General features: G+C 38.3%; 1 protein-coding gene across 1 annotated transcript; it reads right to left on the bottom strand.

Annotated features, from left to right (window-relative positions):
• Positions 1-23452: 23452 nt before the first annotated feature.
• On the bottom strand, positions 23453-64535 carry CDH19 (cadherin 19; the record flags this gene model as incomplete). Its single annotated transcript, XM_080610457.1, has 11 exons — positions 64205-64535; positions 61391-61685; positions 52089-52208; positions 50640-50804; positions 49676-49860; positions 48219-48472; positions 44865-45001; positions 40740-40861; positions 29103-29220; positions 27656-27907; positions 23453-23943 (listed from the first exon to the last, which is right to left on the bottom strand). The coding sequence occupies exons 1-11, from the start codon at positions 64400-64402 to the stop codon at positions 23453-23455; spliced, it is 2337 nt and encodes a 778-aa protein (XP_080466583.1). The 5' UTR covers positions 64403-64535.
• Between the last annotated feature and the right edge of the window lie 7554 nt (positions 64536-72089).

The following is a 72089-nucleotide window of genomic DNA, read 5'->3' as shown; positions in this document are numbered from 1 at the left end:
TGTCTTCCACACAATCGAGGAACCTCCTGGATTGCTTGTGCTGGGCCGTACCTTCACTCCAAGAGATATCAGGGTGGTTTAAGTCCACCATGAGAACAAGGGCCTGTGAGCGTGAGGCCGTTCCTATCTGTCTGTAAAGTACTTCATCCACAGATTCCTCTTGATCAGGCAGTCTGTAACAGGTCCCCACAATAATGTCCCCCATAGCTTTTCTCCCTTTAACCTGACCCACAAAATCTCAGTTGCATGATCCCCTGTACCCAGACAGAGTTCTATACTCTCCAGCTTATCCCTAACATAAAGAGCAACTCCCCCTCCCCGCCTGCCAGGCCTGTCTTTTCTATAGAGCCTGTAACCTTCCATTCCAACACTCCAGTCATAGGAGCCATCCCGCCATGTTTCTGTGATGTCTATTATATCATATGACCATAGACATGCACACAACTCTAACTCCTCTTGTTTGTTCCCCATGCTACAGGCGTTTGTATAGAGGCATCTAAGCCGGGCTCCAAATGAAGCCAGCTGATTGTCTGGAGCGGCTGGAATATCTCTACATTGCTCCAAGCATTTATTATAGGTGTTGGCAACTGACTGGGTGTGTTGGGATGGAATGATGCCCCCCTTCCCCAACACATCTAGTTTAAAGCATCCTTGACCAGTCTGGCAAGCCTCCTACCAAAACTGCTCTTTCCCTTCGTCAGACCAGCTCCACCAGCCTCCAGTAGACCTGGCCTACTAACTTGGGTCCCGTGTTCAAGACACCCAAACCCCTGACTATAGCACCACTCTTTTAACCATTTATTAACCTGGCCAATCCTCCTAGCCTTTTTAGGGTCCTCCCCTGTATTCTGGAGAATTGACAAAAAGACTATCTGAGCTCCAGAGCCCCTAACCACCTCTCCCAGGGCTCTGTAGTCCTTCTTTATTTTCTCCAGGCTACTGCTATTTATATCACTAGCACCCACATGGATCACTAGAAGTGGGTAATAGTCCATGGGACTCACTAGATCAGGGAGCCTCTCTGCAACATCCCTGATCCGTGCCCCAGGTAGGCAACACACCTCCCCTGAGACTGGGTCAGGCCAACAGATGGGTGCTTCTGTCCCTTTCAAAGTAGAGTCCCCTACTACTGTGACCTGCTGCTTTTTCCTCACAGCACCAGTACAGATCTTCTTTAGCAGTGCATCAGCCGGTTGTTTCTGGTGCGAGGGTGTTTCCTTATCAGCCCCCTGCAGAACTGTGAAGTGGTTCTGGGTGGGGACAACAGATTTAGGAGGAAGCCCCATGCTTTTAATTGTCCTCTTCCTCCTTTTTTTGTTGGTTTTCTTTGTTACTGTTTTCCAGCTTCCTGGGTTAACAGCCTCCTTCTCTCCTCCATGAGCTACAGGGGACGCTTGAGGCCCCTGCACAGTTTGGGCCTGGAGCAAGCAGTCCTGCATCCTCTCAGCTTCTCTGACATCTTGCAGTCTATTAATAGAGGACCTCCACCAGGGAGCACCGAGTGCAGCCCTGCCATTGCGCACCCTTCCCTCACGAGACCAGTGCAGGCACTCTTTACGCTCTGAGCTCTGCACTGCAGCCTCCCCTCTCATCGGCTCTGTCCGGGTGCCTACACTGGCCACCGCCGGGGCAAACAGAGCAGAGCTCTCAGAGCGAGCCCTGGTCATGCGGTGAGTACTCACCATCCTGCTCGTCTGCCCACGTGAACTGTCACGCAAACTGCCTCAACCCACCCTGTTAGCCGCGCTTCTCTGATCGCTCCGGCTCCTTGGGGCAGGTTTTTAACCACTCAGAGCTGGTGCCGCTCCTCCTGGCACCGCCCCCTGTGAGTCAGCTGCTCGCGTCAGCTAAGCTGCTGGCTGCTGGGCAAGTCCTGTCGAGGACTTGAGGCTCCCTCGGTGGCCCTGACCACTCTGAATTGGGGCTCCTGGATGCTGAGCTACTCCCCGCTCAGGTGTTGAAGGCATTCTCTCTTGAGCTACTCACCTCAGCAATTAATGATCAGGATGATGGATCAGAATGTACCATCAGCAAGTTTGTGGATGACACAAAACTGGGAGGAGTGGCTGACATGCCAAAGGATTGTGCTGCCATCCTAGGGGACCTCAACAGGCTGGAGACAATGGCTGACAGGAGTCTTCAGCATTTCAGCACAGGGAAGTAACAAATCCAGCACCTGCAGAGAAACAACCTCCCCAGTATATGCTGGGGAGTGGTGCTTGCAGCATCAGCATATGCTGGGGCCTGACTAGCAGAAAAGCAGCTTTGTGGAAAATGACCTGGGCTTCCTGATGGACACCAAGTTGAAGATGAGGTAACAATGTGCCCTGGTGGCAGAAAAGCCAGACAGTATCCTGGGATGCACAAGGCAAAATATTGGTAGCAGAGGGAGGGAGGTGATGCTTCTTTAGTCAGCACTGTTGAGGCCACACCTGGAGTGCTGTGTCCAGTTCTGGTCTCCTCAGTACAAGAAAGATACAGAGCTATTGGACAGAAACCAGAAAAGCAGCAGAAAGATGGTGGAGGGACTGGAGCACTAGTCCTATGAGGAGAGGCTGAAAGAGCTGGGACTTGTTTATCTGGAGAAGAGAAGGAAACATTTTTTTTACTGTGGGGGTAAGTGAGCACCTGTACAGATTGACCAGAGAGGTTCTGAAATACTGAGAAGCCATCTGGACATGGTCTATGGCAACCAAGCAACTACAACTATAGGTGTCTGCTTGATCAGGGAGTTTGGATCAGGTGACCTCCAGAGGCCCCTTCTGAGTGCAGCATTCTGTGATTCTGTGGAAGTACAGCACTCTATGACAGTTTCAAATATCTGCTTTTTGAAACAGAATGAGATTTTTTTCAGCATTTCATGTAGATCTTCAAAGGTGGCTTGTGGGGAGCTGGGAAGGGACAGGAACCTAGAACCTTCCACCCCTCAACACTAGATATGTCAGTGATGGTCAATACCTAAGTAATAAAATCTGTACATAGTAATCATTCTCCTGAAAAAAAAAACAAAACCTTAGAAACATGGAATATTCAAAGAAATAGTAGAAGAGTGAAAAATTATGAGTGAAATGTAAAAAACAAATGGAAAATCTCAGAGTTAGAGAAACTGTTACTGAAATGACTCAAAAGTCTCAGAAGGAAAATAAAGTATAGATATATGTTAAGACTTCACACATAACCTGAAAGAAAAAAATGCTTTTTTTATATTTTACATTAATATGATCTTGGAATACTTTTTTAATATTTAGTGATTTTTTCCTGATTTTCTTATCAAGATACTTTAAAAAACCTAACAGAAATAAAAAATATATTGAGTTATGCAGTTTAAATTTTTGAAATGTTTGACTTTTCAATGGTTTGTACTTAAGAAATATTTCTTTTAAAAGTCTAGGTAATATTTTTAAAAAGAAAATTAAAATGCTACTTTAGCAGCTGCTTTCTACAGATGGATGTTAATACATAATAGAATAAAAATATTAACGTCCTTTATAAGCAATGCCAATTGAAATTAAAAGACAGCAATCAAGGAGGGAGCTAATATTGAAGTCAAAACTTGGAAGCTTAGAAAAAAACCACACCAAAACTATTAACATAGACTAAGGCTGGCTTTCTTTTCTCTTGGCTTACTGTAATCCTATCATACCTGACAAACTCCAGTGAATGTCATGTCATCATCCAAAATTTTCATTAGGAAAACATATAAATATTTTATATATACATACATATATATGTAGCTGATATAATAGCTGTAGAACATCTCACCCAGAAACCTCTACTAAGAAGAACATGAATAAAAAGAAGTCATTTCAATGAAACTGAATGAGCAAGTGCCATCAGCTGTGATAGCTGGTGATAAAAATCCTGTCACATACTGAACAACCAGAATTTGTCTTTCCTACTTAGTGCCAACTGTCTGCCCTGGGATATCAGCCAAGCAACCTGATAGATCCAATGGACTCTTCATGTACAATTTGTAAAACAGGTTAGGGGGAAAGGATGCCAACTGCATGGGAGTCTCTATCAGAATTGCCTTTTGTGTCGTCTTGGAATATTTGGGAAATTTTTTATTCCCCTTACACACTACAGGCAAAGCTCATAATGATTTAGGGCACTGCAATCTGGAACTGTGTTCTTTATGGCTAACTTTTTGAGCACTAGGTTTGGGTTTTTTAGATCAATCATCAAGCCTAACTTGCTATCAGCAAAGCAAACTTCCAGGTAAGCAGTTTTTTCGGAAAAACTCATAGTCTTCAGATATCCTGATGTCACTAAGCTATATAACCTCTGCTTTTGTTCTCTAGCTTTACTTAGTGGGAAAACAATGCGTGTAGAAAGAACAAATCTCTCTCCCTGTATTTGAGAAATGGTCCAAACTGTGTTCCTGTAGTGCTGGAAAATGCAACCAAAGTTTTTTTCATACATGGAATACATGCATAAACTTATCCCCATGATGTAGAAAGTAGGTTTCTCCTCTCTTGCCCTCCCCACAAACAAGCATACCTAATTCAAGACACCTATGGTTTTATAGGATAAGTCTTGTAACAACTTGCTGCCATGTGCCCTCTGCTGCTGTAGGAATGTGCATCTGCATTCACTATGGACGGTGCTGCTCAGAGCAAGGCATTTCTCGTGAACTGTGACCTAATTATCAATGAGGAGGATGAGATGAGTGCTTTTTGCCTCACCACTGAACTCTGCCTTCTTTAAGGGGAAGCTGGTTATTTAACTTACAGTACCTTTTCTCTGGCCCCAAACATCAGGAGACCCACCATGGTGTAGAAACAAAGAAAGCTCAGTCCATAATGCATTTCATTCTTTCAGACTTCTTTTTAAATTATTATTATAAGAATCCTTCCTTTTTTTTTTTTTTTTTTTTTTTTTTTTGAGATCTTTTTAAGTAATGATCTCTCTTTGGTTGATTTCTTAATTTGTTCATTATTTAAGAGCTTTTCATTTATAGCAATAACGTTTCTCCATTGGCTGGGATCACTTATTCTTCATTCCTTTTATTTATAACAATAACAGTGACAAAACAAAACAAACATCTGCTCTACTGCAGTAAATTGCCTGGCCTTCCATGCTCTGTGCAGAGTAAAAATAGCTGAAGTTTATTTCATAAAACAAAGGTTTTCAAGCTATAGTCTGTCGAACATGAGTACTGCTCAAAGGCAGAATTTAACCTTTGCTCTTTCATAGCTGGTTTGAAGCGCTCAACTACTCTCCCATAATTTTCAGCAATTTCTAGCCTTGAGTTTCTGTTAAATCTTACATAACCAATTAATTAGAAAACAGTGCACCACTTGAAGAAACAAGTGATTTATAACGGAAGGTCCACTTCTGCAATTTGCAGTGTTATTAGATGCTGTTAATATAGTTAACTCACAAAATACTAATGCTTGTTCCCCTGAAAAGTTGCTTTTTTTTAATTTGACCTCTGATAGTATAATAATCCTCACAGAATAAGTCAGGGCTGTTATTAGAGCATCTCTGCAGAAAGATGCAGATAGGCAGGTGTAGATATGTTAAGGCAACCACATGTAAGCCAGTTATGATTCTGGAGCTGTATACTGGAGCTGGGTTTGGACCCAGTTAGCATACCTTCTTCCTAATATAGATTTATTTCTGTGCTTGTTTGGCAATATGGCTTCTATATCTACAGTTGGCTGGATTCTAGACAGCTCAAAGGATGATGGGAATGTTCACATGATATTCTGCACCTACCTGTTTATTTGTACATACATATACACACACACAAACCAGGATGACAGGAGTGCAATATCTCCTGTGCAGATTCCTACCTATATCACATGTCTCTTGCTGTCTTCCCACTAGTGTCTTCTACAGCAGAACATACTACATGACTCTTTATACTGCATTGGGTATAACTTTGTATAGGATTTGTCATGAATTCATCAAGCCTTCCTGGTCCCTTGAACAGAAGCCCTTGTTGTCTATGAATGCAGTAAAGGCAATCATTTTCAGCTGTTGAAGGGTGTGGATCAATATTCACCCTACCAATTAATTTTTACAGTTATCTTTACTATGACTATACTTTTAGTAATTGGAAGTAGATAAATCTTGCACTTACAATGGGTAGATGGGGGAAAAAAATCTGGTGAGTTTGGATATCCTATAGTAAAACTGAATCAATGAGCATTTCTGAGATGAAATAACATACCTACATAGAAAGACCTTGGATTATATAGGCCTTAAGAGCTCTACAATGGATCCATACCTATTTCAGGAAGAGTAGCACTGTAAAGCACCAAATATTTTAGCCCAATATACAGAATAATAAATATAATAATAATAATAATAATAATATTACTATCTCATAACCAGAGAGCAGTCACTTTTTACAGACTCAGTGCTGCAGGCACTACTGGATGATGGCTAGTGAGCTTGAGATTCAAAAGTCAACCCTTAGAACTGTATAGGTTCTGACATTTTCTGAGCATGCTTGTTCTTATTTCTCTAATGTCCTGAAGTCAATAACAGGTTTTAGGCCAGTCTTTTCCCAAAACTGCGGCAAGACCTTCAGTAAATTTTAGGTTCTTGTTATTTACCATTTTTCTTCTCTCCTCCCTGCAGTTGAAATCCTCTAGGTAAGCCACAAACAAGCCTAATTTGTTTAGCAGTGGAAGCTGCATTAACAGTCACATGTGATTCACATTGAAATTCACAAACATTAAAGTTTGAAAGCTTTGTGTGAGTCTATTTTGAAATGAATCCTTTAAGAAAGAATAATAATTATTTGCAGAATTGGTTTATGAGAACCTGAGAAAAAGAAGAGGATATAGAATAAAGACATTTCATATGAGAAGAACGTATTTCTAACCAAAGTGTTCAGCTGATAACTGACATAAACTTATTAAAACCTAGAATTAAAAATCCTATCCTGCTGCCACTGAAAAGTTAATCACAGTATGAAGCTAATCCTGGATATCAGGATTTTCCCACCAATAAGCTTGGTGGCATATAAAGTAGACTGTACAGTAGCACATCTATACTTTACATGCTAAGACTTGAACCATCTTAAGCTAAAAAAGAAAAAAAAAAGGAAAAATTAAGAATGAAAATGGAGCCATAATAATCAGCATTTAGTTAATATAGGAGCATGAAAAGATGTATATAATCATCGACTTAATGGAAGCTCCTTGTGCAGCAATTCTGAGTAAGCACTGGTTCTTCAGGTCTCTTGTAAAGCAATAAAAATTCACTGCATAAACAGATGAAAAAGCTATTTTCTGCAATCAGCAGAAAATAAATAAATAAAGCCAGCAGACCTAGCTACAGTTCACTAGGATTGTTTCAAGAACTTTGCAAAACAAGTTGTGTTGATGAAGGCTTTCAACAGTACAAACAGCGTACTGCAACAATGAAGACATATTAGAGCGGTGGTTCAAAACCCAAGGACTTAGTCCTACATATTTACTCTGATGTTTCACAAGAGGTACAGAAACCTAACAGACAACTGGTAAAGTGTGGATGATTTTCTGGCAAAGAACAGCCACATACCCAGATCAGCAAGTGCCTACATGGAGTTCGACATGAAACAAGGAACAACAAAAGGTGAAGGAGGATGGGAGCGAGGCACTGGGAGTGAGAATCCCAGCAAGATAAGAAGGAGCTGGAATTTACTGAGTTGATAAATTGAGGACTGTTGGAAAACTTTGAAGGTCAGGTTCTCACACCTGTGCTTAACCAATTATATGTTAGTTGTTAAGGGCCTCACAGATATGTATCCAATCACAATGTGCCAAGTTAGTGAAAACAACTTTAAGAAATAGTATATAAAGAGTTAGTTTTCTAGAATAAATGGCTTTGTCTGATCACATTGATCTCCGACTGAGTCCATTCCGCGACAAATGGCGCTCGAACAGGCTTTTTCACATTGAAAACGAAGAACGGGGTGCCGTGGGGAAGTCGATGGGGCAGGACCGGGATTCATCCGGCAGGACCGGACCGCTACGGAACCTTTGAGCCCGGGAGGTAGAAGCCTCGGAACGCTATGGAGCCTTTGAGCCCGGAAGGCAAAAGCCTTGGAACGGAACGGAGCCTTTGAGCCCGGGAGACACTACAGTGGAATTCAGGTGAGCAGCCGAGTGTTCGGAAGAGGATTAAAATGGGTACTCAATTGAGTAAAAAAAAGGCAGCAATATTTAAGCTCTTCCAGCATATCCCCTTTACGAGAGGGATAGAGTATGATGACTCTATGTTAAAAAAGTTGTTGCTCTGGAGTACAGAGAAAAACTTAATCCGGGGGGTCGGCGAAGCCTTTGAGCTTGGGACTTGGGAAAAGATCGGGGCACGCCTGTGGGACAAAATTACCCTTGGGTCTAAAGAAGCAAAATCTCTAGCTACCCTGTGGTGGTTACTAAAAGAAACTATATGCATGATGAAGGTTGAGGAACAAGTAGTAAAGTCCGCTTTTGCGGCTTTTTCTGACTCGCCGTCACAAAACCATGGGGGACCGGCTGCTGTGAGTCCGACACCTGACACTGTACTTAAGGGGGAACTGCCTGCCGCTTCAAGCACAAAACATCTGGTTTGAAAGCTTGTGCGCCCTAGAGTGCGAATGTTTGAGGATCCAGCGCATCCTCCCTATCCTGTGCCGACAACGCCTTCACCGGCGGCAGCAATAACTAGTGATCGGGATTTTGAAAAGGATGATGGACCGCCAAAACGGCCAAACTCGAATCCTTTTCGTGCCGCTACCGCCCCTGAGCCCAGCCCCCCAAAATTCCCCCGCCCGCCCCTCACGCCGGCCCGTCCGCCCCTCACGTCGGCCCGCCCGCCCCTCACGTCGACGACAGCCCACCCGCTCCTCACGGCGCCTTCACAGCCCTCCCCGCGCCTGACAGCTGCTTTTACGCCGGCGCCGCCCCTCCACCGCCTGATGCAGAAGAATGGGAACCTCCAGAGGAGGACACTGAGACTCCAAATTTATACGCACCCGTACCATGTACACCATCGTTAGCGCTGCCCCAACCGGGGCCAAAAACTGACCGGGGTTGGGGGCAGTGGACTAAGCTTTTAGATAAAAATTTACAGGACCTACGAGACCGATTGGAGCGAATTGAAGCAAAGAGAGAGGGGCACGAATCAGAAAAGTTAAACAAGGTTAATCCTTTTGCTACGCCCTTGCCACCCCCCTCGAAGCCCCCTCTGCAAGCTAACCCTAGTGCCTTGAGATGGCGAGGTCTTATTCAAGACGCAGTGATAGACGGCACTGTTCTACCAATTGACATTCCTGCTGCATTTCCAGTCATTACGAATGTTCAGGGACAAACCCAATGGACTCCTATGGACTGGAAAATCATAAAGGAACTTAAGGGAGCAATTTCTCAATATCGGTTGTCTTCTCCATATACACAACAAATGTTAACTGCCTTGTTTTCTAGTATGGTCTTAACTCCCAATGATTGTCTTAAGGTAGCTTCAGTCCTGTTAACTCCTTCGCAGCTATTATATTTTAAAAGTGGGTTTGAGGAGCTTGCTGAAAGAGCTGCTGATGATAATTTGGGTCGCAACCCTAATGATCCCTTACATGGTGTTACATATGAAATGTTAATAAGGAAGGGACAATTTTACCCTGATGCAGTACAGGCTCGTATGAGAACTGAGGTGTTACAGCAAGCGCAGCAATTGGCCTTAGCTGCTTTAAAAGCTGTGCCAGAAGCAGGAAAACCTAATCCCTCCTATACGTCGATAAAACAGGGAATTACTGAGCCATATATGCAATTTATTGATAGATTGACAGCAGCTATTGAAAATAATATTGATTTGGCACCTAATGCTAAAGAACCTGTGCTTATGTCCTTGGCCATGGAAAATGCTAACCCAGCTTGTAAGCGTATTTTACAGGTTTTACCGAAATCTGCTGGCTTGCAGGAAATGATGGACGCTTGTTCTAAGGTGGGCACAGCCGAGGAAAAGGCAGAATACATGGCTACTGCCTTTGCCGCTGCTGTCAAACCTCTGTTACAGCAAGGTCGAGGTGATCGAGGGGGTATGAAGGGCGTGAGATGTTTTAATTGTGGGCAAATGGGACATCATAAAAAACAATGTAGAGTAAAGAAAACTAACTCAGCAGGTGGTGCTTCAGTTTTTACAGGTGATTGTACTAGATGCAACAAACATGGCCATAGGGCAACTGAATGTCACTTGAAGTATAAGAAAGATGGAACTCCGTTGGGAAACTTGAATGTGAGCGCGATGCCACCCCGCGCGATGACACAAAATCAGAGTGTTTGGACTGCGTCCCCTCCGCTACAGCAGGGAGTGCCGGAGTGGACATGGCAACAGCAATAGATTTTACCATAACTGATACCTCTCCAAACTGGCAAAAGTAGGTTTAGTGATTGTACCTGAAAAGGTACAGCGCAATGCCTCATGGAGATACCTGGGGTGGATTATTTCCAGAACTGAAGTTAGGCCCCAGAAGATGAAGATTACTACGGAGATAAGAACCTTGTCAGATGTGCAGAAATTGATAGGTGATATTCAGTGTTCCTTATGTGGAATTATTAATGATTTGGCAGAACTAATGCCTCTTTTGAAGAGCAAACCACAGACAGAGGAAAAGAGAACTCTGTCAAAAATCCAGCATGAGGCCCTAGCCCATATTATGGCTAAAATATCTACTTCTTATGCTTCCCAATGGAACCCAGATTTATCTATAACTTTGTTTGTTGTAAACAATCAATATTATCCATTTAGCCTGTTGGCACAATGGAATCTGCAGAAAAAGAATCCCTTGTGTATATTGGAATGGATCTTCTTATCGGTTGCACAAAACTGCTACTACACAATTGGAAACCTTTGCCCTTTTAATTAAGCAAGGTCGTGAACGTTGTCAAGAAATTCTAGGTAGTGATCCATCACAAATTTGTTTACCCCTTACCAAAATATGGTTGGAGTGGGCACAGCAGTCCAGCACTGTTTTTCAAACTGTTTTAGTAGATTTTGTTGGCCAAGTTAGCATACATTTTCGGCCACATAACTTGTTTACCGTGCTAAAAAACAACCAATATGAAGATGTTACCTTTTACTCCGACAGACCTGTTTCAGGTATAACTGTTTTTACAGATGCTAGCAGAAATAATCACATAACCGGATACATTTGGAAAACAGAAGATGGTTGGAAGAAACAGAAAATACCTGGTCACTCTACAGATTTCTTACAAACGTTAGAACTGTTATTGTTGTGGTATTTCAGCGATGGCCTGATACTCTGCTTAACATTGTGATTCTTTGTATGTCATAGGAATTGTTCAACGTCTAGAGAGGGCAATTTTACAGGAGGTTGTTAATTGCAGGTTATGGACTTTGTTGAAAACTCTGTTACATCTTGTAAATAATCATAACTGTAAATATTTCATTATGCATATTCGCAGTCACTTGGGCCTCCCAGGGAGCCTTAGTGATGGTAATGACAAAGCAGATAAATTAGTTGCTCCAGCTTGGGCAGGACCACCGGTAGATATTTCTCAACAAGCCCGAGCATTTCATGCCTTCTTTCACCAATCAGCAAAATTGTTAGTTCGCCAGTTTGGCTTGTCCCTGACAGGCATTGTGCAGTCTTGTCCTGATTGTCAGGGCCAGACAATAGGCATAGGCCTTGGAGTCAGTCCTCGAGGTCTCCAGCCTCTCCAACTTTGGCAGATGGATGTAACCCACGTATCATCTTTTGGAAACTTGAAGTATGTCCATGTTATTATCGACACCTTTTCGCACTTTGTTTGGGCTACCCCTCTGGCTGGCAAAACCACACACCATGTAATCACGCATTTGCGTGGTTTTTTCGCAGTTATGGGAGTACCTTTACAGCTTAAAACGGATAATGCACCTAGCTACACTTCTTCAATGCTGTCTAAATTTTTAAATAACTGGGGCATTGCTCATATCACTGGTATTCCTCATTCTCCTACAGGTCAGGCTATTATTGAATGTACGCACCAGACCTTGACACAATTGTTAGAAAAACAAAAAACGGGGGAAGAAGGGCTTACCCTGGCAGCAAGAATACAGAAAGCTATGTATGTTATGAACTTTTTGCAATTGGTAGGAGACTCTAGTGACCCTCCTGCTGTAATACATGGTCAAGCGTTAGGGTCAGGTTATGTGAATAAGACTCAGGGTATACTGGTCCAGTATAGGGATCTGGAAACTGGTACCTGGAAGGGTGCTGTGGAAGTAAAACTAACTGGTGGAGGATATATGTGTGTAATCACAGGCTCTGGTCCATGTTGGGTACCAGCTCGATGGGTGAAACCTTGGAAGGAGCCAGCGTTGCCAAAAGAAGACAGAACACCCTCACTGCTGGCGAATGAATCGGCTGGATGAAGAGGCACGAGCCAGGTTTCACGCCTAGAATTTCTGAAGGAGAGTTTGAACTGCAGAGACGGGTATTGAAGAAGAAGAAGCAGATACGCGTTATTCAGTTTGAATGTTCAAAGCCCTTACTGGTGCCATACAAATGGCAGATTCCTCCTGAGCATTGGGAGGGGACTAAGCGAAGGTGTGCCAAGCGATCTGCTTAGAAGCATGAAGATAGACATAGTCATGAGTGTAAATAGAGTATTCTTTCTTTCAATATTCATGCTTATGTTTCAGATAGCTAATACTGCTTTTAAGGCTAATGCTTATGTACATCTGTCAGAAAAGGTAGTTAATTGTACGCAAGTGAAAAACTGTTGGGTGTGTGAAAATGTAGAGCAATTTAATGCACCATTATTAGGAATCCCTTTAAATAATTGAACAAGTCTTAACCCTTGTAGGCTTTTGAACATGTTATATGAGTACCGTTGCGGACTGTGGACTTGGGACCCCCTATACAACTCATTTGATAGTCTCTCTGTGATCCACATGTACTAGAAGATGGCAAATATATATCCATGTATATCCATGTTTCTATCAACCCTTGGAGACTTTTATGGATATTGCTGACCCCTTCTTCCAATGTAGGCTGGCCACCTGCATCGGAATGAGTGTGCATTTTGGTCAGTGTAAAAGCCCAAGACTCATGCGATGTGGGGGAGGCAGAGCCTCTGCGGGGACGCCTGCTAAAGTTGAGCCTGCCACCTCACACTGCGATGATGCTGCTTGGAGCTGATTTTGATTGTCTTCACAGGTTCCTTACGCCACGTTCTGTATGAGGGACCGTATAGTGGGAATAATGATTGTCTGGTTTTTGTATTTCAAATATTGTAATTGTATGGAGTTTGCTTGTGGGATCCCATGCATGCATGTGTGTGTGTGTTGAGGGCAGACAGTGTTCTGTGTATTTTTTGTTGTTGGGTTTGTGTAAAAGTTTTTAATGGGTTGCAGATTAACATTTTGGGCAAGAAAGGGTTAATGAAAAAGTGTGGTTGCTAGCAGGTATTTATGGCTGCTGCTAACCAGGCAGGCAGCTGTAGCTTCACATTCCTTTTCCGTCAGGATGCCTTTGAATCACTTTAACCCAACTCCTTCTCAAGAGCTGATAGCCTGGGATAGAGGGTGTGTTTGTGTTCTCCTACCTACAGGTCTGTGGCAGCTGCCTGCAAAGTTTGTCAAGCCTTGCCATGAGCTGGACAGACAAGTGGAGGAACCCAATGTCTCAGCTATAGGAGCTGACAGTGAATACCTCGAGCAGAATGAGATAGAGGAAGAAAAAAAAATGAGTGATTGCAGGACATCACTTGAGGGCAACTGAAAAGTAACAACTTGAATATGTGTGCTTGTAACGTAGCTGTTATTAGAGGCTGTGATTTTGTGTATAAAACCACCTGTATTTACTAGCCAGTTGCTAATGAGAAACTATACCTTGTATTGTGTGGATTTGTTACTTGTAAAAGATGTTAGAGCATGCAAATTTGCAGCAGCTGCTAGAAAATGCTAAGGCAAAAGCTAGAAAGATTCTAATATGATGGTAGTGTTATAAAGCAGGTAATGGAACAAATTAAGAGGGTGGGAGAACTCCACTGGCAAGAAAGTTTTTTGGCTGGTTTCTCACCGCCATCAGCATCTTCAACATGCTGCTGTAACCTGTAATAGTTACTCTGGTAATGTAAATCTGTGGGGTTTTTTGTTTGTTTTTTGTTGCTTTGCCACAGTAGCAACTTGTTACTGGATGAAGCAGGTGAAACTCTGCACTGACAACGAGGTACAAGAACTGAGGTTGACTAAATGCCTGCTGCCACAGTCAAGGGCAAGACTGGGTTGGCCTCTGTGTTTGCCACCAAGAAGAACCTTTAGCTCCGCTGCTGGCTGCAACCCAGCAGGCGTGGAGCGGTGGGGACACATGCCGTGCCAGACCTTGATGTGAGGGGATGGCCTCCCCTGTTATCAGAGAGACATCCAGGAGAAAAATGGCAGACCCAGCAGCCTGTGATTGACCTATGTTGAAGAAATATGGAAACATGCTAAGATCTTACACATGGTGTATGAGGATGGGCAAGCCTTTTGGCTGGACAATTTATTAAGTGAATGGGGACTGACAGGTTGGCTGGTTGCTTTAGTAAAAGGTGGACTAATGGTGTTTATTGTCATTTTAACGATTTTGATTTTGTTGCTGTGTATTTTTAATGTATCCAACGAATGATTATGAGTGCTACAAAGCGTGTTTGGCTTGTATAAAAAGAAAAAGGGGGAGATGTGGATGATTTTCTGGCAAAGAACAGCCACATACCCAGATCAGCAAGTGCCTACATGGAGTTCGACATGAAACAAGGAACAACAAAAGGTGAAGGAGGATGGGAGCGAGGCACTGGGAGTGAGAATCCCAGCAAGATAAGAAGGAGCTGGAATTTACTGAGTTGATAAATTGAGGACTGTTGGAAAACTTTGAAGGTCAGGTTCTCACACCTGTGCTTAACCAATTATATGTTAGTTGTTAAGGGCCTCACAGATATGTATCCAATCACAATGTGCCAAGTTAGTGAAAACAACTTTAAGAAATAGTATATAAAGAGTTAGTTTTCTAGAATAAATGGCTTTGTCTGATCACATTGATCTCCGACTGAGTCCATTCCGCGACAGTAAAGTACTTAATAAAGTCTTTAGGCTAGTCCAGCAATACAAAATAACACTACTCTAAAAGCATTGGGCAAACATATTCAGAATTGTTTCAGTAGTATAACAGTCTATAAAATTGCTCAGTATTAAAGTATATGAGTATAGTCTTATGAGCCCATGTGCTTCTACAGACACTCAGAATTTCCAGCAATACAACTGTTTAGTGATTTTTTCTCCATCCATCAAAGCAAGCCTGCATGAAACACTAACAGTAAACAGCTCCATACTTAAAAAAAAAAAAAAAAAAATCAACAAACAAACAGAAAAAACCCAAAACCACCATAAATATCCCTACAATGACATCATTTTAAGGACTTTTCTAATATGACTTCTCGTTGTATGGATGATTGATTGCTCCGAGTTGAGAATCTCATCTCAGTAATAAGAAAAATACTTTCTAAGAAAATCAGCATTTTTTAATTTTGTAATTGTTTTGTACAGCATAGGGATAAGTGTGCACTGGGGTTTTATCATATCAGTTTCAGTTGCTAGGGATTTAGACCATTTAGACTTGTAAACTGGATAATTAGCTTTTCTGATGAGGAAACATGCATAGTAGGAATAGGCATCTGAGACTGCAAGGAAGTTTTTGAAAGCTGTAATGTCAGATTGAGCTCGCCTGCTGACTGGAATGTGCTCAAAGATTAACTTAAAAACTGAAAGTGTCGACAGCATTGAAGAAAACAGTTGTTCTGTCACAAGATGATGTTTTCCTATATTTACACTGTTGCCACATATGTACTTTTGAAAGCTCAGAGGATGGATCAGAGGTCTTGTGTCATTTTAAAACAGTCACAGAGGAAAGAAAATTAGTGTTTGCATCTGAGATTAATCTTTAAAATTTACCTTTTAATGTCTTTTCAAGGTCTCTAAAAGACTTTTTTGTTTGGGTTTTTTTTTTTTTTTTTTGTTTTTACTTTTTGTTATTAAACATGACTTGTGACTTAATTTCTAATTTTACTTTTTAGTTACATGGCTTTTGTTTTCTGTCTCATCCTCATACTCTCTTCCTTAAGGGACAGGCTGTCAGATTTTCCTTTAGCAGCTACTATAAGATAGTAGTAAGGAGGTAGGAATACAAAAGTCCTTCAGGTATACCTAGATTCAGTCTAAATATTTTTTAGGGTATGCCAAATTTTGAAAATGGCAGGGAATATTAAATTCCCAGAAAGTCAGGCAATACTTATGTTTTATTGCTTCTAAGTGTAAAGAAGTACAAAGATCAAACAAAGAAATAAGCAAGAATTTTAGAGTTTAGGATGATGTCATTTATCTAAGAAAACACATACCTATATATGCATATTACAGTGTCGGCAAAAAGTTGTTTATACCTCTTAAATCATCAAAAAAACCCTCAAAACAAACAGAAAGCCTGTGCTTTGAGCTCATCTGTGCACTAAGAGCTTTTTAGATAAGCAGATGGCTGTGCTATTTATTGTGTACTTTTCCTTTCTCCCAGCTAGAATATTTCCAGATGTAACTATTACATTTGGGAAAATTATCCCTAAAGTTAAATTGGCTAACATGTTGCTTTCCCTTTTGAGTTAGCTAAGCAAAAGAGACAGTATCATCTTAGCATGTGAAACTCCACACTCAAAAAGCTGCTACATCTTCCAGTTTACTGGGCAACATTTGTTTTGGTTGTGTTGGGGTTTTTTACATAAATCTTAACAAATTAATTCTATCATTCATACTAATAAGTGATCCTTGTCAGAACCCATATGAAGAGTCATAATGTTGCCCTACCATTTCATCTTATTGCCACCTGTGTCTCTAGCTTCATCAGATACCTTTTGAGGACACCCCTTCCCTTCAGCACATTCAATGTTCCTCATGTTTGGTGCTGTCAATGAACTTGCTGAAGGCTCACTCCCTTCCATTGCCCAGAGAAATGCTGAGAACAAGCAATATTAAGTTCAGTAACAATCCCTAAGGAACATCACTAGACTGGACACCAGTAAAGTCCAAGGCCACAATTCGCTGAACACAGTGGTCTAGCCAGTTTCTCACCCATATCGTAGTCCACCCACCCAACCCTATTGATCTTTTTCTACTTTAGATAGACTAGCTCCTAGTCAGCCCATGGGATTAGTGCTGTAATCTGTCCATCCAGCTCATGCATCAAACAGCTGTCACCTGTAATACTAGAAACTCCTGGAGTCCTTGCACCCTATTATGTTGCTATCCAAACAGATGTTGGAGTGGTTGAGGTTCTCTATAAGAACCAGTGGGAATTCTGTCAAATTATTTAAAATAAAAATAGTAACAATAATAAACCCCAACAGGAATATGAGACCAGATGACCCATATGTAACCATTCTGGTTATATCTAGCTTAGATCTTTTCCATTATCAATTCCCTAGTAAGGGTTACAAAATCATTCTCAGCACACCATAGCCAGTTTAAGAGGTACAGTAAAATAATTATAACATACCACACTAAGAGAACAAGATGAAAGAAAGCATCTTTGAATTCCCAGGTCTCTGCAATAGCAGAAATACTGTTAGGTATCTATAAGGATATTTTTGCCCTGGAAAGGGAAAATGACAGTCAAAATTCTTTTTTATTGCAGTTTAAGTTGTAGAATTCCTGGTAAGAACCATTTCAAACTGCATTCCACAACAGCATTTTTACCTGCTTGCTGAATATTTTGTTGTGGATTTTTTTTTTTTTTTAATGATGGAGCACATGAAAAGGAACATCAAGAAAATACTCAAGCACAAATGTGCACACCTGTCAGAATCCTGCAAACTGGTAATCAATGAGGAGGAGAAACCAAGAAAGCTAAAATTCTTCTGTATGATACGTTTACCCTGTTAATCAAGTCTAATCCACTATATCAACATTACTAGCAGCTTGCAAAGGTCTATTTCATCACCAGGGTGTGAAGTGGGGCTCCAGAGAGGTCTGCTACAGCATCTATTTGGTACATTTTGATTGGCTCCACAATGACTTGCATTATGAAGTTCTTTTGCTGGACAGGGAGAAAAAAAAAAAAAGCAAACAAGAAGCATCATCAAATCTCTATCTAATATTGTGAGAGACCTACATGACCTACATTTGTTAAAGGCTTTATGTTTCTTTTAAGTCGCAAGAGAGCAAAGGTAGATCTAGGGAAGTTATATACCAAGGAGAGAACAAGATAATGTGTTTCCCTGAGCCATACCTTCCACTTTCATTTTTTAAAGACTCTCATGCACTCATGGACTAGTTTATGTTGGGAAAAAGCATCATAAACAAGAAATGAGCAGTTACATTACTTTCACCTGGTTTGACAACAGTCTCATACAAAAAGTTGTTCAAAGGGACTTACAAAACCAGAACAGACCAACTCAGGTGAACATAGCATTTTTATTTTATTTTGTTATTCACCAAGAAAACATGAACAGAGCTGCAAAAAAATCACTGCAGTCCAGGGAGCTGGGCAGTGAACTGAATATTTTAGTTTCCAGCTCATGAGCTGACCATTTACATGAATCAGTTGACTTCCCTTGCTCTTCATTTCATGTCTCTTTCTCTGCATTTCCTGAAATCTATAATCACAAAATAGCTGTATCCACAAAGAGCTAACTTAGAAGCCTTTAGCTGTTAGTAGAATACTATAAAGCAATAATAATCATTCAGGAATGACAGGAACTATTGTCAAAGGAAAATATTTATTAGATTAAGAAAAAAAAAAAGGGAACTAAACACAAATGTGCATGAATGTAAGAAGACAAAGCAGAATCCTTATACCCCAGGTTGGGGAAAGCTTTGGGAGTGATTCATCAGTGGGTTAGAGTCCTCAGTTACATGAAGCAGATGTATTAACAGGATTTCTTTGCTGTGTAAGGACTACCATGTCTAAATTGGTCCCATAAGGGAGGATCTTGCCTTTCTCATTTTGAAGTCCTGGAGAATGAATGTCCAGCATGCTCTGAACTTCTGGGTTGTCCAAGGGAGTAGCAACACATGATGGGAAGGAAGCTGAATAATTTACAGTGATCTTTAGGTGGTTAAAGTTGAGTAAGATGAACTGCAAATGCTTTTAGAAGTTAGCTATGAAGTTTCATAGTCAGTGTTGGCAAAAGCAGGATAAGATTTTTGTGATAATAAGATGCTTTGACAACAAGAACCTGGATAAAGTATTATTAAAATCACTGCCATCTTTCAGAATTGTCATAAAATATTTGAATAGTTATTGTAATGATATTATTGAATTGATAAGTGATGTAATTAAATTAACATTTACAAACAATGAAATGAGGTTCATTGAATATATAATCAAGTGTGTTCATATTGAATATAGACTGGTTAAGGGTAACATCTTTTATCACTTTTTTTACATCTGTTGGACATCTTGTCTGGTCTTGCCAAAATGTTTGTATATATGGAATAAATAATAATTTAGTAACATAATTATGTCCTATGAAAATGCTTTAATAATAATTAATATTGGAACTACCTTTGGATTACTGTATGTTATTTTATCCTTCCATGCACTATAGTTAAATTTTATTGTTCCTTGGACAGTATGAGACATAAGGCTGATATAGACCCATATCTGAAGAATTTTTTTTTCTGAATAAATATGACAGCATCCAAATTGCTATTATAAATTGTATCAACTTTTTAAATAAGCATTAATCCATTCTATTTTTCTTTGTAAAACACAGGTTTAGCAATTTTCTGGTAGAGAAATCTTACAGACTTTACTAATAGCTACTGATTTTTTTTTCAGATAACATTTATTCTATTTATTTTCATATTCTGGATCAAGGGTAAAATGTATTCTTTGCCAGAATGTAAAATCACATAATCTCCTTCAACTTCTAGTCCTCAGAGAGCATATATTAGATCTGACTTTGAAGCATGAAATGTACACTGTCTTTAAAAAATATTTTACTCTCATCTGACAGGGTTACCCCATACAGTTAAGAGTGAGTGTTAAAACAACCACATTTCCAATGCAAATTTTGAAAGCAAAGCTAGGAGTGTAATGACAGTATCTTTGAGACAATGTAGTAGAAAAATTATGTGAATGAAAGACTATCCTTAGTGGCAAGCAGGATTGCTTTTCAGTATTATAATAATAAAAAATCTACACCGGGATATATAAAATAGAAATCACATGAAAACATTTTACTTTGGGTGGACTGATAAACAAAATGCCCTTTTCCAGTCACAGCATCAAGCCTGACACTGCAATGTGCTATCAACTGATTTTGTTCCTTTGGTTTTTAACTTAAAATATCTTCATTTTAAGCATTTATTAATATATTCCTAGTCTTTATTTCCATGACTTTTAAATACTAAAACCAGTGACACAACAATCCCTATGAGCAGGGAAAAAAGGGAGCCAATCTTTTGTCAGATGTTTAACCAGTTCTTATCCTGTCTCATCACCATGTTGCAGAAAAGACATACAGGAACATCTCTTTAAAGCATTCTTACAGAAAAGCAGTGTGTATGATCATATTTCCTTTGACCAGTCAATAAGTAATCCTTATATTCCTTCAGTCAGGTCATGACCGTCTGAATACATATTTACCATCTGGTACCATAGTCGCACTCTACACTTCAGCCAATAGCTTAGCTAATTCTAAGTACTAAGGAATTTTAAAAGATAAAGGTAATGGAGGATTCTCTTGGGAAAAGCATTCCACAGTTTAATAGATCTCATTATCAGGAACATTGACTTATACCTTATCCTTTATAAATTTCATTGAATCATAGAATCATAGAATAGTTAGGGTTGGAAAGGAGCTTAAAATCATCTAGCTCCAGCACCACTGCCATGGGCAGGGCACCTGACACTAAACCTTGTCACCAAAAGCTCTGTCCAACCTGGCCTTGAACACCGCCAGGGATTTCATACCCTTAATTGTTGTGATATCTTTTCTGTGTTTTATTTTGGCTCCTTAAGAAAGTTTACTTTCTTCAAATAAGCAGACACTTCTACAAAACCTTTTTGCAGACATCATTCAGCTAAATGAAATACAGTAGATTAAAAGAAATGTGAAATTACTAGGTCAGTTCAGTGATTCTTACATGTGGAAATAAACTGACATATCTAACTTAGATTGAATATGAGGAACCTAATAAAATGTGGCCCAGTAACAGCTAGGAATAGCTTCTTACTTCAAAGTGAAACACTCCCTTCCTCTGCTGTGCAAACATGGTCTTATGCCTTTTCAGCTAGAAAAATCATTTAAGATCCACTGTAGGCCATCATCCTTTTTCTTGTAGAAGTTACAGACAATGGCATACAGTTTACAAAAACTACATGACAGTGGTATGCACTGGTTATAAAAATTTTTTATTATTAAAGTAAGTTCCTTATAATAAAAATATGAAATTATAATGTAAGTGAAAATATGGTTGACTGTTCAAGGCTATTTTCCTACATAAATGAATAAAACCTCTGGATTGAGAAAGGATCAGACTGTTACCCTTTTTGTACTAAATACCACTTGAAAACACAAGGAATTCTATTAATGCCACTGGGATTACCTGTGGAATAAGGTATATATTCAGTGTATAACCCACATAAATCTATAGACCTAATTCTAAAATGTATTTTTCACCATCTCCAACAACATGTACAGCTGTTTTCTCTCTATTCCTGTCCATGGAATTAATTACTAATATGTATAATATTATCTCAAATGAAAGTTATTTTGTCATATCTGTTTGAGAGCTGTTCATACAATATGAAAGAAGTCATACAGTGCATCTGTATTACCTGTGCATCTTTTAAAGCTGTTTTGTAGCTGCTCATTCATATTGCCATCCTAACTTCAAACTAGTGAGAACCAGTATTCCTTATGGGTAGATGCTGCTTCATCTGCATCTGCTCAGACCACAGCTCCTCCCCCCCATGTATTTTTCCACCTATTAATGTAATGAGTAATGTTTCTGCCCTTAGCAAACCTCATATTGTAAATATTTCCAGATTTTAAAACTCTTACACGTTTTATTTTTAGCTGACAGAAATTTAAACTCTTCACTGCTACATTTCCACTAAGCCTACATGCCCTGATCTTCTCTAGTGGCCAGCAGTTGCAACAAACATTGCAGGTAAGGGGGAAGAGAAACATATTGCATCATTTTCTTCGTCCTGATGCCAGCTTTTACCTGTGGAAAAGTATCAGTTGATTACATGATGAAATTTCTTTAAAATAAGTACCTGATGGAAGAGAGGCAAATAAATACTAGGCAGGTTGATTTTTCCAGGCAAACAATTTTGAACGTATTTGATGACCTTGAATCTAAAATTGCTGCTGGGTTGTAATATAATTAAGGGTAAAGAAATATTCTGAGACAGCTTTATATTAATTATGGAATGGTTGAAAAAAATACAGTGGCAAATTAATTTTTAAGTCAGATTTGAGTCTCGCAGAATGATCATTTTCAAAAGTGGATTAACATTAAGGCATTTTATTATCTTATTATCTAAAGTTATACATAAAGTTTTATAACTACCAGCTTAGCATTTTAAAGATTCTTAATATTGTTATAATAAAACTGGCTACTGCAGATAATTTTATATTCCATAATAAAAGAATAAATCTGTGCTGGTAAATCTGTCATCCTTTAAACTCTTAATAAAAGGAAAAAAACCTGTATTTGGATAGCATTTTCTACTAAGTACAGTAATATACAATGTGGTTGACTGCAGTATTTAGTTTGAGTACAGATTCTAACTTGAACTGATTTTGGTTTTTTTCTATCTTATTTGCTAAATTAAGTATTGGTTTATACATTTTGCAATAGTTCCATTAAAAACTGAAATGGCAGCAAACACTAGCTGATGTTGTAATAGGTCTTTGTTTTTGCCCTTATAGGAAAAGACATTTGTTTTAGTTTTATCATCCTAAGAACAATGAATAGACAATTCTGTGAGCAATTCTGATAATGGTGTTAGAATATCTAGCGTCTATTTTTTCACAGAATTATATTTACATAATGAAGCATTATACAAATACACATGTTTAACTTTGGTTAATGAATGTATTCAACTGCAACAGCAAAAATCTGCCTTAACTTTGGAAACAGTTTAAAGCTTATGTATGACAGAATATTTACAATATCTATATATGGCTTCTAGTCCTCCTTTTGTACTTCCAGGGCCCATTATTTTTCAGTATCCAGAATGGAGTCTAGATATCCAAAGCAGCACAGTTTACATACAGTCACCTAAATAGCCATGACATTTTCAAATCTGAGTCTCCATACCCTCACCTTAAGAGATGCCTGGTGTGATTTTCAAAAAGATCTCTACATCCAAGACTTTCCAGGAAGAACACTTGGGCATTTATTTTTCATGCTTAAATGTGAGATGATCTGCTTTTTAAAAATCCACTATTTTTTTGGTTGCTGAGATTTAGGAAAACAATAAATGAAAGAGTAACTAATCCCCCACACTTCTGTGGGAAGCATACATGCCTGCAAGATTTTTAAAGTGAGGCCCCCAGTCTCTAAGGTAGTCATAATTCTGATCTGCATCTGACATGTTTGAACCTAAAGAGCTGAGGGATCCTGCCAAAGAGCCAGTCCCCTCAAATGCATAGGTCTGAAGTGAGTCATATGGAGGAACACTAGGATCTGTATTCGCTTCTTCAAGCTTCTCTGAAATGAATTGCCTGAAGATAGCACTGTCAGGGCCAACCTGCAAAGACTGTCTGTAGAGGCTGTGGATTTCTGTGGTAACCTTCTTCCGAGGTTTATGCGTTCTCATGACAGTACGGGTCCTCAGTGCTGAAATATCAAAGGCTTTTGTGTCCTCCTCGCCACCTCCTTCATCGTTATACCTGACAATGTTCTCTCTGAACTCTTCCATTTTCTCCGAAAAGGGAGACTTCTTCCTCTGCTGCCTTATGGCTAGAATGGCAAAAAAGAACACTGACAAAAAAAAGAAAAAAAAAAAAAAAAAGGCCCAGAAATTTTGAATGTACTTAAAAAGAATTAAAAATTGTAACATTTCTTAATATCAGTGTTATTGCAATATGAAGCTACATATTAACATGTTATACATATTGCATATTATAAATATTAACAAATTTATAGAGTTGTAATTTTTATGAATTTTATGGTTTCAAGATGAGCATAATATGTGCTGGGAAAAAGGCTATAAAGGGACTTATAAAATAGGTAAATGAAATTGAGCAGTTCTTTTGGTAGAGAGGAGTTTGAAACTGATGGAAACACAGGTTATATTTTTTTTAACTCTTTTGGTTTATAACATAATATATCAACAATATTCAAAATTTAAATTCTTAATCTCTCACTCTCTCTCAGATCAAAGTCTAGGAAGATCAAACAAAAACTGAGGCAATGAGCAAGATCTCCTCCTCAGCTGGTTGATTCATTCCATTCTATAGGCTATGCAGGGTGTGGTTCAATTATTTTTAGTATGCTGGTTAGGATATTTGAAGACTATATGTTACATGAGATTGTAACAGTACTTACTACCAAGGCCTATGAATCAGAGCACCTTGTTTCTCTCTTATAGGAAAGGTTTTTTTAAATCTCATTTTAATATATTATTTTCTAATCTTACCTCATTCCATTTTTAGCTGAATGATCCTTTGAAATAGTCTGTGACTTCCATAGAGATTAATTATTTCAGTTTTTAACTAAATCTGACTGCAGTTCTATTTAATAAGTAGTTTGTAGACTGCATTTTTTTACTCAGGACATAACGTGATACAATTACCAACAATGACAGGACTTTACCTTACACAGGGCTATGTAGCATCTGAAGTAGGACTTTATTTCTACATATTTATTGCATACTATTTCATTTGATTGTGATAAACTAACACAAAACTTGAAGGCATTAGAAACAAAAATTTTGCAGTGTTGTTCTATATTTACAGGACCCAGATACTTTCAACTCTCCAATCCCTTTGCATGGTGAACTCTTCTAATGGTAAGCAGGATGATACAGGAAAACAAAAAAAACCTGAAACTTTAGCTTCCAGATATAAGTGGCAAACATTATAAAATCACTATGTATAGAAACTCCTATTATCTAATTTTAAATAATTACAAAAAATACAGTTGAAAATTTAATGCACTTAAAATATTTGTGTCTGTAAAGAGTATGGTAGGTTATTTGTTTGTTTCTTTCTGATTAATATGTTTACCTATATCCCTGCTTTGACTTTTGTGATATCCATAGGCCCAGTAAACACCAAGGGTTTATTCCAGCTGGAGAAAGGACCTCTTTGCAAGCAGCCTAGAAGCCCTTGATGAATAATTCCACTGATGGTCTGGATAATGCAGTGATATAGTCTGCCTGATCCTCAGTCCCTTAAGTACGTAACACAAAGTGACCAAGTTCAGATATCCTGCAACAATCAAAGAAAACCTGAAACGCACACTGGCCTGCCTGTAAGCTCACACTGACTACAAGGTTTAAGGCAGGATTTCAGTCAGGGGGACCGTTTTCCAGTGCCGCTTCTGAAGATTGCCTGGGACAAAGAAAGTTCAAATTTAAATAAGGTAACTCTGGCAGTACAAGCAAGTCTAAAACTGAGAAATTCACTTGTATGTTTCTGTTTTCACTGTTCAAAACCAGGAGATGGAAGTAGGAGAACAGTGCATTCCTGGACTTTGTTATGCAGTCAAAAAATGGCTAGTGTCTTGCCAAGAGTATTCCCATTTAGACAGAATAAATATGAGTTGCTCTTCCATTGTTTTCATCCTTGCAGTATCTATTCAATGTGCTCATAGGGATAAATAAAAACACATGTATTTTTTTGTAAGCCATGCTGTTTCTGCAGTTTCCTGCATGTCACCTTATCCTGAGAGTTCAAAGCTGTATGAAAATGCTGACTCATGACTAACAGGTAAGCATGCTGCTTCTGGGTAACATATTTAACTGTGGGACTAAATTATGGACTTTCATTTTGGGAAAAATTTCAGAGAGTTATCAACAAGAGATTCGGTAAAAAGGTCAAAGGTACCAACAGGAAATAATTAGAGCCAGTTTCTATTCTTATGCTAAGGAAAATAAGCTGTAACTCTCCAGACAGAATTCAGAATACTGGTGATTTTAAAAATATTAATTTCTTTTTTCACTGGTGTAAGCTCAAAATAATTCCATTAACTTTATTGGATTTGTCTTTCTTATCTTCTGTTGTTACTATGACAGATCAAAATACTGCATCAGAATAGAGCTGCAAGTCTTCAGTTTCAACCTTCATCTTTTTCTTGTAGTTAACGATAATATGCTTGGTGTTGTACACCATTATTTATAGGTTAGTAGAGGTCATATTGTATAATGTATAACTACATAATCTACCAGTTGTTTTGGTGCATTTTTGGATATGGCATTTTATGATGCATACAGCTATATGGCATAATATGGGTCTGTTATATTAAACAGACAGCAGGGATTTGGAAGTCTTTTTCTGTATCTTTGTTGGCATCAACTTGAATTTGGTCTTGAGGCCCATGATCACTATTAGTTACCAAGCTCTAAGGTCTGTCATTTTGCCTTGGGAAAAAAAAAAAAAAAAAAACAAAACAAAAAAAAACCCAAAAAAAAATACCCATCTCTATCCCTTCTCTTTCTTTCCTGGCTTCAGAAGCTACCATACCTTAGTCTCCCTAACTCAGACACATACAGAGTTTCAGGATGGATATTTAACCTTTAAAGAATGACTAGTGCAGTGTGCCTGCTGTTATAATGTGTCAGTCACTGAATGCTGCAGGTATATCCTTTTAGTGAAGAAAAGGCACAAGCATTGTACATTGTAGCAGTGATAGCAGAGTCTTCTCCAGGTGAAGAAGCAGTTTCTCGAGTACTGTCTCTTCAGTATGCCTTGCAACAGCCATACCCCCTGCAGTGCAGGAACAACCAGCCTTAGGGGCTTGCTCTTGTTTTAAGCATCATTTGTCAGATATGCATAACCCTTTGCAAAGGCACAAGCACAACTCCTGTGCATTTAAAATTGCTCTCAAACCCACTTTACACATCCACAAGGTCCGAAATGTAATGGAAGTTAATATGGTGTCTCCTAAGAAGAAAATATGTCCAACGTTTGGAGAAAAGGTTACCTGGAGATGAAACTGTATTAATTGACAAAGAAACTCCCTGCTTGCTTATGGAGTTGCTTTCTGAGAGTATCATATCCTATTTTTCATTTATTATTTTTTATTGATCTTAGCTCTGCATTGGGCATACCTAAGGCAGAATGAGTAGGGTGCTGCTTCTTTATAATATATTCTTATACTCACCAATTTTCTTATTTAATGCTGTCTTCAGTTTTACTTGGGCGCAACATGGATTTTAGACTTTCAAATCTATATTATTCTCAGTGCTGGAGGAGTATGTAGGACCATGACTCAATTGGAAGCAACTTTAAGGACATTGTGTTAGAATTCAAATGGAGGGGGGAGAGGGGAAGGGAGAGGGAAGGCGAGAATTGTAGTTAAGAAAACAGAAAATAAATTAAACATATGCCTTACTGCAATTTTTTTTTCTAAATTTTTTCTAAATAGCACAGTACTTCCTGCCTTCCAGTCAAGGGAATGGGAACATCTTTGTCACTTAACCAAGCCCACTGTTGAAGGAAATAAATTAATTTGTCTTAATCATACATACCTAGGAGTATCAATATGCAAGCCAAAACAGCAACTAAAGCTTCAGTGCTGAGACCCATGGAGTACATGAAAGCTCCATATCGACAGTAGAAGGTATTAACTTTGATGTCACAGTCACAGACAGTGACAGTGAGAGTATTTGTGCTCGTCAGTGGTGGGGTTCCATTATCCAGAATTAAGATTGGCAAGTAGAAAAAAACCTGTTCTTGCCTCCTGAAGCCACTTTTTGCTGTGAAAATTCCAGCTGTGTTATCTAGAAGATAAATGATTATGCATTTATTGCTTTCTAACAACAACTGTAAAACTCCAGTGGAATCTGAGCTATTTAAAAACAATGGTGCTGTCCAAAGTTACATATTCATAAAGCTAAAAAAGTAAACCAGACACTGACCTGTGGTGGGTTTTCTGTGTCAGTCATGAATAAATTTAATTTAATTTTGACACGTGTATTCCAGGGGCAATAAAAAATTAACCTAGGAGCTGGTTTTAATGTTCAAAGCTAAAAAAAAATCCTACTGTATTCAGTACCTGACACCTGCTCAGACTTGTGGCTTGTACACAATTTGACCTTAATATAATCTCTTCTTAGCACTGAGAGGTTAGTAAAGCTGGGAATTGAAATACATATTAATACGTTGACTAACTTTGACCATATTGAGAGTAGTTCGCCATTTAATATAGTCTGAACTTTCCAAAACTTATTTCCATTGATTTATTCACCTAACTAGAACATTCAAATAATTAATGAAGTCAATAAGAACCATGTGTACTTTAGCTGAGCCTGAAGAAGCTCTTCTTTGTAGTCTCAGTAGACTGACTTTAAGTGTTCATCTTCCCTGAAATTTCATCAGATATAGCACTCATGTTTTTACTGCAGACTGGTTTTGCTTGATATGTCTCTATACCACTCTTTTAAGACCAGTCTCAATCACTATCAGTTCTGAATAATATTAAAATATATACAGAATACATTCATATGATATCATCAATAATCAGCATATGCAGTTTAAAATGTATGAGGAAATAACATTACATTCTTATTTTTGTTTAGAATTTTGGTCTTGATGTAGTGGTGAAGTAACAAACATACTAACAGCAATCTTCTCTTTTTGTCAACGTTGTTTCTTGGACAAATAGATAATTTATCTAGAAAGTTGGTATTTCCCACCATATCCACCATTAAGAAAATTAATTTTAAGGAATGCCAATGTATTTTTCATCTTGAAGATTTTTTCTTTCCTTGAAATAAAGCTGACTTTTGCTCTTTGTGTTACTCATCTGAAAAAGGAAACTAAACTGTTTGGTATTATTGATTTATTGTTTTGTGATGTTTATAATTTATAATGACAATTTCTATTAAGTAAAGATTATAAAACTAGTGATGTGAGGACCTCTAGAAGCATGGTCTTCTTTAGGAAGGTCTTAAAGAGCTACATGAATGACACTACCTTGATTATCTTTGACAGTAAAAAATGAGTTATTTGTGACCTCCTGAGCCAATGAAAAGTAAAAATGGTGACCTTCTGCTGAGTCATCTTGATCCACTGCACTGATGCTTTGAATTAGCTGGAAACAGATAAACAGAATTATTTAAGAATAAAAGTATTTATTTGTCATTTAAAACAATAAAAGGACATGACAGGTATGTTAAACTGTTAATGTTAGAGGTGTGATCTGTGCATATGCATTGAGCGCATCGTATGTACTCGTCATATGCATGTTTGGGCCTTCTATGCCCAAACAGGCTATTGAGACTTATATTCTGCAAATTCTCTGCTTTGACTTTTCATCTATTTGAGAGAGACAAGCATTAAAATCGTGAGAAAATGTATAAGATTTTCTGGATAAAAAGATCAGAAATAGATGAAATTTCCATTAATGAAAAAGTAATCATATATTCAGTGTTTAGTCCTTTTTTTTCCAAGGTGAAAAGTATATCATTCTACATTTGAACAAATCCCTCTATACAAAACCTATTTCCTTCTAGCCCACAAATATATCGATATCATTCAACTGATGTATTGTAGCTCCAGTAAGTGAGATAGGGCGATAAGTTCATCTGCTGAATTGTTGATTCTGAATATTATAACAGATTGATTATGGAACTTCTTGAATGCTTTTTTTCAAGACAGTAAAATAACCTTCATTTACAAATATGTCAAATCAGTTAGTCACTGCAAGATAAAATAAAACCCAACACTTATGATTCAAAATAGTATCTTTCATGTCCATAAACAACCACACTACAGTTAACAGAAATATTTCTGCTTAAAAGGAGCTTATATTTGTTATTTTTATCAATAAATATTTCATGACCTAAGCATCAACATAGATTAGTAAGTCAGTATCATTGCTGATCAGAAAGAAAGCAAACTGAGGCAAGACCACCAACTTTCAAAAAAGCTAGTGCCCAATTTGAACTTGACTCTATTTTACCAATTATCTGTGTCTTGTAGAAATTTATAACCAAGAGACTTGAAGCCTCAGCTTTCCCCAAACCAGAAAGCATGTGAATGCTAGAAGCAGTTCTTTAAAGGCAAACCAGTAAGTCAATGGAAGTGACTATAGCTTTCTATCTGTGTCTTTGAAAACTGTTTCCTGATTAAACCATTTTTCAGAGATCTAAAACTTTAGCACATATTCTTTTTCTTTTCAAGCAAGCTAAGTTTGATGAAATCATCACAGCAGAGTGTAAAATGTGTCTTGCACCCCAGAAGCTGGTATTCTTGATGCTGCTCCCTTTTTATATGAAATTTGTTTCAAATCTGTATTTTCACTCTGTGGAAAAGTGATCAGGGATGTACCTGGTGCCAATGTAAAAACGATTAAGCTTCTTGAGGAAATTTTTTTCCCTTTCCTCAGAGAAAAAAAAAAAAATAGCTAAGGTGATACAAATATAGGTATATGCATGCAGATCAAGAAATCAGTGAAAGGCCATAACTGAACACTAATATTACCTTGATAGTAAACTATGGACTTAATTTTTTCTAAGGGGTTATAGTTCCCAGAATATGTTCAATATGATCAGCAGTAGAGAAGAAAGCTACATATCCAGTCTAAAACCTGAACAATGGCACATTTTGGTGATAATATTCTGCCATATACCTCACAAATTAAAAAAAAAAAAAAACAACCCAAAACATAACAAAACAAACCTACAAAACAAACAAAACCCCAACTAAACTGTATTTGCCTTTGTTAATAATTTGCTGGTAACATCTCCAAGGCTGTAGCTGAGAAAAAGCTTTATATGTCTGTCCATACAATTCAGTGTCAGGCTAGACTGAAGATGAAGTAATACAGCAATCTACACAGACATCTTAGCCACATTTAATTTTATTTGTTTTGTTTTGTTTCTAGTTGAGTTACTTGGTAGAGAAGAATTACCTACCCACTTGCCAAAGTAACAAACCAAACCAAACCAAACCAGAAGCACTAATTATACTTCTAGTTTTCATTCACATTAGTAGTTATTCAATCAGATAGTAGCAATGTCTTTGAAAAGTATATTTTTAGGAGCCTCTCATGTTTGAATATCATAAAATTACTGCAGTTGTGACATAGTTACTGTTTTGCTATTTCATTAATAACTTTCACTAGTTTACATAAAGTATTTGCCTCCATAAATTCTATCTATATTTAATCCAATACCTAAAATTCTGAGAAGTATCTGGCTAGGTGAAAAAAATTACCCACCTTCTTTTTTTTTGATCTGTACTATGCAGTTATTCAACACAAACCTAAGACTCTTGAGATTATTCTAGACACACTCACATGCCTTTAAGGATTCACCTTATAAGCAGAGGAATATCTGGAACATAAGAACAGGACAAACCCTTATTGTTTATTTTTCACTATATGACTTCCACTAAGATTCAGCAAAACCCAGATGAGTCTATGAAATATTCAAAGAGCAATAGGCAGTTCTGATTTTGCTGACTATAAAGAAAAAGTCACCCAGAAAGAAGGAAAACTTTTTCTTTTTTTTTTTTTTTCCTGCTTTCCTAGGCTTTTTTACATCTAAACTATGAGGCTTTGGCCTTTCACCAGGGAAACAGGCATCACAGACTGAAGAACTGCATTTACTGTTTGTGAGTCAAGGTTTAAAAATACCCTACATTTAATGTGCAAACAAAGAAAATAGAGTGAATGATGTGTTGCTTTTGCAAGGTTTTATCTGTTGTCATATTGACTATGCTGAAATTTAATTACTGTAATAGCTCTTATTTCAAATCTCATTAATCTAGGAGCTTTAATAATCCAGCAGTCCATTTGGAAATATACATTTCTTTAAAATTCAGATTCATTAACTTGATTTTTCTTGAAAAACTGATTTAGGTTCATAGGGGTGGGTCTCATTTACTGTTTCTTTCAAAACACACTGAGATCACTTCTGGGAACAGCAAGGGTTACTTTGATCAAAGATCACAAAAAGATGTGGCCTGTTATACTCAACTTCGTCATTCATCTGATTAGTGGTCACTTTCAACTAATAAATATCATTAGTGAAGGAGTCTAAGATGTCAGTAACAACTCTGATCTCTCATTAATTTTGTGTAAACACTTCTGGACTGAATGTATAGCTGTGTGTTATTTGTCTTACAAATAACAAGGTATGGAGTAGATGCCTCCTTGGTAGTCTTGATGAAAATACATTGAGAATTAATTTCCTCAATTCCAAGTGGTCTCACTGACTTAATTATGGAGGGGTCCCTCTGCACAGCCATCAGTAGTATTAATTTTGATGGTAGAGTGTATAATTTGGGTCCTTTGTGCATGCTTCCGTATCCAAATATAGTCTTAGCATTCCCATTAAACAGATGGAAATAAGTAGGAACAGATTTGATACCTCTCTACTTTAGTTTCTTTTGTTTGCCTCTGTGTCCTTCAATAGCAGCTCTGTTGTAGTTTATAGGATGTAAGAGATTTGATCATCCGCCTGTTTCGGAAGTAAAGAACTAGTTTTCTTCAAACTGACAAAGGCCTTTTAAGTAGTAGGGTTTTTGTCATTGCTTAATAATGTTTAATGAACATCAGAGTTTAGTGTAGGTAAGACTATAATCCACTATAGTCACCACCTGCATTTTCCAGGTAGACCTTCTACCTCAAGACCAAGGTTGTCTTTTTGACTGTTGCTAATTTTTTTGTACTTAAAGCAAGTTGGCACAATATTGATCTGATTTCTCTGGGCCAACTGTGAAGAATTTCTTCTCAACTGTAACTAAAATGATGTACATCTCAGCAAAGGAATAATAATTACAAAGTTCATGCCATGTGTTCCGATTTAAACCACGGCACCATGACATTTAGGTGCCTTTTTATGTTTGTATATGCTGATAAACTCTTCCCACCTGTTACATTCTACTATGAGATAATGTTGTTGAATCATGGTCCATATAAAACAGAAAAAGGAATTTTCCATATGCCACTATTCCCACTGTTTTGGAACGTCAGAGGTTACACTTATGCTTGGCTATGGTTTTATACTCTAAGGAGTGCCCTCATTGTTTTGTTTTTTTTTTGTTTGTTTTGTTTTGTTTTTAACTTTGTATTTCCGTATCACTACCACTAAGATCAGTTTTTTAAATGATGAAAAAAAAAGAAATAACAAGAGGAAATAATAAACCTTGGTTTACTAACCTATCTCTCTTTTCTGCTAGGAAGGGTCTGCTTCAGTTAACTGCTCATTTTTAGCATTAAATATAAACCCCTAGAATTTGCTTAAAGATTTCCCCTTTTCTTGTGTCAACATTTCATTATGTTAAAAAGAAATATCAAATGAGTACTCTTCACTTGCACTGTAACTGCTGATTATTTTATTATATGCCAAATACTGAATAAATAAATCTGTTTTTTTCTTTTTTTTTTTTTTTTTAATTCAAAGTGCTCTGCATATACAGTCACTTCTTTGGATCTAATAAAAATTACTAAGCAAGCTGCAACATCAAAGTCACTTTATATGTGATCTCCAAATTACAGGAACTTAAAATTGCCAGAACAAATATGCATTAGAGAAGACAGCAGTAATTCAGAATGTAGATGTGTTCAGTATAGCTTGTCTTCAGCTGAAATCTATTTACTGCATGATATGAAGAAAGACCAACATCCATAAAAGGGCTGAAATTACCATGCATATAAATACATTCTGGAGGGTCAGCCTGCTTACGCATAAGGTAAGATATGTGATGTAGTTTATGTTGAACTTTCAAGCTGCACTTTTAGGCTTAGTTAATTTATTAATGCCTTGGGATTTAAGCTTTCTGGGTCAAACCCATTCTTGCTGAGATGTCCCTACTGCCACCTTTAGGACAGACTTGGTTCACTTTATGTTCTGGTTATTTTGATGGAATGTTTTCTCTAGAATTCAACAGTTTGTAGTTACCGTACGCACACACACAAAGGGTAAGTATAAAGAATTAATACCTCATTGTGGTGATCATTTATCATGTCTACATTTATAAAGTCAAAAGGTCTGATCAAAAGGGTATCAGGGGTTCGAATGCCTTTTTAATATTGTTCTATTTGGTCTGTTACTAGCTATACCTGTACTAGGAGCCTATTTTACATAGAAACTTTCATCTTCAAGTAATTTTGAAAATAGGGTACTCAGTACTGGTAGAGAAGTGAAAGTGGTTGTGAAATATTCAAAAGGTAACTGTAGTTGTGGTTAGTATACAGCTGACTTTTGGATTATAGGACAGTACAGAACTTTAACATGAAATGGATAGTGAAAAATTCATTCAAAATTTCTAATAAACATGATGAATAGATTTAAAATTATGCCAAAACCCATCTATCTTCTTTACATCCATTTTTATTGTCAAATTTCAGATTATAGTCCCACAGACTGAAATATAATCCTTTTGTTTGAATATCTTTTGGATATAATAATAAAGAACCTTTTTTCTGTGAGTAAAAAAGAAGAATAATAGCACTGAAGGAGATAAGCTATCATCAATTCTGTTTCAAATCATAAACATTGAATAAAATATCATAAACTCTGTGATGATTATGTATTTCAGTAACAATTTCCTGTTGTTCTTCCTAAAATCATTTGTTAATAAGATTATCTAACATTCCTGCCTTGTTATCCAAAAGCTAAACTAAAGATGCCTATGACTCTCAAAAAGCTATAGCAATTAAAAAAGAAATAAATAAATTAGATTAACATTTTACCTCTCTGTAAAATGGGGAAAATTATCATGCTCATCACCCAGTAACATATTACAATGTTAAACAGGAATAATTCTGTATCCTATGCTCAAAGAGATTGTTATTATTATTACTACTACTACTACTTTTCACAGTGCCGTTTTCTCCAGTAATTCTCAAAACAAAACATAAATACTTGATTATTATTGAAAAGTAGCTAATAATGGGTTAGCACACAGATGTTATTTGTTAGTGAGCAATGACAGAATAATAAAAACTTTGGGAAATAAATTGCCTGGGTTTTTATATTATAGGCAAGTCCAAAACATGGATTACAAATATTCATTTTATAAGCTTCCATATTTAATTCATGGTGTCTTAAAGACAAGGAACATGAAGCAGCATTTGCTTTAATGCCTGTACTTGATTTGTCAATGAGTTTCCCAAAGTCCGAAAGAAATGTGTTGTTACAAGCATCTCTGTACAAGAGGTTGCTTTTGCAGAGTGGAAATTGCCAAATACAGAATGAACAAGTCAACTGCTGATAAAGAAGCATGAACAGATGCAAAAATCTATGAAGAAATTAGCAACAGGGAAAGCTTTTTTCAACTGCAGACTAAAGTCAAAGTAAACCAAGCTGCAGTAAAAAGAGAGACTCTGTGATTCAGAAATCAAAACATAGTAAAACATTTGAAAATAGCCATCACAGGTACCCCCAAAGGACTTTTAATATGTCCAAGTAGTGCTAAAGCATGTCACGAAAAAACACATGCATTTTTCTGTCTATAGCTTTTTGCTGTTGCTTTTTTTTTCTAGTTCATTTTGTAGCTTTAAAAAAAAATACAAAATAAAACAAACAAACAAACAAAAAAAACCCTACCCCAAACAAAAAAAACCCACAGAAACCCCAAAAAGAGCAAAGGACTGCTGGAGTCAACTGTGTAGCTGGGGAGAGGTTGGAGCACCTGACTGATGTTACCACATTTCCCATGGTGATCACAGTATCACAGTATCACAGTATCACAGTATCACAGTATGTTAGAGATTGGAAGGGACCTCAAAAGATCATCTAGTCCAATCCCCCTGCCAGAGCAGGAACACCTAGATAAGATTACTCAGGAATGTGTCCAGGCGGGTTTTGAATGTCTCCAGAGAAGGAGACTCCACAACCTCCCTGGGCAGCCTGTTCCAGTGTTCTGTCACCCTCACTGAGAAGAAGTTTCTTCTCAAGTTTAAGTGGAACCTCTTGTGTTCCAGTTTATACCCATTACCCCTTGTCTTATCATAGTTTGCCACTGAGAAGAGCCTGGCTCCATCCTCATGACACTCCCCCTTTATATATTTATATACACTAATAAGGTCACCCCGCAGTCTCCTCTTCTCCAAACTATAGAGACCCAGCTCCCTCAGCCTTTCCTCATAAGGGAGATGCTCCACTCCCTTAATCATCTTTGTCGCCCTGTGCTGGACTCTCTCCAGCAGGTCCCTGTCCTTCTTGAACTGAGGGGCCCAGAACTGGACACAATATTCCAGATGCAGTCTCACCAGGGCAGAGTAGAGGGGAAGGAGGACCTCTCTCGACCTACTGACCACCCCCCTTCTAATACACCCCAGGATGCCATTGGCCTTCTTGGCCACAAGGGCACAGTGTTGGCTCATGGTCATCCTGCCGTCCACTAGGACCCCCAGGTCCCTCTCCCCTACACTACTCTCTAACAGGTCGTTCCCCAACCTATACTGGAACCTGGGGTTGTTCCTGCCCAGATGCAGGACTCTACACTTTCCCTTGTTATATTTCATCAAGTTTCTCCCTGCCCAACTCTCCAGCCTGTCCAGGTCTCGCTGGATGGCAGCACAGCCTTCTGGCGTGTCAGCCACTCCTCCCAGCTTAGTGTCATCAGCAAACTTGCTGACAGTACACTCAATTCCCTCATCTAAATCATTGATGAATATATTAAATAATACTGGTCCCAATACTGACCCTTGAGGCACTCCACTAGATACAGGCCTCCAACTGGACTCCGCCCCATAGACTACAACTCTCTGGCTTCTGTCCTTCAGCCAGTTTGCAGTCCATCTCACTACCTGATCATCCAGGCCACACTTCCTCAATTTAGCTATGAGGATGCTGTGGGAGACTGTGTCAAATGCTTTGCTGAAGTCAAGGTAGACCACATCCACCGCTCTGCCATCATCCATCCACAATGTTATTTCCTCATAAAAGGCTAGGAGGTTGGTCAAGCATGACTTCCCCTTGGTAAAGCCATGTTGACTGCCCCTCATAACCCTCTTATCCTTGACATGCCTTAAGATGGCATCAAGGATAAGGTGTTCCATCACTTTCCCAGGGATGGAGGTGAGGCTGACCGGTCTATAGTTACCCGGGTCCTCCTTCTTGCCTTTTTTGAAGACTGGAGTGACATTTGCTTTCCTCCAGTCCTCAGGCACCTCTCCCGTTTCCCAAGACTTGGTAAAGATGATGGAGAGTGGTCTAGCAATGACTTCCGCCAGTTCCCTCAGCACCCGCGGGTGCATCCCATCTGGACCCATGGATTTATGGATGTCCAGATTGCTCAACTGGTCCCTAACCCATTCCTCATGGACTAAGGCAAACCGCTCCAGTGACCTGACTTCATCTGAGGTCTCAGGAGTACAGGGTTCTTCAGGACTGCCTCCGGCAGAGTAGACTGAGACAAAGAAGGCATTCAATAACTCTGCCATCTCAGTATCTTCTGTCACCAGGGCACCCATCCCATTCACCAGTGGGCCAACCTTGCCTCTGGTGTTAGTTTTATCAGCTATGTATTTGAAAAAGCTCTTTCTGTTGTCCTTGACCCGTCTGGCCAGATTTAATTCTAAGGAGGCCTTAGCCATCCTAGCTGCCTTCCTACATCCTCTAGCAGCAGCCTTATATTCCTCCCAAGTGGCCAGCCCCTCCTTCCATGACCTATAAACTCTCCTCTTCCACTTGAGCATACCCAGCAGTTCCTTATTCAGCCACGCAGGTCTCCTGGCCCTCTTCCTTGACTTCCTACGTGTCGGGATGCTCTGCTCTTGAGCTTGGAATAAGCAATTCTTGAATGTCAACCAACTATCTTGGGCCTCTTTACCTTCAAGCAGCCTTGCCCATAGGACTTCCCCTAGCAATTGCTTGAAAAGGCCAAAGTTTGCCCTGCTAAAGTCCAGGGTTGCAATTCTACTTGCTATTGTACTGGTCCTACCACACAAGATCCTGAATTCCACCATCTCGTGGTCGCTGCAACCAAGGCAGCCCTCAACCCTTACTGCTTCGACCAGACCCTCCTTGTTAGTGAGGATGAGATCCAGCAGCGCTCCTCTCCTGGTTGGCTGATCCACCATTTGCATGAGGAAGTTATCATCCATACACTGGAGGAACCTCCTGGACTGTGGCTGGGTTGCTGAGTAGTCCTTCCAGCAAACATCAGGGAAATTAAAATCCCCCACGACGACCACGTCCTGTGACTGTGAGGCTGCTCTCAGCTGCTTGTAGAAGGCCTCGTCAACTTCCTCACCCTGATCTGGTGGCCTGTAACAGACACCCACAACAGTATCGCCCCTGCCAGCCTGCCCCTTAATTCTCACCCACAGACTCTCAACTCGCTCATCCCCTGTTCCTGGACAGAGCTCAGTACATTGCAGCTGCTCTCGCACATAAAGAGCAACCCCACCACCCCGCCTGGCTGGCCTGTCTTTCCTGAAAAGGACAAAGCCCTCCATGAGTATATTCCAGTCATGTGAGCTGTCCCACCACGTCTCTGTAATTGCCACCAGATCATAATCTCCTGACTTAACACAGGTCTCCAACTCCTCCTGCTTATTTCCCATGCTGCACGCATTGGTGTACAGGCATTTCAAGGAGGGAGCTGAGCTCACCAATTTCACCCTAGGATTATAGGAGGCCTCCCGGTCTTCATCAATCCTAGAGTGCTGCCCCACTGGGGCAAGCCCAGTTACAACCCCATCCCCCTTCGAATCTAGTTTAAAGCTCTCCAAATGAGCCCTGCTAATTCATGCCCCAGCATCCTTTTGCCTCTGTGAGTTAAACCTTTCCCACGTGCCATCATCCAGACTGGAGCCTTATAAAACCAGCCGTTATCAAAGAACCCAAAGCCCTGCCTAAAGCACCAGTCTCGTAGCCAATTGTTTACGGACTGAATTTTCCCATTCAATCCCACATCATCACCGGAAGATGGAAGAAGTGAGGAGAAGATCACTTGAGCCCCAGACTCTTTCACCATCCGCCCCAAGGCCCTGTAGTCTTTCTTCATCCCCCTCAGACTGCGGGAAGCAGCTTCCCCCCCACCTGTCTGGAAGACCAGCAGCGGGTAGTAGTCTGTCGGGTGCACCAGGCTGGGGAGCACCTTGGTGATATCCCTGATCCGGGCTCCAGGCAGACTACACACTTCCCTATGATGAGGGTCAACTCTGCATATCGGGCCCTCTGTTCCTCTCAGAAGGGAATCGCCTACGACAATGACTTTTCTTTCTTTCTTGTCAGAGGCAGTCTTGAGGTGCGAAGTCGACCGCCTTTTCCTATGTGACCTTGTAGTCTGGCCTTGCACCACATCCTCACTTACCTCTCCATCAAGATCCAGGGCCTCAAACCTATTACTGAGGGGCACCTGAGGAAGCAGGGCAGGAAGGGAGGAAGGTTGCCCACGGTTCTGAACTGGAACTCGCTTCCAGCCCTCATCGTCTTTTTGGTCCCTTACCTCTGCGTGACAGCTACAGGGCAGGGGCTGTCTCGGGTCATCCCCCTCTGTCTGAGAGGACAGGGGGTCCATCCCCTTGTGGGGGGTATCTCCCTGGAACCGTTCCTGCTGACATGCTAGGGAGTTACCCCACCAGTCGATCTCCCTTTCACAGTCCCTGATGGTCCTCAGCGTCTCGACCTCCTCCTTAAGTTCTGCCACCAATCTAAGCAGATCTTCTACCTGCTCACACCTCACACAGGTGGAATGCTGGCCTCCCTCCCTCGGCAGCAGCAGGCTCTGGCACTCCCTGCAGCCAGAGACCTGAACAGCCACGGTTTGGGGCAGGGTCTCTGTCTGAGTTGCTACAGTCTCCTTACTGCAGGCTCTCCTTCTGGAGGCGACCATATTGGTCAGCAGTCTGGGACACCAGCAACAGAGTCCGCAACACGACCTGCTTGTTCCTCCCTGCGCCCGGTGGGCAGTGACCGGTCACTGCCCTCCCAAAGGCTCTTTCAAGGCAAGGGGCAGGGGTGCGGTCGCCGTTACCGCGGGAACGCCCCCTGCCACGTCAGCCGCTCTCTCGCAAGGGCTGCTGGGGCTTCGGGGATCGGGAGATGTCGGGAATCGCGATGTCTCTGCGCTGTCCCCTCTGATTTTCCTAATCTCTTCTGACCCTCTTGGTCTCTGAAGCTCATCTCTCCTGATGAGTAGGAACTGGAAAAATCCTACAGGGAAGGATGCTTAATACAACAATCTCTTAAGCTGCCAACTAGTGAAGGTGTTGCATGAGCTTTAACTGAAACATCAGTTCACCATAAATGAGTATCTGGTATGAACCTGGTCTTAGTTTGGTTCTTCCAGACTATGTTATGCTGTTGCTGAAAATACCAGGCCTAGGTTTTACACCTGTGACACTAACTTGAAGCAAATCTGTGCCTTATGGGTTTTTTTTTTTTCAGAGGTTTCTGTCTGTACTACTCTATTACCTCTTTTTGCAGACAAACAAGATGTATTTATTTGTTTTAAAGTGGGAAAAGTAAACGTCAGTCTTCTGAAATTTAGATTGCAAACTATACATGTAACAACAGAACTAACTTTGGAAATAGACAAAATACAGCCTGTATGCACAGTACTGAAATGATCAATACTGAATAGTAGCATCACAGAACAAATCTTCATTGCAATGAAGAAACTGATGGCTAACTCCTTCACACTTACCTGGCCAGAAACTGCATTTTCACAAACAAATGTTTCATAATATTTAGGGAATTCTGGTGCATGATCATTAATGTCAAGAACTTGGATATGCACATTTGTTTCTGAAATTTTTTCAGGATTTCCTAAAGATTAAAAAAAGACAGAAATCAAAAGTCACAAATAATTTACTTCATATTTTAAAATAATGTGGACATTAGAAAATTTTACAATTCTTAAATATATTCTGTCACTCTTCTTTTTTAGTATTTTGTAATTTTGAAGATTTGGGAGAAAATTTCACCAAAATTCACATACTTTAAAAATATTTCTGCCACTGCTATATATGGAGAAATTGCAATGCTGACTGACTTAATAAGCTGAGCTTTTATTTTTGCTCAAAGTATTATTTACATAGCAGGCTTAATTATTAGGTATTTTGTATTATGAAAGCTGTACTGCTTCTGTTATCCAAGTATACTTTATTAATGTGGCTTTAGATATAAAAGATATGTCAGCGTGGCTTATTCTTTTATGTACATGAAAATAAACTGCTAATATAAGGCACATTTTTCCTGCAAGTACTGCATTTACACAAGGTTGTAGTGCTCTAGTACCTCAGACAAGGAAAAGCTTAACTTTACTAGTTTCGTGGTGCAGGAGTTGCGTATAGACTAGGCTGAAAAACTTGTTTATGTAACAAAAATGTTTATAAACATGTCACCTAATACCAAGGGAAGGAAGATATAGAAGTCCAGCACTCTCCTGGACAAACCGGTTGCTCATGTTTTGGACAGACATTCTCTTTGCTGGGTAAAATCTTGCTGGATGACCAGGCCCAAATAGTTGTGGTGAATGGATTTAAGTCCAATTGGTGGCTGGTTGCAACTGGTGCTCCCCAGGGCTCAGTACTGGGGCCAGTTCTGTTTAATATCTTTATCAATGATTTGGACAAAAGAACCTAGTGCACTCTCAATAAGTTTGAAGACAGCACCAAGCTGGGAGGGAGTGTTGATCTGCTGGAGAGTAGGAAGGCTCTACAGAGGGATCTGGACAGGCTGGATTGATGGGCTGTGGCCAATGGTGTAAGGTTCAACAGGGCAAAGTGCCGGGTCCTCCTCCCGGGTTACAACAACCCCATGCAAAGCTACAGGCTTACGAAAGAGTGGCTGGAAAGCTATTTGGCAGAAAAGGATCCGGAAGTGCTGATCAACAGCTGGCTGAACATGAGCTGTCAGTGTGTCTGGGGGCCAAGAAGGTCAATATCATCCCATCTTATATCGGAACTAGTGTGACCAGCAGGACTGGGGAAGTGATCATCCCCTTGTACTTAGTACTAGTGAGGCCACACCTCCAACTGTATTCAGTTCTGGAAGCCTCACTAAAAGAGAGAGACTGAGTTGCTGGAGTGGGTCCAGAGAAGGGCAACAATGGTTAACGGTTGGACTCTATGATCTTAAAGGTCTTATCCAACTTAAATGATTCCATGATTCTATACTGAATACTTCTCAGAAATCCTTTGCCTGTCAGCACATCAAATCCTTATTTACATGGCATAGCACTGAGAAATGCCTGCCTTTCCCAATATGTAATTTATTACTCTAGTAGGCAGGAAGCTTCACTGCAACATTTATTCCTTTCTGTCTCACTTCAAACTGTATGGGTTTGGTTGGTTCCTACCTGGCTTTTTTAATGTATAATTCACTAGTTGCTTGGAGCAAACATTTGTTTTCTTGGATCTTATGGAATCTGTGCTGATAGCTTTGAGTCTTTTGCCAAAGGAAATGACAGCGAAAGCAACTACCACAGAGATAAAGGACTAGCTACTCAGCAGTTTCACATTGCTATTCCTCATGTGTAATCATCAGAGCCATGCTAATTTACCAAAGCTTATGATCTGTCAGAGTCATCTCAAAAATACTTCTTTGTGGGTGACATTTCTCTTGTTGAATCCCAACATCCATAATAAGACAATAAGCAATGAAACAATGCTTGGTTTATTTTTTTTAATAAACATAAAAGTAGTACACAGCCCTTTTCAAAATAATACAGACTGCAGGACTTAATCAACCTTTTTAACTTAATTCTGAATCAGATGTGTAGGGTGGATATTTGGCTGGGATTGAGAGGAAAATTTTGTAACACATTAGGAGGCAGGGAATACCTTTGGTGGTTTCAGTCATGTAAATAGTGACATGGGAAGGACCCAACTACCTTGGTGTATTCCTACCTTGCTTGTTCATAAGATTAATGTATACTATATTGGCTTTAAAGCCTACCATTTGATTGCACAAACATTTATATATCACCTTTCAGCCTAGAGCCACCATTCACTTCTGTTTTACCAAATAACCCGTCTTTTTTATTTATGTTTGGTTATAGTCTCGTTTCTACTTCCTTACTATATATCTGTTGTTGTGTTGTTATTCGTTTCTCTTTATTTTAGTTTGGTTTGGCTTGGCTTCATTTATTTGGGGCTTTTTTTTTCCCTCAGCATATGATCAAATGATGAGGAAGGGCATTTCTCACATTGCTGTTGGAAGATGACAGTATGGAAGTTTAAAATTTTCCTGAAATCACAGGTGGTTTTTTGAGGGGAAGCAACACATTAGAAAAAAAACCACTCTTGGAATCAGTGTCTGGTAAATATTTAATGATTTTAGGTGAAGCAGAGTGACTCCTTCAGTTGAAATTGGGGAAGATTTGGTTTCAGTGGAACAAAGTCATTCACAAAATGTTGCATAAACAAAGTATATGATTATAGGAATAAAAGGCTATTCACAATATAAATAATTTCAGTTATGCCCAGACCAAGGTGACCTGACTTCAATGCTTTTGAATATAGTGTTATAGACAGTGACCTTATCATCACTAAAGAAATAATGAATAAAAATATAAAGATAATGAGAGCTTGGTTTCTCTATAATAACTTTCATTACTGTGAAGGACTCACTTTCTTTTGCTGCAGGAGACAGTTATTCATTTGTAACATTTGGGTCTTTCCTATTTTATTGTTTAACTAAACAGAAAAGTCCAGATCAAAGTCATCCTGCTGTAGTATTATCAAAGTCATCCTGAATAGTACTATTCAAGAAATGACAAAAATATGCCAGAGATCAATTTTACAAACACCTGCCAGCTGCCCAACAGCATGAGAAGTAAAATACATTCGTGCTTAAAAATTCACAGAGAAGCTGAAAAGGATGATAATGCATTGATTCCCAAACACAATGAAAGACTTCAATGAAAACAGCTATTGAATTTCCTATATTAAACTTCTAGCTGTAATATTCTACATATAAACGGGGAATGCTCTTTTTTAGGAACAATGTAATTTATGAGTATGTGTTTAAAGTAGTCTTAGCAATAAATAAAATTTAATTGAGATTTGGGATTAAAAACCATGCTAAAACTATTTGGCAGAACCTGTCCAATTTATTGATTGGACTCTATTTTCATAAGTTTTCTCCCCTTCCTGAAGATGGATGTGGTTAGTTTTTAAATAATATCCAAACAAACATGTTAAACTGCCTTATAAACCAGTAGCTGTTCATTTTCTAGATTGTTGTCTCAGAGTTAGTGCAACCAGATCACCGAAAGTGCAAACAGCATCTATTTGCATTTGACTTTAAGAAAAACCTGACAGGTGAAATCTATATAAAGGATGTTTCACAGTTTTAATTGTCATTGAATAGAAGTCTAGCTGATTTGGGCCTTACATTCACAATTATTTTGACCCACAGGTTTCTGACTGGTGTTAAATTAGACCCTGGATAATTTCACACTAGTCAAAATCTGGTGTGAAATTAACCAGGGTCTAATTTAACATAAGATCTTGCACTGCAGGAGCAATTCGTATGCTTCAGCATAACTTGAAAGCATTACAGTCTCAATCCTATTACAATCTCCTTTTTTTTTTTTTTTTTTTTTTTTTTATAAGGTCATCTTTTATGAAAGCACTGGACCTTGGAGCTCAAATGCATCCAACTTTGATTTAACAAATCATTTTAATAATGCTCCTTAATGTAGCAAGCAACAGTACTATAATGAGAAAGAAGCATGTATTCTCCACTTAAAAGAAGGAATATTCAGAGGATAATTACAGTTCACAGTTTATAAACCACAGGGTTCCTTAAATTTCTTACTCACTTGTTTCTGTGGCTGTAACAGTTATGTTGTGCCAAGAAGCTACCTCTCGGTCCAGAGGTTTAGTTGTAATGATTGTTCCATTGTGTTCATTGATGCTGAACAATCTTTTACAATGCGTGCCATGGACAATAGAGTACCTGCACCAAAAAAAAGTAAAGAGATTCCCTAATACTGAAATGTTCCATCAGGAGCAAGGACATAGAAAGTTATTGTCAGCTGAGAAAAGAGAGCTGTGCATATATACATATAAATGTGTGCTGTAACAACTCAGATCATGAAAAACGTACACTTATAAACATTTAAAATTCACTGCTGCCAAGATCAAAGCTCTTCTTTTTATATAACTAAATATGTCTCAGATCTGTATTAATGTGAACTGAATCTGAAATGCATTATTCATTCTTACTTTTAAGTCAGGCTCGCAGCAGGTGAATGACTTCGTTGAAAAGAAACAGCAAAAGTGTCACTTGTGAAATGAATAACACTAACAGCTAAGTGGAGGTATAATGGCAAATCTATTTTATCAGTGCTGACATGCTCTGATGCCAAGGGAATGAGAAAGACAGACAACTATCTGTAATGAGGTGACACCTAGACAGAATACAAAATCATAATACAAGAGATGATTTCAAATGAGTCCAGTGTTCCTGAATCTTCACTGAAAAGGCACTGGATGCTATGTCCATATGTGGACATGCACATGCACATATGCATACATACATACCATTCAAATTGTTAAAGTCTAACCACTGGTGACAGGCCAGAGATGGACTGAAAAAGACACCAAAGATAATTGGTTCAAATGGAAAGGATATTTACAAGCATTTTTCATGCCATACAAAAAGAAGACCATATGTTACAGTTCCTAGCAGAGTCTATTTCATGGAAAGAAAACCTGTTTGAAGAGTTGAAAAGTTTTTACCACTCCAGTTTGGAATTCCCACATGCAACTATTACCTCTCATATTGTACCTTTAGCTGTGCTTGACAAAGTCTTTCTTTCTCCTCTTAGCACTTAGGACTGCAGCTCAGATTATATGCCAGAGCTTGAATGACTCTCTTATTATTTATGGTTACATTTTGTCTGTTTTGAAAATCAGTAAAAGGGTAAGTAAAGGAACAAGCACAAAACAATCAGTGAAAGTTCTTATTTGACCCAAAGATTTGATATTTATAAACTTCTATTTTAGGGATTTACAATTCTTTTTTTTAAAAAAAAAAAAAAATTAAAATTTTTAAAATTTTAATTTTTTTTTAAATTTTTTTAAAAATTTTAATGTGAATATTCTTCATCACCTCTACCCAAAGCTTGGTTATGGTTTTCTCACATTAGTCTTTTGGTTTGTTTGTTTGTTTTTCTTTTTTTTTATTGCAATTTGATTCTTGATAGATAAGTTTCAGAAAATCACATTGGATATTTTTAGTTATATTTTATTATTGATGTAGTGAATTTTTGTTGCATGTCTTTTTTTCACTTTGTTTGAAAACTGGGGTCCACAAGGCAACACAGCTGCTTTCTATATTATAAGCAACTGCTGTCATTTGTGATAGCAATGATTTCAAAATTAGATTCATATGCATGGCATTTCACCCAATAAACACATCTTTATATTAGAAGCGTCATACTCTATTTTAAAGAAACTCAGTGATGCAACATATGCATCTCTGTTTTGAGACTATGCAGACATATTCACTTTGTAGCAAATTCCATCAAAATATTTCAAGCTAAGAAGTCATAGATTGCACTACGTTTGCATGTTTCACAGGAGCTATTTCAGTCTTCTAAAAACCACAGAAAAAGCTCTTTTTTTAAAAAAAAAGAAGTGTATGTATATTTTTATTTATTCTTATTTAATTTAATCTATTACCATTTTACTTAATAATAGTAAATGAATGCGAAATCAAAACAAATGACCTTTCATTGACTAAATCTCTGAAACCATACCTATAGGTGTATATATATGTATATGTGCACACATAGAATCATAGCATCATAGAATCATAGAATGATTAGGGTTGCAAAGGCCTTTAAGATCACTTAGTTCCAACCCTAGTTCCAATCCCTGCCATAGGCAGGGATGCCTTGCAGTAGACCATGACATCCAAGGCTCTGTCCAACATATATATATGTCTTCTATTAGGAATCTACACACCATAAATTGTTTTGTGTCTCATCCATTTGTCCCTGTATCATATCAAAATTGCACAGTACATAATGACATCAAGCAACTCAAGAAGCTGTTGTAATTATAAACCTCATGTTAAAGATTAATTACCTGCTTTTTCACTCAAGAGACAACAAAATTATTTTGCAAAATTAAAAGCCTGGAGGACTTTTTTTATATGATATCTCTATGGGGCAATTGTGGTAGATGAAGAGAGATAGCAAATTTTTAGTCATGCTGAGCTGAGTAGATGCCAGAGGAGCTGTTCTGCATCTCCTTTCCAGCAATAAGTCCATCTCTCTGTATCTCCAAATTATTTGGAACAGACTGGAATACCTCCAAGCACTTATAAGGTTTGGCTGTGGTACCATAGCTCTGCTGCTGTGCTCAGCCTCTTGCAAGCCACTGTCTAAAACATTGTTCTGTCTCAAAGTGATTGCAACAATGCACAAAGTTCATTCATATAGATTTCTGGCTAGGGGTCAGGATTTAGCCTATTGTACTGGTTTTGGATGGGATAGAATTAATTTTCTTCATAGTAGCTTGGATAAGTCTGTGGTGTTCATTTATGATAAAAACAGTGTTGATAATACAGAGATGTTTTGATTGTTGATGAGCGTTTCTTACACAGTGCCAATGTATTTTCTGTTTCTCATGCCACCCCACCAGTGAGCAGGCTGGGGGTGCACAAGAAGCTGGGAGGGAACACAACTGGGATAGCAGACCCCAACTGACAAAAAGGATATACCTGACTAATGACATGGTGCTCAGCAAAAAAACTGGGAGGGGCTGGGTATTGGCCATCTGGTGGTAAGCAATTGTTTTGGGATTTTTTTGTATCACTTTTTTTCCTTGAGCCTTTGTTGTAGATATTCTTTTACCTTTTGTTGTTATCTTTGTTTCTTGTTGTTGTTATTATTATTATTAAACTGTCTTTATCTCAACCTGTAAGTTTTTACACTCCTACCCTTACGATTCTGTCCTGCATCCCAGTGTGTGAGGGAGTGAGCATGCAGCTGTGTTGTCCTTAGAAGCCTACTGGGGTTAAACCATGACACCTAGAATAACCTAGACTATCACAATGAAAGCATGATTAAGTGTAATCATGAACCAAGGTCAGGAACAGAAATAGCCTTTGGAAATCACAACTACATTTATGTTTGAGGCCTGTTCGTAGTAAAATTGGGTACCTGACTGGGGAGTCATCATCATCTGGATCTCTAGCAGTTACAACGCCCACCAGCGAGCCGCTCACAGCCCCTTCAGCAATCTCCATTACGTAATTCTCCATGGTGAAAACTGGAGGTTCATCAGCATCTTCCACATTAATTTTGACAATAGTTTTGTCTTCAAATGGTCCTTCTTTCAGAAAACGGTCATCAATGTACCTGTTTACAACTTTTGCTCCAATACTGTATCTCCTCTTACTTTCATAATCCACTCTCTGTTAAGAAAGAGAGAAGTGGAATCGTTTTTTTGTTTCACATTTGAATTAAATACAGTTCAGGAAGTGATGTGATATTAAAAACAAAAAAGCGCTACCTTTCTTTTGGGAATTTTTCAAAGCAAGTTACTACTGCAATTTTTTTTCGGTTAAAAACACTTTAAACTGTGTTATGCCTTTTTTTTTTCTTTCACATTCATGCTGGCTTTAATGTTACAGTTAAACAATACTAAAAGAAGTCTTTCTGTAGAATGACACCCCTAAGAAAAACAACTTCTATTAATGCTTGGTTCACTAAGGTTAAAACTGATGTAGGTGTAAGTTTAGTGAACACTGTTGTTTACTTTCACATAAACAATGGGTCAGTTAATCTGTAGGAATTAAGAGGATTATGTTAGCCTTAAAAAGAAATAAATCCCAAAAAGCAACAATGAGTGCTTGATAAACACATTATTATTAATAAGCACATTACTATTTTATATAGTCATTAATTTCTGTAATTAAAAAAAAAACCCACAACAAAAAAACAACGAAATTAATACTTTCATGTGTTGTAATAAATCCAAATAGAAAATAAAACAAAACCCTGAACTATCAAATTTATAGCACTCAGTTCTTCAAGGTCCTGGATCTCGCTATACTATCAATCTCTATCATCATTTCAGATGATGACCCAGAAATCTTCCTATTTGATTCCAAAATAAGTCACACAGAATCAAAGCCTCTTAAATATCTTAACTCATAAACTGGCATCTTTTTTTGAGACAAGTGTCTTTTCAAAGCTATGTCATAATAAAAACACCACTGGTTACAATACTGTAATACATTCCAGCTTCAGTGAAGTTTAACAAAAGGTGTTTGAAGTGGGGAAATATTGTGCACAACTTATTGATAAAGATTTTACAAGTGGTGCACAGAAGAACATTTTTCTCACAATGGGAATATACTGTTGCATAGCTAGGAATAATATTAAGGTACTTTGACTGCCACTGTTGTATTCAACAGTAATAAGAATGAGTCAAAAAAGGTCAATAGAAGGAAAACCATTTTTCTTTTTCTTCCTCCAATATCCTAATCAAATCACAAAGGCTGAAGAAACATATAGTAGAATGCAAAACAATAAGCCTGTTTTAAACATCCAGATTGCTTGAGGAGGGTCATTCCACTATTCAGAGATTTTTTAGAAGGTTTCTGAGATCTTACCATTTTCAATAAGATGATTCCTTCTTGAGTCTCATTGTTAGTAATGATGTCAAAAACATCTGAACTATCTCCTTCAATGGAATAGTTCATGGCTGCATTCTCCCCTATGTCACTATCTTCTGCGAAGACTTTGCCTACAGTAGTGCCCACAGGAGCCTCTTCAGAGACACTCATATAATAGAGTCCTAAAGAAATAAATACCACCACAGTTTAGTGAATCATCATGGTTAATAGCTGCTGTAGCTATGATGGCCTAAGGATCTCAGAAATTTGGTAATGCCGAGACATATTATACAATGAGGACGGTGAAACATTGGGAAGGGTCACCCACAGAGATGGTAGATGCCACATCACTCAAAACACTAAAAGTCAGTCTGGACAAAGCTCTGAGCAACCTGTTGTGGTTGAAGATGTCCCTGTTCACCGAAGATGGGTTGGAATACATGACCTTTAAAAGTAATTTCCAACCCAAGAGTTGGAAATGTGATTCTATTCTATGATTCTACGAACCAACAGGGTGAAAAAAGAGGGGAGGGCAGCACTTCCCTACTGCATTTCACTAGTTCTTCCTGACAGCACAGCTAGCAGAGAAGGTCAACTGATTTGCCAAGAATTTCACATTATCTGTCAGAAAAGAATGAAAAAAGGAGAAAAAGAAAGAAGGTGAGGTAAAATGGTACTAAATATCCTGTAGCCCAGATTTTAGGCCTAGATAAAGTAAACTGTATGGAAAGCAGTTTAGTAAGTCATTTGTCCCCAAAGCCAACTGATAAAAACAGCAGGCCTGAGGTCTTTTGTAATGATAGGTTTACTTTTCATTTTTGAGCTTTGCATGGAATTCGTTCTATTTTTATTTAAATCTATATACTGAAGTCAAAGCACAGACCTTCCAGTGAACTTAACAGAGTTATAGTACATCTAAATTTCCTCAAGACTTCAACTATTTTAAGTAGCCTGTACTCACGCTGTTGAAATTTAGGTGGATTGTCATTGATGTCAGAGAGGTTGATGGTAACAGTGGCTGTTGCTGAAAAGGACCCTGCTTGTCCAACCATATCTTTGGCTTGGATGATGACAAAATACTGATCTTTTGTTTCTCTATCCATTTGGGAAGCTATTCTGATGACCCCTAAAATAAAAAGTATACTATAAGAACAAATATTAGTCCCATTTTTTCCCAATATCTGACCATATATTATGGGTATAAAATGCATCATTTGATGCAGTTATTTACTGACATGCACAGTACACTGTCCTAATATTGAGAATTAGTATTCACGTTAACATCTATGCTGTATGACAGATACATTCTGCATAGTTTGAGATGTGGGGAGTAAAACATAACATATATTTCCTCCATCATACATAACCATCTTTCTTTACCAGTGCCGTGGTTTAAGCCCAATCGGTAACTCAGAACCACACAGCCGCTTGCTCATTCCCCCCACTTTCCTTCCCCCACTCCCAGAGGGATGGGGAAGAGAATCAAAGAATGTAACTCCCACAGGTTGAGATAAGAACATTCCAGTAACGAAGGTATAATCAAAACCACTACTGCTACCACCAATAATAATAATGATAAGGGAAATGACAAAGGAAGAGAATACAACCACTCACCACCTGCCAACCGATACCCAGCCCGACCCGAGCAGTGATCTAGCACTTTCGGGTAACCGCCCCCAGTTTATATACTGGGCATGATGTGCTGTGGTATGGAATACCTCTTTGGTTAGTTTGGGTCAGGTGTCTTGTCTCTGCTTCCTCCCGTCTTCCCCTCCTCCCTGGCAGAGCATGAGACTCAGAAAGTCCTTGGTCAGAGTAAACGTTACTGAGCAACAACTAAAAACATTGGTGTTATCAGCGTTGTTCCCAGGCTGAAAGTCAAAACCACAGCACTGCACCAGCTACTAAGAAGGAGAAAAATGACTGCTACTGCTTAACCCAGGACAACCAGAAATCAGGATTTTTGGAGGGCTGTCACATATTTGTGATTTCTTTAGCACAAGAGATAGGAATTGTCCTGGGTTCAGCAGGAAGCGGGGGGGGGGGGGGGGGGGAGTGAGCAAGCGGCTGAGTGGTTCTGGGTTGCCGGCTGGGCTTAAACCATGACAGAATGTCACGTAATGAGCCATAGAGCTGTTAGTCCATATTTTTTCCTAGATCCATTTGCTGGATGATGTACTAAGAATCCAACTCATTTCCTTAGCAAGATAATTTTCTAAATGAGTTGTTAGTTCTTCAGACAGAAAGAATTTCAGAGAAAGAATGGATTGGTTTTTAAATCTACAACCTATGCAAAGATGAATAAATGTAAGGTAGTATCAGTTGATGTTTGTGTCAAAATGAAGACATTTTTGCATCCATTTTATGTTAGTTTATTAATGTTTTCAAATTTCAAGATCATTTGTAGTACCTGTTTTTGGCTCCACAGAGAAATAAGGCTGTCCCTGAATGAGACTGTAAAGTAGACGGGCACTATTCCCAGAAGAAGGATCATCACCATCTGTAGCTGTTACCTGTATAACTGAAGTACCTTAAGGAAAAATAAAATAGACTGTGCTTATTGTCTTCTTGCATAAATTGCAAAATATAAGACTTTTTTCTTTTAAAAAAAAAAAGCTTTTAACATACCAGCTATATTACCTAACAGTCCTGAAAATTTATGGGAGCAAACGGCATGTTCTAAAATTTATCATTAAAAAGGGAAAATAGTTCCTCAGCAACTATTCTTGTTGCATTCAAATTTTCAATGAAAATATAAATAAATAGCATATGACTTTTCAGCACTGTATATTGCTTAAAAGACTACATGTCTTCTGATATGTGAATGGAGTACAGAAAATTGTTTCTCTTCCACTTGTATATTCTTCAAAGTATTTTATGGAAGTTTCTCATGAGAATAAGAAAACACAGCCACTTTACCACCAGTAGGCCTATTCATGGTGAAGAAATGAATTGTTAGCAAGCAAAGCAGCCAAGAAGTATAACAAGGCTCTGATAATATTTTTTATACTTGAGTCTTTAATGAGCCTGTCCCATTGCGAGAGTGACAGCAGAATCTGTAGTGCAAAACTACAGTAGAATCAATCTGTAGAGCCTGATTCCACCTCTGGCTGGAAGCCAGTTATGTCCTAAATACAAGACTGACAGCAGTCTCATGGCACCGTCAATGCCATGAGACTGGAAATATTCACAGTAACTTAATCTTGAAAGGTAATAATTATTTTTGTCTTTTTATCCTCACCTAGGTTCTGCATAAGGATGCAAATATCACTTCTTGTAAATAACAGCAGGTAGTCAAGCTACTTTCGAAAACTTTCTGGCATATGTTCATACAGTTGCAATTGCTAACTAGTATAGCTGGAGGAGAAAAGAAGAAACTATGACGTGCAAAGAGTTAGATCAGAAACACAAACTCAAGGTTGATACTTATCTCCAGTAAGACAAATATACTCATTTCTGAATTTTCCAGTAGTTCTATAGTTTTATTTTTAAATAGAAATTTAGAAGGCTTTCTCATATAAGAGTATGTTGAATGAAATATTTTGATTATTTAAAAAAAAAATCTGTTGCATTTTCTCTCAGTTTATTCAGCAGCACTTAAGTGATTCCATAACGCATGTTATCTTCTCTCAGTACAGAGGTAGATGAAACGTTACCAATTGCCACTATCTTTTGAAGTTATATGTCCTTCAAAACATACCTACAACACCGAACTTCTGACATATAGGTATGCATCAAATATGTGTGTAGATGTATACATATATATACTGCTTCTTATTCCTCTGGGGAAATGTTAAATTTAAAATGACAGATTAATATTTAATCAGAGCATATCTATGATTCAGAAATAACAGTATTCTTTAATAAGGCTGAACGGTAAAGGAAATCTTCAACTACAAAACTGTTAATTTTGTGTCAGCTACGGTCTATGGAAACTGTTCTAATACAGGAAATTCATCCTGTAAGACAATTTAATATTACTTGAATGCAGTTGCTTTGAAAGAAAAAAAAAAAATGGGGTGCTAGTAAGGAAGGAAGTAATGAATAATACAAGAAGTACAGTCTGTTATAAATGCCTTTTTTTACTAAATAAACCCAAGGGCCCACAACTATGTTTAGAAATTGACTTGTTTACAGCACCATATTTAATAAATCAGGAACAAAATCCAACATATATGGGACTGCAATGTTATCATTACCGCTTTTGTGCATCTCACTCATTTAAAGGTAGGTACATTTTCTGCATGATTTCTAAACATTAGAAAGAAATGTTAAATCTAAACCAGCTTTTGTTCCTACTCTAGGCCTCAGCCTACTTTTCTGCTTGCCTGTTGACTCTTCCAGAGTATAGCAGGAGGCAGAAGCATGGAATTTGCCCAGTTGGGCTCAGTGAGGTGCAGCTGTTGCATATAATGAAAAGGTGAGCGGGCAAGCGGCACCTAGGAAAGAGGGAGATGACCTGCAGGAAAAGTAATAGCAGATGTCTTATGTTCTCAGAAGGAAGACTATTTCTAAACTGAAGAGGTCGTAGACCATGTAAAGAGAGGGCATAGTTTTCCTACATATATTTTTATGACAAAGATTTCATGATCACTATATGAGCCTCTACATTGCATATAGACTATGTAGTAAGCAGAAGAAAAATGTTATCCTGGGTTTAGAATATGCTTTTATTTTTTAATTTTTCACTGCCATGAAGCCTGTTTTTCTTTATACTGTTAGCTTGCAGAAAAAAAACAAACCATTTACAGAATGGGATCATATTTACTTATGCATTTCTATTTTAGTGATAGAAATTACAATGTTAATGTTATGTAGTCAAAAACTCCAAAAAGCCATTTTTTGTAACTCCATGATTGGAGAAGAATAATTGATCAGATACAAACAATATCTTTAAAACAACCGATTAACACAGAATCACCCCACAAACAGACAAAAACAAATAACCCAAAAAATCCAGCTGTTGTCATTTCAGGCGTGACATGATATAATTGACAATTGAACTATGATACAGTTTCACAACATGTGTGTGAGAATGGACATCATGTCAGCAGCAAATTAACTGTGTGGGCTTTCAAACATGCGTTTTTGAATATGGGAGTCTGTGTGATACTGATGTAAAGTTTAGCCCCAAATATGTGGTTTTCTTTATAAGTAATGCCTTAAACTGGCTAGTAAACATGCTTACACATTTATTGCTTTTTATTATCTTGATTTAAGACAAACTACATTTTGCTGATTGCTGCATAAGATTTTTCTTTGTATTTCTGAAGCCTTCGTTTTACCCTTCTTGGCAAAACATTTTAGTGCTACTTATATATTGCAACCCATTAGGTAGGCTACAGGGCCCTCATATGGCACATTGTTATTAATTTTTCTAACTGGAGCTTGAAATCTATAAAAACATTAAATACTGATGTATTATTGTATGTAAGTCTTAACCATTTTGTCAGACATACTGCATTAATACAAGTTAAACAGGTATATCGAAGATACTTAATGTATAATTGTACCAAATGGCTGAGGGAAAAGCACAGCCCTGTGTTATCAGAAGAGTTCATTTGCTGACACACTTTTCATTTACTGTGCCACTTACATATAAAATCTTAATAAAATTCAGTACTGAACCTAAAACACAAGAAAGAAGCAAAATATATTCTAATCTGTTGGCCTATTTGTGCATTTATATTGATATTTCTGCTTAACTTTAGGCAAATTTGTCTGCATCGATTTTCTGTTTTTTTGTGGTTCTCTGAGACAAGTGACTAGCTGCAAAAAGTTCTACCTTTGCTTTCTTAGTTTCAGACAAAATGTTCACTAACAGTGAACTGCATTCCCAAGCTCCTTCCTGAGCATGCTTTCTGTGAGGAAATTGCTAAGAGATTCCAGATCTAGCATCAGGGTTTTGAACTGCTAGAGAGCTCTGAAAAAGAGCAAAGTGCAAGTCTATTGCACTGTATAATTTAAACTAATTCCAGTCTACATCCCTCATTATGCAAGAGGATATTCTATTTTACTGGCAAAAAAACACTGATATTGATGTCATCATGGTACCAATGCTGCAAATTTTCGTTGGTTACTGTTTCTATATACTGTGAGCTTAAAAATTTCTATGTAAGGATTAATGCTTTAGGATGCACACTGAAATAGATTTCACCTCATAAATGCAGTCCCTATCCTCTGAAAAGCAGGGTAAGTGAGCCCAGAGAAGTCCTCATGGTATCTGGTTCAGCCGTTACGTGCACTGGAGCTGAGCACTATTAAGGTATAAACTGTTATACACCACTCCACTTACATTCTATATGCCAGATATACACAGTAGTACACCAGCAGTGTAGTAGCATTACATGGAAAAGTAGGTAAAAGAAAGATTTCTGAAATAGCTATAGTATTAGTGCTGGAGAGGTAAAACATAGAAGAAGCAATGTAGAAAATATATCAAGATCCATAGGACTGACTTAGATTCACATACCATACACTGGATGATTACAAATCTGAGTGTTTATTATTTCAGGTAGTCTGTGTCTGAGAGAGGAGGCGCACGGAGATCTTATGTTATTTTTCACCTATAGTGACCAATGTAATGTGGTGTTACTTCAGATTTTTTTAATTCTTTTTTTCATTATGCCCATCATTAAGATAGGAGCTCATCATTAAGACAGAAAGATAAAATAAAAAGACTACTTAAGTCCATTTTTTGTATACTTCTATGGATGGCTACAGAACTGCGTGAGTTTAAATAAAGTTATGTTAAATTATCAGCTATTTTAAAGCCACTTTTATAAGAGACCAAGTGCTTCATAAAAAATATTTTACAGCAAAGAGAAAAAAGAAAAAAAGGAAAAAGAGCATTGTCAAAGTCTTAAATTTGTGTAATACCAGATAAAAATACCCAGATAATTGTAGACAATGAACTATGCCCATTATTACTGCAATCACATTTAAAATAAACCCCCAAAACCAAAAGTCTTTGATAAGGCACCTATTTTCTCATGTGCAAGCCTGCATGAATGAGCAAGATGCAAAGGCTAGAGGTACCCTCTGAAGAGCCAACTTATTACATCAGGAAAAAGTAATTTGACAAAAACCTCAATGTAGAAGTCTGTAGACAAATAAGTCTGTCTGCATGGAAGAAAATGGCATAGAAAATGGCAATCATACACCCCAAAATGATTTCCCTGGTACAAGGTAGTATAAGCAAGATGACTAAGGAATAAATTGATTAAATGGATATCTTTTGTAGCGGGTAGGGAATTTCCTGGCAGAAATTAGGATGCTAACCCCACTTTTGATTAAACCCCAAACATGAATATCCTTTTCCTGCAACTCGTAACCATTCTGGCAGAAGATAAAGTTTACAGCTCCCTGTGACAGATTCATTGAATCTGCCCTAAAAGTTGAATGGGTAATGCTGAATGAAACATAGTTTTTATTACGTTTAATAATCATTGATGCTATTACATTAATGACCTCATTAATTCATAGCATTTTAAGTAGCAAAATATTTGATTTTTTTTCAATATTATTTGTAAAAGAAATAACCCGAAGAAATAGAGGTACAAATTTAAAACATTACTGGAATGGTTTCTGTAAGGCTTAAAGAATCCTTTGATTTTTTCAGATATTTTTCCAAATATATCTTAATAACAGATACATTTCTTTGATTAAAAAAATTATTTGAAGATAGCAGTATCTGTAACATGCTTTTTTGTGTCAGCTGCATTCACACTTCATCTTTTCTTAAAGATTTATCTGTATGCTATAGAAACTTGACAGGCTGAGAAAGTTGGGGCTGTTCAGCCTGGAGAAGAGAAGGCTGTGTGGAGACCTCATAGCAGCCTTCCAGTATCTGAAGGGGGCCTATAAGGACGCTGGGGATGGACTCTTCATTAGAGACTGTAGTGACAGGAGAAGGGGTAACGGGTTAAAACTTAAACAGGGGAAGTTTAGATTGGATATAAGGAAGAAGTTCTTTACTGTGAGGGTGGTGAGGCACTGGAATGGGTTGCCCAAGGAAGTTGTGAATGCTCCATTGCTGGCAGTGTTCAAGTGCAGGTTGGACAGAGCCTTGGATGACATGGTTTAGTGTGAGGTTTCCCTGCCCATGTCAGGGGGGTTGCAACTAGATGATCTTAAGGTACTTTCCAACCCTATTATATGCTTCCATATGTGTATATATTTCAGATGTTGGTTTGCTTCATATTTACTGTATTGAGTTTCCAGACACATGACAGATCATAGTACAGATCTGTTTGATCACGTGGAGGTGGGAAAGAAGAAGCATTGGGATTAAGTTATTCCTCTTGACGAGAAAATTACAATCCATGTGTTTAGGAAATCAGAAGAGAAGCTGACTGATCAAAAGAGGATTGGCAGTGTAAGTAGGTAAGCATCATATATGGTGTAAAGATGGTCATGACATCAGCCCCACATCAGCTTCATACCATTCCTGTTCTGAACACCTTATTTATAAGAAAGAAGCTATCTCTATCTTTGGGTGGGGGGAAGGAGGGAAATTGTGAGTGCCCGTAGTGTGATTGTGATTCTTTTGCAATTACAGTACAATAAGATTTATACTACACAGGGTGTAATAAAGACACATTATTTAATTATTAAGCAGAATCAGAGTAGACTGAGCATTGCTTCTGTGTACTTCTGAGTTCAACCAAGCTTATATTTATGTCCTTAAAAGAGTCAGATCAAGTCAGAGAATTAAAGTTTGCATGCATACTACTTTTCTTTCAGATGGTTACAAGCCTGAAAAGCTGTCAGGTTGCAACCATAATCATACACCGAACATTTTTCTAGAGTCTAGAGTGCTATACTGACTAAAAAAGTAGTGAAAGTTGCAGGCCCTTGTTCTCATGGGGAACTTTGACCACTGATATCTGTTGGAGTGACGGTGTGGCCAGGCACAAGCAATCCAGGAGGTTCCTTGATCGTGTGGAATACAACTTCCTTCTGCAAGTAATAGAGGAGCCAACAAGGACAGGTGCCATGCTTGACCTCGTGCTCACCAACAGGGAAGGGCTTGTTGGAAATGTGACGCTCCAGGGCAGCCTTGGATGCAGCGATCATGAGATGGTTTAATTTGAGAACCTCAGGACAGTGAGAAGAGTGTGCAGAAAGCTCACTGCTCTGGACTTCAAGAGAGCAGACTTTGGCCTCTTCAGGAACCTGCTTAGTAAGGTTCCATGGGATATAGCCCTAGAGGGCAGCGGGGCCCAAGACTGTTGGTTGCTATTCAAGGATCACCTACTACAAGCTCAGGAGTGTTGCATCCCAACTAGAAGGAAGTGCAGCAGGAGGGCCAGGAGACCTCCTTGGAGGGATAAGGAGATGCTGAGGAAAATTCAAAGGGAAAAAGAGGCTTATGAAAGGTGGAAGCAAGGACAGGCAGCCTTGGAAGAATACAGGGATGTTGTTCAGGAAGCTAGGGACCAGGTTAGGAAAGCTAAGGCCCAGTTAGGTATAAACTGGGCTAGGGATATTAAGGGTAACAGGAAGGGATTCTATAGGCACCTTGAGAATAAAAGACAGACTAGGGAGAACATGGGCCTGCTCTGGAGGCCATCAGGAGAACTGGCTACCCAGCATTTGGAGAAGGCTGAGGTTCTTAATGACTTCTTTGCCTCAATCTTCACTGGCAAAGGCTCTGACCACAACACCCAAGTCTTGGAAGGCAGATGCAGGGACTGTGAGAATGAAGACCTTGGGCCCACTGTAGGAGAGAATCTGGTTCAAGACCATCTTAAGAACCTGAACATACACAAGTCCATGGGACCTGATGAAATCCATTCATGGGTCCTGAAGGAGCTGGCAAATGAAGTTGCTAAGCCACTGGCCATCATATTTGAAAAATCGTGGCAGTCAGGTGAAGTTCCCAATGACTGGAAAGAGAGTAATATAATCCCCATTTTCAAGAAGGGGAAAATTAATTACTCAGGGAATTACAGACCAGTCAGTCTCACCTCCGTGCCTGGCAAAATCTTGGAGCAGATTCTCCTGGAAGGCGTGCTAAGGCACATGAAAAACAAGGAGGTGGTTGGTGACAGCCAGCATGGCTTCACTAAGGGGAAATCCTGCCTGACCAATTTGGTGGCCTTCTACGATGGGGCTACAGAACTGATGGACAGGGGTAGAGCAGTTGATGTCATCTACCTGGACTTGTGCAAAGTGTTCGACACTGTCCCACACAACATCCTTGTCTCTAAATTGGAGAGACATCAACTTGATAGGTGGACCACTGGGTGGATGAAGAATTGGCCGGATGGCCATACACAAAGAGTTGTGGTCAATGGCTCGATGTCCAGCTGGAGATCAGTGATGAGTGGTGTCCCTCAGGGATCAGTGTTGGGACTGGTCTTGTTCAACATCTTTGTCAGTGACATGGACAGTGGGATTGAGTGTGCCCTCAGCAAGTTTGCCGATGACACCAAGCTATGTGGTTCGGTTGATATGATGGAGGGAATGAATTCTATCCAGAGAGACCTTTACGCTCTTGTAGGGTGGGCTGATGCCAACCTTATGAAGTTTAGCCATGTGAAGTGCAAGGTCCTACAGCTGGGACAGAGCAATCTGAGGCACAGCTACAGGTTGGGCAGAGAAAAGATTCAGAGCAGCCCTGTAGAGAAGGACTTGGGGGTGTTGGTCAATGAGAAAATGAACATGATCTGGCTTCAATGTGCGCTCGCAGCCCAGAAAGCCAACCAGATCCTGGGCTGCATCAAAAGGAGCGTGACCAGCGAGTTGAAGGAGGTGATCGTGCCCGTCTACTCTGCTCTCGTGAGACCTCACTTGGAGTATTGTGTGCAGTTCTGGTGTCCTCAACATAAAAAGGACATGGAACTGTTGGAACAAGTCCAGAGGAGGCCCACGAGGATGATCAGGGGACTGGAGCACCTCCCATATGAAGAGAGGCTGAGAAAGTTGGGGCTGTTGAGCCTGGAGAAGAGAAGGCTATGTGGAGACCTCATAGCAGCCTTCCAGTATCTGAAGGGGGTCTATAGGGATGCTGGGGATGGACTCTTCATTAGGGACTGTAGTGATAGGACAAGGGGTAACAGGTTAAAACTTAAATAGGGGAAGTTTAGATTGGATATAAGGAAGAAGTTCTTTACTGTGAGGGTTGTGAGGCACTGGGGTTGCCCAGGGAATTTGTGAATGTTCCATCCCTGACAGTGTTCATGGCCAGGTTGGACAGAGCCTTGGGTGGCATGGTTTAGTGTGAGGCATCCCTGCTCATGGAAGGGGGGTTGGAACTAGATAATCTTAAGGTCTTTTCCAACCCTAACTATTCTATGATTCTATGAAATTGTTTAGTCCCATATCTCCTTTAGAGGATCAACTGGCTATAGTACTCTACCTATTGCAAATGATAATATTATAATTTTAAATGAGTACCCATTTCAAGGCTGAATCACTGAAGACAAAGACAATTCTCTATAGTCAATCCAATCATGTATCCAAGGAGATTCTTTAAAAGGACTTGAACACATTTAGATACCTAAATATTTGAGAGCCAGGATATTAAATAGAGGTGTGCACAATCTTCAGTTTAAACATATACCTTTAAAAATTTCCAAGCTTTTAAAATAATTTGTTTCCTTTTTACTGAAAAGCAGTCTATAAAATGTTATTAAAATTTTATATCAATATAACTATCAGGAAAAAAGTCAGGAAATAAAGAGTTTGTTTCACACCATGCAGTACCTTCAGGTGACATCTCTGGAACAGTGGCCATGTAAGGTCCATCCAAGAACTGTGGTTCATGATCATTGACATCTTGAACCTTGATAATAAATTCTGAATCAGATTCAACAGGAAGCTGAGTGCTCCTGTTAATTGCTTGTGCTCTTAGAGTATAAAAGGGTTTCTTTTCTCGATCTAGCTTTTGTGTCACATAAATTTTGCCGTTATCTTCATCAATGATAAAAATGCTTCCAGCTCCCTCGCCACTCAAAGTGTATTTTAGGTTGCCATCCTGCTTGTCTAAATTTGATTGCAGCTGCAAGGACAAAACAGAAAAGATTAGCCACATTTTGGGAGGTGTAAAGTTTTGGAATTTTCATTGTAGGAGTTTTTTTATTTCATTCTACAATGAGTGCTGTCACTAGTGAGCCTATTTAAAAGAGGGTACTGTCACACTTTCATCCAGTCATGGTTCAGTTTTAAAGTTTTTATATGATAAACATATAAATCCATGGTAAACATGAAAAAAAGATGCTTCAGCCCCTTTGAATTGAAGGGAATGAATGTAAGTACCTACTTTACTTCATTTCTTCATCAGCTCTCCTAAACTGCTGAAAACAATGTGAAGGTTATCAAACGTTATCTAAATTTTTTATTATCACAAATGACAAGTGTACTTTGTGAGTTTTATATATATTTTTTGTACTCAGCAATACTAAGTGTAAATATGAAAGACAGTTCTATTTCTGTTGAAATATTAAAGAGATGAAATGCTATTCTGTGGTATAAGCCTGTATTATTTATTTTGAAATAAATTGATAGAGATTTTCCATTTCCTTCCAGGAATATCTGCATCCTCTGTTGTCTTGCTAAGATGAATTTTATGATGATAATTCCTCTGATGAAGCTGAGCCCTGGAGATCACTGTGGTCTGGCTTCGTTTGTTCATGACAACAAACCAGTTCTGTTCATATTAACAGTATGCAACTACTTTTTAAATAGCAATAACTTAATTTCTTAACATTTAGAACTATTTAAAATATTAACAACTTAAAGTCAAATGTTTTGAAATTAAGTAGTTTTGTGCAAAATATGGGGCAGGTCTGGCCCTTTATGACAGGTCTGGCCAAATCCATTTTAAGACCATACAAATTGGGTGTCTGGTTAGGGGGCACCACAGATTTTTTTGATCCATAATCTTGGTTTCCTTTTCATGAACCCCAGGGCATGGGAAAGGTGGTGTATATCTAGATCTTTAACCCAAGATGGGGTTCAGATGTGATCACAGAGTGCACCAAACCTTTAGAGAAGTGTGCCTCATGCTGCCTTTTTAGACATAACCTGTGTTGAACCACTTCATGCAGCATCATTTACCCCAAAAATATTTTCATGCCCCTGACCATATTAAATGAAAGGTCTTTTACAAATGGTGTTTGCTGAGAAAGCATAGTTAAGATCTTCAGTTTACCTGTTTTATTAACCTGGACAGAAAAGAATTCATGGTCTTTTTGTTGTAGATGAGAAGTGAGAATAATGACTTAAAAGTAGACTGTCTATCTTTTTATTTTCTTTGATGTGATCTCCTTCAGGGCCTTATTTATTAAAAATTAAAAATTTGTGTGTTGACTATAGACTATAATTTCATTTACCAAAAGAAAAGCATAATCTCAATAAAAAGGCACAAATACCTATGCCTGATTGTACAGTGCTTAGACTGAAATAAATTAACTATACTGTTCAATAAAAAAATCACTATAGTTTACCTGTGAGAAATATAAAGGAGAGATAATGAAATTTTTCTGTATAAAAATATAGGACATTTATGAAATTTCTTTCCAAGAAACTGTTTTCAAGCTATGGAAAAGTAATAATTATTTAAAAAATCAGTATGTCTACACTTTCTTTTAGAAGTGAGACATCACACTTCTATAGTAGTTACTTCGAAGGAGCTGTGAAAAAGTAATTAATGAATTTTGAACACTTCACCCTTTGGGCCCAATTAAATTTTAGTGCTAGTTAATTAGCAGTTAAGCTTATTTTGGTTCATTCATCTAGAAATTGCCTTAAAGAAAAGGAAACTAGATCTCAAGATTACAACTATTTCTAGCATATAAAAAAGTATATAATAATAATAACCATCAGAGAGAGAAGAAAGTGGTAGATAAAGCCTATCTTAAGACAATTAAAGCAATTATCTTAAAGCACATTTTTAAAGGAGGGTGAAAAATAATTGCTCCTTGTGCTAAACCTACATTAATCTAATGAACGACGCCAATTCCTGTAGTTTCTCAGTGGTAAAAGGATTTAATATTAATCTGCTTTATTAAAAATTAATGAGGGGTAAATCAGCTGCTACTTAGTGTAATATACAATCATGCTAAATACTGTTTGTAAACTACACTGCACTCAGTACGGCTGCTTTGATGTCGTGCCACAAATAGCACAAGGAAATTGTCAGATGTTGATAAGTAAGTCCTTAACCTTCATTCAGAAAACAGAAATGAACTTTTTAGCTTGATACCTTCACGTGCTGAATATGGAGACAGCTTTAGTAACAGAGTGAATGTGGAGTTTTCTTGACAGAAGACATAGGTGAAGGAAGGTCCCTGGTACTGCCACAGCCTCAAGCTCTTGGAGTTCTCTGACCCCAAGTCAGGTCACAGTAAAGGAGAGATGTTGTGCTGCCCAATTACAGCTCCCAAAGCTTCAATTTTTGCTTTTTTTTGATATTGCCAGGTTGCTGGAGACACTTGGTCTTCCAAGTCAAGGTAGCAAGCTGCTAATCAGCATGTTAAATCTAACCTTGTACCATCCTTGAATTATTACTTATCATACCTGTCCAACATACACGGGCACCACTGAAGTCTGTTCCTCAGTTGCAAAAAGTGGCTCCCACACCCAGCCACGTCTCACTCTTCGAACTGCTGTGAAAGACTGATATGTGTTTTGAGCCAAGTGGTTCTGCGTGCTTGGAGAGCAAGACCAAAATTGAACCAGCATCAGTGTGAGAGATAGCAATTCAGAGAAATTCATGCTGAACTCTTCTTTCAATCAATCTTCATCTGTGGAAGAGGGGGAAAAAAATAAAATCTTGATTAAGCGTCACTTCTCTTTCCCACTTTTACATATTGATTCTGTGCAAATGTAAGAGATGACTTGCAGTGTGAAAAACCTCCTCCTCTCCCTAAAACGAAAGAGCCGAAACAAAGTCTGCTTCTGATTAAAATAGAGATTCTCTTAGAGACTCTGGCATGAAAGTCAAGTGTTTCAGCTGTCTGTTATGAATATCCCACACAGGGATATGCAAAAAAGGAAAATCATCCTTCAATTAATTCATCTTCCAAATTAAGCTGGGTAATTGCATTGTGTAGTCTAAGAATAATTTGATTGAAATAATTGTATGTTTCTGCTTAGGCAGGGCTCATTTTGAGCTGCAGTCACAGAACTGCCTGAAGGGTGAACATCTAGCCTTAGTGGCCTTGATGACTGACAGCTGAAACAGAGCAGTGCAGATAACTTTTTAACCTCTTCTTTCCTTCTTTCCCAACTCAGAAAATGCCTTCAAAAATGCCAAAGGCTGTAGAGTACCATGAGAAGCATTGAAAATTTGCAACTTTCTCCTCCTGATCAAGAGAAATTTTCATAACTGATTTTGCCACCTCTGACATCCTTGTTTTCAATTAAACAGGCAAAAGGCAAATGTATCTTGAAAGCTGTAGGTTTCTGAAGCTAGTTTCTTTCAGAAAATGAAGGCTTTGCACAAACTGTATGCTATTATTGACTTTTCAGTGATTTTTGATATCATAAATGAAATTCTGAATTTTAAATCAAGTGCAGCTCTTGGGTAAAAACAGCCATCTTCTGAGGTAAAAAGGAAAATTATGAAAATCATTACCACACACAGTTCTGAAACCTTACTTGGCAATGATATTAGCCATTCTCTTCAAGGCTTTACACTTTTCCTATGCTAGAGCAGACTGGTTTATGAATTTATCACATTCCAGTCTGTCTGTACAGCATACTGCAAAAATATTTGGCTGCATTTACTTTAGGCCTGAAAAATCCATAAACCTTTTACCTGTACAGGATAAAGTATAAACATATGTATTTTAAGATCATTATTTAAATAATAGTGTTTGTTGTGGTTTGACTGCCATAGCTGAACCCAGGATAGTGTTATAAACACCAATCCTTATTCAAAGGGAAACTTCAAAATTATTTAAAATGACAGACAGGCCGTATAGACAACAGTTTCTTTCCTTCCATCAATTTTACATGATGTTGAACATTTTTCTGTTAAAACGTAATCTGTATATATATATTTACTGAGAAAAAGAGAAAGGAATTCTAATATTAAGGCACATAGAATTGTAGGTATCAAAGTGCATGTTCCAATTTCTTAACATTTTCTAGTTTTCAACTGTAAAGCTGTAACAGTGCAAGATGAGACTTGAATTGAGTGAATATGACTTGGGTACTCTCTTGTTTCAATTTTCTGTGGAAAATTGCTAATTTTCCTAAAGCTGCAAGACAAGGCCAACAAAGCTCAAGTTGGCTCTCAAATAAAGCTTGAGTGAGGTTCAAAAGGCCTAAAGGCTTTGGAGAGTCTCCCTGTACAACAGGTGTATTTAGCACTCAGCAGTAATTTGCATAGAAACTAACCTTGAAAATGAACATTCATTTTCTTGCAGTACATACCAAAGGACAGACAACTCAAACATTGAAAACTGTATAGTCAAAGAGACCTTTCTGAGGAATTGTAAAGAAATTTATTTCAATCACTATTTAAATGAGGAGACAGGTGCTCACTCTGGGCTATAGCAAATGCTTCTGGCTATCATTAGCTAGTGGTTTGTCCACTTGCTCTCACACTGCCCACTTTGATCAACAAACTGTTCCAGGCTTGCCGGTGAGTGTTTCATGCAGAGTGAATGCCAAACAGACACTCATTATCAAGCTCATCTCTCAGACACTGTGTATACCTATCAACATAGTGAGTGTACAAGTACGGCTACACTGATCTACTGTTGGACACCTTTTAGCAATGAACTCAGCAAAGACCAGATGAGCATAATTAATATTTCAGTCTGTTTCAGTGCTTTCTCTTTACTAATTTATGTTAATAGCCTATGTGGCATGGATTCAAGAGTCGCATCTCAGACAAATTGAGGGAGGGGGGAATAAACATGCTTAGATTTTGACATGTTACACACTGTTATATGTATAAAAAGATTGAAACTTGAAATAGAGGTTATTGTAAAAAAACATAAAGCTATGCACTGGAATTGACAGCTATAAGTGTTTCTGGTTCTCTCTTCTCTGTTAGACATATTCAACTTGCCTTTATTTTTAGGACTTTTAAAAGCATATTTGCTTCCAATGTCTTCCTACTCATTTGGTGTTAAGACACTACCTCCTGCCTCTAGCCAGCACGTTGCCTTCTTTATGAAACCAATTGCTTTCTTGTAAAACAATCACCTTATTTCTGTTCCACAAACTGCAACTCATTATCAGTAGTAACTCTCATAAAACATCCAGAAACTAATTACTTATTCCCTCCTCTGTATCTAGTCTTGCCTTAAAATATCTAAATTTTAGTGTTACCTAAAGGGAAACAAACTGTTCACAGTGTTTAAAGTGATTCTGTGCTGAGACTGCTGCCTATCACAGTGACTAGTATTGTCTTGTTATTCCCTTGTACTCCTGTCTTTTCCTGTCCATCAGCTATCTCTTGTTTTAAACATTCATCAGTTGTCTCTTGTTTTACCCTCGATTTCTAAGATCTTTGTAAATGAAATTACCTTGTACTCTGTGTTATAATTATAATACACAGCAGAAGGAGGATTAATAAAAGCACAGAGCTTTTAGGTGCTATAGTAATATGCATGCACAAATAAATAAATTTTTCATAGAATAATCTCTTATTGAAAAAAGAGGCAAATGCATTTTCAGAGATGAGCAAATGAACTATAAGTAATAATTTGCCAAGAGAACAAGAGAAATGGGGACCATTGCTCTGCTCCTGTCCTATTCTTCAGGAAGTACATCTCCACTCTCTCTCACTTGCATTGGATTGCATTAATAAAGACTGATACTTAGAACAGAGTAATAAGAATATCAATTGTACTTGTAATAAGCAGGTCACACCTTTTAAAACAGTATATTCATTTTATACCCAATGAAAATCACAAGTTTCCTGTAGACTAGGGGCAGATTTACCTTCTGGTTTGTTCTAGAACCATCATTAAGTGACAACCTGCCGCCATTTGAAACTGGATATTAGTTTTAGGCAAACTGGTAGTCTGACTTGGTTCTGAATTACCTCTGTTTTGATAATAATAATTTATTTAAATTATGGCTGTGTCACTACATTACAAAATAATACCTGTTACTGCTTAACACAGCAAGAATAACAATAGAAAGAATAAGAGGCTTAAAAAAATAGAGTCTCTGGGATAGAATGAAGTTATATATTTGCTGGAGAAGAGGGGAGAAAGAAGACTAAGGGCAGACAAAACAACATTCTCGTTAAAAATTATAAACAACTGATTACAGTGAAGATGAAGATAAATTCTGTTCCAGTTCTGTTACCTGAAGAATAAGGACAAAAACATCTTAATTTTGTAACAAACCCCCCATGATCTGATATAAGTAAAACCTTTTAATTAGAAGGTAACAAAACGCTGGAGCATGGCAACAAGGGACGTGGTAGATACTCCTTGACTAGACACCATTAAGACCATCTAGCATATATGTTTGATCCTACATTGCAGCAGGGATTTGAAACAGTCACTTTAGAGAAAAACAAATCTCTCTGTCCTTGAAAGTATTGATGATTCAAAAATGCCAGACTGAAAGACATTCCTTTTGAGGAATTTGATGTTGTCTTTTCCTGTTTTAATAACATAAAGCAAGCAACAACAAAGTGAGAAAATTCATGTAAGCCAATCTAATTAATATGGAGCTTCTGAAACATATTTCTTATCTCAAGAAGCCTAACTTGATGCTGTTTTGATTGCAAGCTCTGTTTTGTGCATTGGTGTTATTAAGATTATAGTTAAATTTGTCTTCCTTGTATGTCACTATCTTTAATTTTCATTTAATAGAATAAAGAAGAAAGGCAATTTGTAACTAATGCCTACAAATGACTGCATTAGAAAAAGCTTGGATAGGTAGAAACCTTCACAATTTCAACTATACATTTGTTTGTTTGTACAATGTTTATTTTGATGGCTGATTACTAATAAACCTACTGTATTATACTGTTGTTGCTCTATTTTTTTTCAGAAAAGACTGTACCTGGACTGATCTGCATTGACTAATTTAGGTTTCACACAATATGGTAGACACCTAGGCTTTAATACTTCTAGAAGTGCCAAAGAATTACTCATGTACATATCAACTAATTTAATTAATGCATATGGGTTTTGACTTTCTTTTTTTTTATAATCTCTATAGAAGAATGACAAAGTCTTCCAGTGTATGTGAAGTAGTGAACACAATCCTGTTCTTGCTGCTTCTTACCATTGCTGAATTTTGCATAGAGGAAGAGCATATTTTTTACAGATTTAGTGTGTTAGAAACCCTTTGTTACTATTTTCAGTGATGTTTTTTACTTAGATTTTGTCTTCTGCAATAAGTGCCAAGATATTTTTTTTTTGGTAAGTTTTCCATTCTTAATGTTTTTTGAGTATTTTATTTGAAGACACCACAAAAAGGCATCCTAAGTCTCTAAGGAATAAGCATGGAATATTTAGTTCCAACTCTGCTGGATTTGACTTCTGGTTCCATTGATAATTGGTATCACAGATTGGCACAGGAGAAGTCACTACTATGACAGCAATGTTTAATTGAGTTGATTAAAAAAAACAGTAGGAAGAAAGGACAAAGTTTCAAGAATTTATTTTGCTATTTGAGCGTTTCAAGAATTTATTTTATTATTTGAGCTTCATTTTTTACTGAATATCACAGTTGTCATACGCCACACATACATATTGAGTGATTGACTGATTGATTGTTTTTTGTGAATGGGTAAATTTGATATCAGTCCTGCTGTAGCTCAGCTCACCTTTTATATGCCTTTCAGCTTACGTTTATCTGCCTGATTTATTTACGATTAGTTTAGTGTTTAATATCGCTTTAGTTTCAGCTATTATTTGTATTGAATCTATTTTAATTCAGGATTTTGTTTTTACTTTCTTGTCTTTCACACACTTTATTTTTAATAAATTTGGACTGCTACATCTAATAACTGTGCTGAATTTAATTATACTGTGGCTATCAGAATTAACATCTACAATGTAATAATAACTTCACCCAATTAATTAGAGCTATACCAACAATGGTTTTGCTAGTCTGTTGCTGTCGTGGTTTAAAGTCAGTCAGTCATAAATCAGCCACGCGGTCTCTCTCTCACTCCCCCTCTTTTTTCCCTCCCCCCACTACTGGAGGGATGGAAAGGAGAATCAAAAGAATGTAACTCCCACGGGCTGAGATAAGAACAGTTTAGTAACTAAAGTATAACACAAATCACTACCGCTACCACCAATAATAATAGTGATAAAGGAAATAACAAGGGAAGAGAATAACACTCCCCACCACCTGCTGACTGATAACTCACCTGCACCCAGCAGCAATCTAGCCCTTCCGGGTAACTCCCAGTTACATCCCAGGCATGATGTGCTGTGGTATGGAATACCTCTTTGGCTAATTTGGGTCAGATGTCCTGTCCCTGCTTCCTCCTGGCTTCCCCTCCTCCCTGGCAGAGCATGAGACTCACAAAGTCCTTGGTCAGACCAAACATCGGCATTATCAGCTCTGTTCCCAGGCCAAAAGTCAAAAACACAGCACTGCACTAGCTACTAAGAAGGAGAAAAAAATGACCGCTACTGCTAAACCAGGACAGTTGCACGAATAGCTATTATAAAGGCTATTACTTAACCTTGAGAAGTGTCTTCTTAACATGTCTTGATGTGATATTTGATCAAATTATATTGACCAGTATTGCATATTAGGACAGTACAGCTGCACATGTCTGTACTCATCACCCAGCACTTCACTTGCATGAAGAGCAATTACTTGGATGTTATGAATGTGATATAAATTTCACTTCATTCTAATTGGTACATTATTTTCTTCATTTTGTAAATAAGCTATTGTGCCATTAAGGAAGGCCTCAAACTGTTACATGGAACTTTCAGAGTAATTATCTGTCAGTTATACATGGACAAAAATAGCTTTACAGAAATGATTTTGAAAGCTTATCAGTGCTTTTAAGTCAGGATTTTAATCGGTGTAGACCTGACTGACTAGAAATCCTGTCATTCCTATGGTTTTATAAGGGTTTGCTGGTCATCTTTCCAGGTAGCATATTAATACATATTACCTGACTCCAGTATTTTACTAGAATATCTGTGGCACTGTAGAAAAAAAACAGGTGCCATTTCAGATGAAAAAAAGCCTAGTTTTCAAAGAACGAAAAGCAATAGCCAGAAGTTTGTCCATACTAGATACTAGAGTATCAAAGTGCAATATATATTTCTTCAAATCCTATATATTCCATTAAAAATCTATGAGAACTGAAGAGAAAGGCAGGACATTTGTTTTAAATGAGGAGAAAGGGATCAAAGTGAACAATGAGGTTTCTTGCCCACAAAACAAAGGAGAAAATATAGGGATGGGTGACATATTCTGTTTTGCAACCTCACACGGGGGTATCTTTGGTGGTTCTTATTCCCTTAGTGGAGTTATATTAATCACAAAAAGACATGGGTAAACCAACATGGAAAATTAGCCTTTTTTTGAATTAAAGCCAGTGACAATTAGTGCTACTCTATACTGTTTGAACTTTGTTGTATAAACCTTGCTGTGCAATAACTATTTCCTAATGGATGTGAGCATACAAGATGAGATAGCCAGTTTCTTCCTTTTTTCAACCCTATTCCTCCAGTATTTTTAGAACTGAGCAACTTCTTTCCTGATCTGTGGTTTACTGGAGATATATGTAGCTGGGCCCAAATCAGTATTTCTGGGTCTGGTTCAACATTCCAGTGTTTAACTTCCCTTGGGTGAATGCTGCCACTGCTGTGGCTGTGTGGACAAAGACTCTTATGATTTTGGAAATCATTATTTCACTTTATGCTACACACAGAGCTGCAAGTGCAGACACAAACACTCCAGTCATGAATGCTGCAGAAGGAAACCCAAATCTTCTCATTGCAATTTCTTTCAGCTCTTTTGGTCATCTTGTAAAGATGACCAAACACATCTATAAAGACTATCAGTACAAGGCAAGAGTCACCCACACCATTCCCATTAGGAGAATTGTGTGTGTGTCTAAGGATAAACTTCTGGTAGGCAGGACTCCACTTTCATTCTGCAGAGGTGACCTTTTGGAGTGCTGGGTAAGGTAAACACTGTATATAGATGAAGCCAAAAGCTATCTGATATTAGAATCATACAATAGAATTGGAAAGAACCTTAAGATCATCTAGTTCCAAACCCCCTGCCATGGGCAGGGATGCCTCACACTAGACCATGCCACCCAAGGCTCTGTCCAAACTGGCCTTGAACACCGCCACGGATGGAACATTCATAACTTTCCTGGGCAACCCATTCCAATGCCTCACCACCCTCACAGTAAAGAACTTCTAGCTTCCCCTGTTTAATTTTTAACCCGTTGCCCCTTGTCCTATCACTACAGTCCCTAATGAATAGTCCC

This window comes from Psittacula echo, assembly GCF_963264785.1.
Source record: "Psittacula echo genome assembly, chromosome: 2".
Classification (NCBI taxonomy): Eukaryota; Metazoa; Chordata; class Aves; order Psittaciformes; family Psittacidae; genus Psittacula; species Psittacula echo.
This window is presented reverse-complemented; position numbering and strand designations above follow the sequence as displayed.